General features: G+C 30.8%; 6 protein-coding genes and 2 non-coding genes across 14 annotated transcripts in view; 3 read left to right on the top strand and 5 right to left on the bottom strand.

The window, feature by feature from the left end:
• The window catches only part of LOC101494728 (uncharacterized), a 7,079-nt gene extending 4,182 nt beyond the window's left edge, over window positions 1–2,897 (bottom strand). Inside the window, 2 exon segments of the mRNA XM_027336500.2 lie at window positions 1–1,616; window positions 2,315–2,897. The exon segment at window positions 1–1,616 is cut by the window's left edge and continues 6 nt beyond it. Of these exon segments, the coding sequence (XP_027192301.2) occupies window positions 1–1,616; window positions 2,315–2,694 (1,996 nt within the window). The 5' untranslated portion in view covers window positions 2,695–2,897.
• A 14,574-nt stretch (window positions 2,898–17,471) lies between these two features.
• TRNAE-UUC (transfer RNA glutamic acid (anticodon UUC)) lies at window positions 17,472–17,543 on the top strand. Its single transcript has one exon. It is a non-coding gene; the product is annotated as a tRNA-Glu (tRNA).
• A 2,488-nt stretch (window positions 17,544–20,031) lies between these two features.
• TRNAE-UUC (transfer RNA glutamic acid (anticodon UUC)) lies at window positions 20,032–20,103 on the top strand. The gene has a single exon. It is a non-coding gene; the product is annotated as a tRNA-Glu (tRNA).
• An 823-nt stretch (window positions 20,104–20,926) lies between these two features.
• LOC101494411 (soluble inorganic pyrophosphatase 1-like) lies at window positions 20,927–32,370 on the bottom strand. 2 transcript variants are annotated; one of them, XM_004509224.4, is made up of 9 exons: window positions 32,229–32,370; window positions 31,948–32,130; window positions 31,712–31,740; window positions 23,044–23,109; window positions 22,362–22,469; window positions 22,194–22,259; window positions 21,624–21,744; window positions 21,348–21,429; window positions 20,927–21,229 (listed from the first exon to the last, which is right to left on the bottom strand). In XM_004509224.4, the coding sequence occupies exons 2-9, from the start codon at window positions 32,093–32,095 to the stop codon at window positions 21,187–21,189; spliced, it is 663 nt and encodes a 220-aa protein (XP_004509281.1). In that variant the 5' UTR covers window positions 32,096–32,130; window positions 32,229–32,370; the 3' UTR covers window positions 20,927–21,186. The 2 variants fall into 2 exon arrangements, with proteins under 2 accessions (XP_004509281.1, XP_012573711.1); XM_012718257.3 differs by having other exon boundaries at window positions 31,948–32,126; window positions 32,229–32,363.
• A 431-nt stretch (window positions 32,371–32,801) lies between these two features.
• Window positions 32,802–36,810, bottom strand: LOC101494107 (uncharacterized). The gene is made up of 7 exons (XM_004509223.4): window positions 36,595–36,810; window positions 36,396–36,506; window positions 36,041–36,185; window positions 35,049–35,219; window positions 34,677–34,917; window positions 34,259–34,350; window positions 32,802–33,344 (listed from the first exon to the last, which is right to left on the bottom strand). Exons 1-7 carry the CDS (start codon window positions 36,689–36,691, stop codon window positions 33,071–33,073), a joined length of 1,131 nt encoding a protein of 376 aa, XP_004509280.1. The 5' UTR covers window positions 36,692–36,810; the 3' UTR covers window positions 32,802–33,070.
• Window positions 36,811–43,501: 6,691 nt separating this feature from the next.
• Window positions 43,502–46,420, top strand: LOC101493576 (tubby-like F-box protein 5-like). 2 transcript variants are annotated; one of them, XM_012718239.3, is made up of 5 exons: window positions 43,502–43,786; window positions 44,310–44,693; window positions 44,789–44,876; window positions 45,263–45,392; window positions 45,489–46,420. In XM_012718239.3, exons 2-5 carry the CDS (start codon window positions 44,346–44,348, stop codon window positions 46,156–46,158), a joined length of 1,236 nt encoding a protein of 411 aa, XP_012573693.1. In that variant the 5' UTR covers window positions 43,502–43,786; window positions 44,310–44,345; the 3' UTR covers window positions 46,159–46,420. The 2 variants fall into 2 exon arrangements, with proteins under 2 accessions (XP_012573693.1, NP_001265963.1); NM_001279034.1 differs by having other exon boundaries at window positions 43,646–43,786; window positions 44,272–44,693.
• A 1,768-nt stretch (window positions 46,421–48,188) lies between these two features.
• LOC101492807 (anaphase-promoting complex subunit 10) lies at window positions 48,189–51,765 on the bottom strand. 4 transcript variants are annotated; one of them, XM_027337206.2, is made up of 7 exons: window positions 51,461–51,765; window positions 49,927–50,255; window positions 49,787–49,847; window positions 49,593–49,694; window positions 49,388–49,458; window positions 48,701–48,805; window positions 48,189–48,619 (listed from the first exon to the last, which is right to left on the bottom strand). In XM_027337206.2, exons 2-7 carry the CDS (start codon window positions 50,115–50,117, stop codon window positions 48,550–48,552), a joined length of 600 nt encoding a protein of 199 aa, XP_027193007.1. In that variant the 5' UTR covers window positions 50,118–50,255; window positions 51,461–51,765; the 3' UTR covers window positions 48,189–48,549. The 4 variants fall into 4 exon arrangements, with proteins under 4 accessions (XP_027193007.1, XP_027193008.1, XP_027193009.1 ...); XM_027337207.2 differs by having other exon boundaries at window positions 49,927–50,248; XM_027337208.2 differs by having other exon boundaries at window positions 49,927–50,229.
• A 904-nt stretch (window positions 51,766–52,669) lies between these two features.
• Window positions 52,670–55,463, bottom strand: part of LOC101492473 (U-box domain-containing protein 5) — a 6,506-nt gene continuing 3,712 nt past the window's right edge. For both annotated transcript variants that reach the window (XM_004509217.4, XM_027336774.2), the window contains exons 5-6: window positions 54,148–55,322; window positions 52,670–53,715 (exon numbers count right to left, since the gene is read on the bottom strand). In XM_004509217.4, the coding sequence (XP_004509274.1) occupies window positions 52,962–53,715; window positions 54,148–55,322 (1,929 nt within the window). In that variant the 3' untranslated portion in view covers window positions 52,670–52,961. The remainder of the gene's footprint in view (window positions 53,716–54,147; window positions 55,323–55,463) is intronic.

Here is a 55,463-nt window from a genome sequence, read left to right as displayed (position 1 = left end):
TTTCCTCTCCCTCTGTTGCTTCAGGAGCAAAAGCTTCTTTTTGAGTTTTTTCATTTTCTTTCATTATTTGAGATTGCTCATGCTTTTTTACACTCAGATGGTGCTCTTCATCCTGTTTTAGTTTCTTCTCATTTTCTTTGAGCTTCAAGCTACACTGAACATCTCTTGGTTCTTGTCCATCAACCTCTTTTGATATCTCACTTCCCATGCAATTGGCTTTACTTACTTTCTTTTCAGTTTTTCCATGTTGATGGGCCATTCTTATCTTTTTCTCACTCTTTTCAAGCCCTAAAGGTTCAGTAATTTCGTCATTCCTGACAGGCTCTCTCTGCCTGCATTCCACATTAGATGATTTAGATCTCCTAATGTTTTTGCCCTGTTCATAAGCCCCTCTTGCTGCTTTAGGTTTCTTCTTGTATTCATCAGGCTGATAACTTTCTAGGATTGCTTTTACCTTTCTGTATTCTTCTTCGACATTAGATGCTTCTGCTTCTTTCCTCACATGCTCAAATGTTCTGGCATCTTCCACCAAACTCTTGGAAGGATTTATAGGATGAATTACCTTTCGAGATTCTTCTGTTCCAACCAATTCAAAAAATTCAGTTGCTTCTTTCCATATCCCAACTCCAATACTTTGATCTGATTCTTGAGATGACCTGGATTCCTTCATGTGCTTTTCTTCATTCATGTTTAAAAGTCTCTCTCCTTCTAATGATTCTGGAGTTACTGGAGCAGCCATCCTAGCTTTCAGCCTTTCATCTGGGGCAGAAATTTTCACTTTGGCAGATCTCCGATCACAAGTTGCCAGCACTCTCTCATCATTCAAACTATTAAATCCAGTTATGTTCTCACACATATTTGCTTCATTAGTCTTTACATCATAACTTGATTTTATGCTGCTTTCAGAACCCTGCTTCTTTCTCCCCTTCAAATCTTTTGCACTCCTAACTTTTGCTTCTGGTCTGTCTGTGGCTTGTTTCACAACAGAAGCAGATGAATTAATATCAACCTCCACGTCAAAGAAAGGTGGTGAACCATCATCTAATGTATCTTCAGAATCAATCTGCTCATTGTTTGAATGAAATTCACTAGTGTATCCCTTGCTTGCATCTAATACAGGTGGTGGCCGACAAGGGGGTGGCAATTGAGACGGTATAGTTCTGAGGCTGATGTCAGACACAGATATGAACATCTCACTGGAATGAGAATCATTCCTATTGCATCCATCATGCAGATCAAGATCACAACCGAGAATCTGTTCACCAGAAGTAACATTACATGGTTGCGGCATCATTTTCTTATGACGATTTCTCTTTTCCTTGCCTGCATTAAATTCCATATCAAGATCAATATCATCCACAACCTGCAAGGATGGTTCAGTCCTAGGAAAGAATGTGGTTTCATCAACTACACGAGTGACACCTGGAACAGCATGCAGCTGAGTTGTGTGAGTTTTCCTCTTTGACACATCTTCATTGCTTGTACCATTGACCTTATGGTACGAAATGTTGAACTCCATATTTCCATCAACAGACTGGAAGAGAGCTCCACTTGATACACCTTGATTTCCAAAATGGTCCAAGTCTCCAGAGAATGAATCAGCTTTTACTGGAGTCCTACCAATGATGGAAGAACATGATTATATTATTGCAATGCACAACATCACTTTCCAATTCCAGTAAATTAAAACAAATTTTGGAGAAAAAAAAATATTGAAGATAGCAATAGTCTACTTAAGTCTTAACGCTTCAAAGATAAACTAAAACGAAAGCCAAAAAAACAATGCAACAAATAACTCTTACTCATATTATAGAAGTATTATAAGAAGAAAAAACACATTTGCCACATACCATGAGTTCATATAGACTGTGTAAGTCAAAATCCAATGAGCTCACTAGTTATTAAAAAGTATCACTAATTCCCTTATCTTTTCTCGGGGATCTAAAAGATATGTGGCGTCTTCCACTTTTTAGATATTGTAAAGAACAGCAAATTTTCTCATGGAAATAAGCCATTGAATTGAACCTAAACCGAGCCATTAACCACACATCACCTTCCACAATATTTTACTTCTCATGAACGCTTTGATTGGTCACCGTTAACACAAACACCTCAACCTCAACTACGAAACTAAAATCACAGACTATAGTTATCTACCACTAGAGACAAATCAACACTTGAGTTAAGAGTTTCTACAAATTCAACTTCGCTTTAAACAAAACCAAATCCGTTATGCAAATGGATCATGCATTTCATCAAAAAAAAACTCAGAATCAAACGGTAACATTCAGACCTCGATTGTATTCATACATACCAGGCTTCTTCTTCTTTTTCTTCTTCAACAGAGTCACCGTCGCGAAACAAGTCCTCGTGTGAAGACAAAAAATCTAAGCCGCCGAAGTCTCCGAAGACCTCTCCATAGTCAAAAGCAGCTTTACGGAAGTCAAAGAAGACCTCGCCGGCGTCAACCGCCGGAAGATCCAAAACCGGAATGGAGGAGGAGCGCGCGGAGTGGAAGCTGGCGAAAATCTCACCGTAGTCTTCGAAACGCGGGGAGATGGAGGCGGTGAACTTGGGTGGACCACCGTAAACGTCGTCGTAAAGAGTTTTGGTAGATGAGAAATTACCGTTAGTGATTTTGTTGGGAAGCGTAACGGAGACTTTTGGTTGGCGAGAATGCGTGACGCTTTCCATGGAAAATGTTGATCTCTCTCTCTAGGGTTCGTGTTTCTGTTTCTCTCTCTTGTTTGTTATGACTCTTCTGTGTGAGTGCAGACACTGTGCAGCGTCAGAGGAGGAGAACGAAAGAACAAATTAGTGAAGAAATTGAAAATGGGAAAAAGGTGGTGATGAACTGATGACTGAGAAAATGACCAAAGAGGGCTTGTGTTTTTTTTTTTGTTCTTTCTCTAACGAATTTTATAGTGTATTAATTAATGGAATGGAATATTAATACATTAAAAATAAAAAATAAAGAAATGATGAAAGGCAAACCGGTGAATACGCGGGAAAGATGAAGAGTTGTTGAGGGCAGCGTCAACGAGACGGAGACATCCTTGCTACTACTTTTTTAAATTTTTATTAAATAATAATAACCCATAATAGTATACTACTAATAAATTAGCGCATAAAGTGCTTCCAATGTCCTAAACAAATTCACAAACATGTCTATATTCTTTTTTATGATAAAACATGTCTATGTCTTGAATGTGAATGAATTTGAATTATTTGAAAAGCAGTTTTTGAGAAAAAAACAATTAACAAAGAAAAACGAGAAAAAAATAGTGTTAAAAACAATAAAATTAATGGTTTATATATCTAATTTATACTCATAGTATACTACCATTACTCAAGAAAAAATAGTGCAGTTCTACTTTAAGTTTTCGTTTACCGTTTTATAAAAAGATTCTTCAAATTAATGCCTTCATAATTAAGATTGATATTAATTTTTTAAATAGAATTAAATTCTTTCAACAAAATATTACTATATGCATTTTAACTAAAATTAATTTATTCAAATCAATTTTTATCATAGTGAAATCAAATGTACACATCAATATATATCTTTTGATTAAAATAAAGAGATTTAATATAAATGTATGCATTTGATTTGACTATATATATATATATATAGCATGATGCTATTTGTGTGTAATTATTTTTAACATAATTACTGTATAAAATACATACAAAAAGTCAAAAACTAATGAAATATTAGTAATTAAAAAAAGTTCATCTATTTAGTTAAAATAAGTTTATAGGGTCACTATCGTATAATTAATAAAGTATCTTTTTTACAAATTAGTAGAGATTTTTACGATACATTAACAAATTGAATAGTTCTCATATAATTGTTTTTTTAACTAATAAATTAATGATGTTCTGTGAATCACAAACTATAAATATTTTTATACTTTAAAAAATATTATTTCGTAGAAAAAATAATATTTCACTAGTTATAAATATTATATTAATTTCTTAAAAGTATTCAACATTCATTATTGTTATTAGTAATAACAGATCCATAAATTTTTTAATTGTTATTTCATTAAAACTCTATAAGTAAATAGATAAATTGATCTATGAAATTGTAAGTGTCATTCGTATAAGTTTTTAAATTTTGTAAATTGACAAATAAATTTTTATAATTGTAGAATATTAATTAAAATAGTTCATATTTAAACATTTATCGTTAAAGACTATAATATAACATATTGATTGAATATATGACTATCTCGTTGATCTCATATTAATATTATCACAATATCAACTAATTTTTTTACGAAATTTTAATATTTTATATAATTAGTTAATGTATGATTACAATTACTCACAAATTTATTTTTAAAATAACAAAATTTAGTTGACAAATTTGTTTTCGAGAAATGACATTGATGTATCAACGTTGATAAGTCACATATTCAGTTACGGTGCCACATCAAAATGTTTAACAAAAAAATTTTACATAATGACTATTTTAATTGATATTTTACAATTTTAAATATGTATTTATTAATTTATAAAACTAAGAAATTAATTTAACTGGCGTTTATAATTTCAGAGATGAATTTGCATATTAATTCATGTAATTATTATAATTTTTTAAATTATATTAAATAGTTTTGTCAAATAATAATTTATTTAACTATAAAGTTAAAAATCAATTATATTGATACACGTTGGTTTTACACATGTACAGTAGAATTCCTCATTATTAAGTTGTTCTTTTTATAGAATTATTAAATTGTTCTTTAGAACACTAGCATACTTCCAACGGTTATTTTTTAACAAATAATTTATTGATAAAAAACTTTTAAAATGATAATGAAATTGAACTTTGATTTAAAAGTTAATCAAGTTGCTTTGTTTTGAAGCTATCCAACAGGATTTTAAAATGTTCACCAATCAATTGCAATTATCGTAAGAGGGTGTCCGTTCACTTTTGCTAAGAAAATTTCTTGGACAGCTGGATTTATTTATAAAAAAAATATTGAAGAATAATTTTCATGCTATAATTTTGAAAATTTTCAGATTTTTTTTTACCGAATATAATTTCCATATAATGACTTGTACGGCTAATGAAAATAGTTTTATATTAATAAATAATACAAATCATTCATTGAATTATCATTTTATAATAACAATTATAATTATTTAGTAGATGATATAATTAATTATTATTATTAATTGTCAAATATAAAATTAATTTACACTGAGACATATTTAAACTATTGAATAATGTTAAAATAGATATTTTCGTATTTTATGAATTCATCAAGAAGTTTTAAATTTCATAAACATTTTTCGTTTTTTTTAGTCCGTCACGTTTTCTTAATAAAAATATGAATATTAAAATAAAAAATGCAAACAAAAACCCTTATCTAATCAAATTTATTTTGTAATTATGAAATAAAAAATTTTAGAAGATTATAATCCGACCCAAATAAACACTTTATTTACCATTTACGTGATTGATGTGTTTAGAGTCCATAAAATCAAGCTAATTAAGATTTGAACTATGTTTTTGGTGATGGAAATCCAGGGGACCTAATGTCTGTGCTATGAAACAAAACTGAGTTCGTGCCATTTTTGTTTGATAGGACAAAGACAAAGGCGACACACAAAGTACAACGTAAGAGCGTGTTTTCCTTTTAAATTGAGTTAACTATATATGGAGTGCACCACAATTTTTCTTAATTAACACGACAGAAAATTTTCCAAAATCTTACCAGCACGGTGACGTAATGATTTAATTGAAATGTGTCGTTACAAAAATGTATAGATATTCAAATCCAAAAAGCAGTGTTTAGATCTGTTTTGGAAGTTTAAAGTTAGTAGACTTAATTGGCTAAAAACTTTTAACAATTATTTTCTTTCAATCAAATGATTATGTCAATGAAATAATTTTCTCTATCAGATTGGGGTTCGTTAATAATTCTTAATTGTGTGTTTGGTTTAATAGATGACTATAGAGGAAGTTTAATGGAAGAGAGATAATGAGAGAATGTCCGGTTCAAATGATATATTTTAATAAAATAAAAAAAACGAGGAGAGAGCAAACATAGACATGTTTATGTTTGGTTTAAAAAGAGTAGGAGGGAGATTTTTAAGGATGTGGATCATCTCCATTGAAAACTATATCCTCCTTTCCATCTCTCGTCAAATTTTCTTCAATTTTTTTCTTTCTCTTACTTTTTCTCTTTCTTCAATTTTTGTTGTCTCTATCTCACTCAACAATTTGGTAAAAAGGGTTCATTTTTTTATTTTTAATAATTTTATGTTTGATTAAATGAGAAGGGAGATATTTTAAATGAGTTTTAGTTATATTGTGTCTCTCTTCCAAAATAGAGGAAGAGTATCTGAGTATAAATCACTTTGTGAAGGATTTTGCTTTCACCCACTCACTTTTTAAAAAATGAACCAAACACATCCTCGAATCAAACAAACCCTAGAGAAATTTAAGTCAAGAAATGAGAATTGGTGAGAACAAATGGATAATTTACTTTGTGAAAATATTTATTGTTTAAATTTTTTAAATTTGTGTTCATTTTATCCGTTAGTAAAGAGATAAAAGATTTTTGAAATAAACAATTGTCTACATTTCTAAAAAAAATAAAAATAAAAAATAAAAATAAAAAATAAAAATCATTATTTTCGAAAATAGATATTCATTAGCTAGAATTACATCTTATTTTTATAACAATGATTTACTTTAAAAATCTCTTGTCAAGATAAAATGAACACACAATTTAAAAAATAAAAATATGAAATGTATTCACAAAGCAAACAACCTATAAATTTTTAAGGTCATCCACAATGGAGTTGAATCCCTTAATAAGCATTATGTCATATAAACATTGTCATTGTGGCATCATAAATTTGGATGCTTATAGAGATTTGTGTTTTTATAAGCACCATCTCTCTCTAGGGTGTGTTTGTAACTAATTATAGAGATTTGGATGCTTATAGAAATTTGATTTGTGTTTTCGAAGTAGTCCATGTTAGTAATTAGTTAATTTTGTTATAAGGAGAAGTTGAATTTATAGTCTTGTTGTCACTCCAACTCCTCCAAACCACCTTATGCCTCACACAAATATGGATATTTATTAACCACTATCATTAAAAAGAAAAATTATAAAATGAGTAATGTTTACACATCGAATCTACTTAAACACCCAAATAGGAGAGATCCATTGTGGATGCTCTAAGTATACATATAAGTAAAGATAAAGAGTATATAAAATGCAATTAAAAATAAGATTGCGATTGATTTATGTGTATTTACAATGGAAAATCAGAGTCTAACTTCAATTTGTTATGATTGTTGGCAGTTAACAATAATGTTCTAAATGATGTTACTCGGCTAAACTCGCATGGTCGTGTATGAGATGGTGGCGATTCCACATTTAGTGATCAGTTATGTATGGTCTCTCAAAGTACAACTTATACGTTGATTTCTATTAGTTTTAAATGATGATGTTGTAGATTTTATACTACATGTGTATAACAAATGCAGATAGATGATGAGGAGTTCTCACTATACCTTTTTATTTAGGTACTTAAATTTTGTTTTACATATGTGGGTCATATATTGGTCTTAAAAATTAGAGTAAATACTTACATGTAGACACATGTTATTTACAATTGTGGTTTGCTTTTTTGGGTATTTCGTTATGTTTGTAGCATAAGGTTTTACCTATAATGTTAGAAGTTAGTATAGAATTTTACATCAATTGTGGATTGCTTTTGGGATATAAGAAATCAACTCACCTTTTGGTTCAATCAATGTCAGCTTAATGTTTTATAATGCTGAAACATTGGTATCTTGATGGTAATTTGACACAATCATTATGGTCTTGTCAAGGCTTATTTGTACAACTCCCAATAAAGATCAATTTGTGCATTAAAGTATATGTTCTTGAAATTATAAATTAAAAGTTAAGTCGAAAAATCAAATAATAGTTTTCAATTAGTGATTCTCTTTTACTTCAAAAGATTATGTAAAGAAAAGACTTATGTTTTTTGTCTTAAAAAATATGATAAATATTATCGTAATTAATTCATATAATTGTGGATTTTCGATTTTGAATCTAGAACATGACGTTTAATCTAACAATATTAACATTTGTTAAATAGTATTAACTACGATTTGGATTTGTTGTTAACTACTAAACTAATGAAAATATAAAGTAGAAAGATAATCTTAAAAAATATGATAAGTATTATCGCAATTATCTCATACAATTGTGGATTTTCGATTTTGAATCCATAACATGACGTTTAATTTAACAATATTGACATTTATCAAATAGTGTTAACTACGATTTGGATTTGTTGTTAACTATTAAACTAATGAAAATATAAAGCAGAAAGATAGTGAGACATATTTTTTGAAAAAAAAATTATAAGTTTGATTGATTGTGTGTATGTAAAAAGAAGTATACAATCGATATTCATAAACAAAATCGATCCTACTGGACAAAAAATTGTGGCCTACAAAATATGACCACGAGTTGTCTTAATCGGCTAATCTCGCTTGTAATGAGTGTTTTTGCCCATTATTGGAGTGTATGTGGCGCTCTATGTTTGTCTCTTAATCTTCCTTTATTTTGTGGTGTGACAATTTCCCTCATCCATGCATGATGTTTTTCTACTCATATCGCAAAAATAACAATTTCACTTAGTTAGAAGTTAAAATATTGGAACACCGGTCGTATAACTGAATTATCAACTTCCACATCTTTTAATAACTTTTGACTATCATGTGACCCTCTTGGAACTTCTTAGACTTGAGAAAAATTCACTTTAATTTTATTCTTTTATTTTTAATCCGATTGACATTCATTCAACTACTTGAATATCGGTTAAACCTGATTTGACTGTTGCTCGTTTTCTACTAACAATATGTATTATTTTTTAGTACGAACTATGCATTTATTGCATTAATATATATTCAAATAATTGATTCAAAAATTGTATATTTTTTTTATTATTGTTGTTGTTATTATTAATAAGTTTATTTGATATTACATTGACTTTGATTAATTTTTTAATTAAAAAAATGACTGTATGACCTAACTACTACTATAATAAAGAATTGAACTACGATTATGGCAACTAAAAAAAAGTTTTTTTCTCAGTAGCACATGTTCTATTGATGAGTTTTTTTTTAATGTGTCTTTCTTTTCTTTTTATTATTACTTAGAAAAATGTTTTTTTTTTGGGTTCTATATCAAGAACAAGAATGTCTCATTATTTGATCATTCCCCGATTCTTATTTTCTTTCCTTCGTCTGGTTATCTCTCTTTTCTTTAATATGTAAGGCAGGTAGTTTGTAAATACATGGTGTGTAATTATATAAATATTATTCATTCAATATTATTAAAACTATTTTTTTATGAAACATCAGTAGACTTTTAGGTGAACAGAATATTTAAATTGATTTTTTTCTTCTTAGATTTTGATATTCATAAAGACAAATAAATGGGTAATGTAGACATGTGATGTAATATTGTTCACTAGAAAAATGTATGAGATAATAGACAAACAAAAAAATGTATAAGATACAATTTACCTTTGGACGATGATTTACGGTTAACAAAATGACCGATAGACTTAACCATTCCGTACATCCAAAGAGCTAATTATAAAAAGGAAAATAACATATCACATTTTTTAACATATTTCTTTTTATTAATTTAAATTTATGTGAAACTGACTAAATTTATAAAAAGGTCCACATAAATTTGGTAAATTTCAATTAGAAGAAAAAATGTGTTAGATAGTATATTATTAATACTTCTTCTTCAAAAATTATCAAATAAAAATATAAAATATTTATTTTTTAAAATAAAATTAAAAGACAACTTTTTATTGTGTTTTTTTGGATTCAGCAACAAAAATATAAAAACTAAAAAAATATGATAGTAATACTTTTTCTAATACACTTTTTTTTTTTATCAGTTAAAATTTATACGCCAAATCTACATAGATCTTCTAAATAAATTTTATAAATGTTATATGAATTTTAATCAATAAAAAAGTATGTGTTAAATAATATATTATTAATATTCCTCTTTCGAAACTAATGATATCAAATAAAAATAAAATATATTTATTTTAAAAATAATATAATTAAAGTTAATTCTTTTAATTGATATCGTACCAAAATATTGTTAAACCATTTTTAAAATTATTTGAACCAAACTAATCACCTATCTGATCCAGAAATTTTATAGTCTTGACATAATTACATTTTTTAGGAGTACTAACAACACATTTCTAACACAAATTTTACAAGGCTTCTTATTAATTGAAAGTCTACAGAATATTTTTATTTATAAAATACATAAAAATAAATAAATTAGTGGTTGAACAGACTAATAAATATACAATGGCATAAAGTATAATATTTTTAATTAATATTTGAATTTCTTCGAGTGAAATAACAAGGATAAAATTGAAAGAAAAATTAATATTTATTGAACTACAAGTTCAAACTTTAGTTGAAGTAGCATCTAAAAAAAATATTAAAGTTAATAAAAAAAATATTAAAGTTAATAAAAAAAATACAATAAACTAATACTAATACGAGGAGTTGAATTACCAAACAACTCAACTTTCCTCCAACAAACTTATTTGTTATGTGATAAATAAATATAATTATATACTTTTTAATTGCACATTTAATTCCTCTATTTTTACTTATTTTTGAGATTAATCATCATATTTTAAATTTTGATAATTTAGTTTTCCTTCAAATTATTTAATTAAAAAATAACGATTTAACATATTTTAAATAACGTAACATAAGATATTACAATGTAGAACTATATAGATATGTTAATTATTTATATGTTATTAATTAAATTATAAAACTGAATAATTTCATAAATTAAAATCGAAGTTTTTATACTATTTTAATATAATTTTATAGATATTAATCACTCAATATCATTACAGTATATTACATCACTATTTTTAATTAAAAATATAAATAAAAATAAAAATTATTATATTTTAAAATATACAAATCAATTGTATAAATTGATAAAAATAAAAGAATAAAACCTAATTATTTAACCTAATAAGGACCCAAATGATGTCCTTTGGTCAAAACTACGGAATGCATCTTGCAAAACAAAAACCATTTACTTTGAAAGATAATGTAATCAACAAAGCAACCCGAGTTTGGTACAAGCTATAAGGTATAGAGATACAAGATAAAAAATAAATAAATAAATAAATAAAAAGTAAAGAGATTTAATTCCTCGTTTATTTTAGGCGTGGATTGTAGATTTTATCTCCTCGCCTTTGTTATAGATTTGGATTACACAATTAAGAAATACTTCTTTTTGTCTCATGAGCGTTACATAAAATTTTATTCGCATATTAAAAATTATAATAATTAGAATAAAGAGATCATTCATTTTATCAAATTATATATGTTAATTATTGATAGGGGCAACACAAATATGGCATAGTATACTACACTGTTATAGTTTTTTTAAATGATTTTTATAGTAGTATTTTTTGTTTTAATTTTAAAAATTAAATTAAATAAAAAATTGGTTTAAATAGTTTATTATAGAAATATCATTTGAAGTGTTTAATCTACATATTACATTTTTTTTATATAATGAAATATCAAAAAATGACTAAAATGATAAGCTATTTTGAGAAACTCTTCATAAAAATCATTTTTTAGAGATACATTTTTTTTTAAATGTAATTTTTATCGTATTAAAATTTCTAATAATAAAAATTAATATCCTGTTATGGGTGGTTTTAGGTTTTATGCTGAGAAATTTTTAAAACCTAAATCAGTTTCAAATTCTAAATTTCAATTCATAGTAAAATTTCAGTTTTTATTTTATTTTAATTGGATCATCCTATTTATCTTGTCTCATTATGAGTTCACCAAATATAAAACAATATTGACACACAAAATAATTAAAAATGAACAAATAAAAATAATATTAAATTTTTATTACTTTAAATAATTCAACTATTATGAAATTATAATATATTTAATTATAATAATATTAGTAACAGTAGTTGAAAGTGGTATGATTATCATAGTAGTGATTGGTCATCAAACATGACTTTGGCGGTTAAAAGAAACAATTGATAATTAGATGTGGTAGTCGGAACATGATCAACATTGACTGTAGTGATGAGCAGTGGTGGGATACGGTGGTTGGAGGTTGGTGGTAGATGAAGATTGTGGTGGTGATTATCAAAGTTGGTGTGGTCAGTGGTGCCGACAATGGTAGGAGGTGGGTGGTAGTGATGGAGGTGGTCATAGATAGTGGTGACGGTTGTTACAGATGTTGGGAGTGGTTAGAGGTGCATGGTCGATGATGATTGAGGTGGTTGGTGGTGGTGAATATAGCTGAAGATAGTGACAGTGGTCGACGGTGGTCAAAGGTGAGTGGTTAGTAATAACGATGGTGGTCGAATGTGGTGACCGATGGTTGTTAGAGTAATGTTTATGTTTATTAATAATGACATGTTAATTTTAAAACAAAAATAAGTAATATAAAACATAATTTTTTAGTTTTGAGTTTTAAAAAAAGAATTGTTTGTGGTTTTGAGTTTTAAATAAAAAACCAATTCAGCCCTATTTTACCGAAATAGATTTTACTTTTGAAATTAAAAAAAAAAATAAAGATAAAAAATAAATTTATAACCGTTATTTTTTTTATTAATTTATTTTATAATTTAATAATAATAAATTTATAACCATTGTTTTTTTTACCGTTAATTTGTATATGGAATACATTTTCTTATTAATTATAAATTTTTATTTTTCTTACTCTTACTTTTTCTTTCACAATTTTTGTTAATAAATTTTTTTACTTATTTTTTTATCTTATTGTTTCAAACAAAAATTGTTTGTGGCAAACTGATTCAATATAATTCTTAAAAGTTAAACTGTAAAAATAATTAATTGCTTTAAGATAATGTGACACATCCCTTTTGAGTTAACTGTTAAACTAAAAAATAAATCGGCTGTTTCAAGATAATGTAAAAGAGTAGACTAAATTTGATATATTCATATTAATTTACGGTTGGAGATGGTTTTATACACTCAAAATGAATATCATTATTTTCCTGAATCCTTTCTTTTGTTATGTTTATATGCTTTGAATTTTTTTTCAACTAAAGCATATTATTATTTTTGCAATTTGCCGACAAATATTTTTTCTATAAAAAAAATTGATTGAATGTTTTTCTCTGCTCCCTTTATTCTTATTTATTTCAGCAGCACTTTAATTTAAAATATTTATGATAAATAAATAATCTCAAATCAAGATTAAAAGGGGTAATTTTGTCTATTTTAAAATATCTGATAATTCTCTCTTCTCTCTTTTTTTTTTCACACTAAATAATATTTTAAAACTACTACATTTCTCACATGTTTATTTCTTCTTATACTTTTTTTTTTGCTTATTTTATCTCTTCTCAATTTATTATCTCAACCAAATTTATAAATCTCCCATAAACATTAACATGCACAACGTCGTCACTCGTCACCAATACGATTTCCAGAAATAGTGAAGTAAAGCCCGCATTGTCTTTAAGGCAGCGCCTTGCCGGAAAGAACCACACATGGCCCCATTTCTTAAGTTATTGTTGTCTAACCTTGTGACTAAGAAAATAGTACTATATTTGCCGCATGAATATTCAAACTATAAATTCGACCAACCCGAACAAATCCTAAATTATTGAATATAAGGATTAATTTTTTTAATTAATAATAAATGAATTTAAAATAATTTTTATTATTTTTAAGTAAGTTTTCTTTAAAAATATTTTTAAAACTATAGAGTTAAAATTATTATTTTTTAAATGGAGACGGTAAAATACTTGATTTTATCATCAACGGAAATAATATTAGGGCGTTGAGAAGGAGTAGACTAATATTTTGAGTTAGATGAGATAAGACAAGGAACTTTAAATGTGATGACTATAGAAACGTAAAGGGTATTGTTGGCAATATCTAATAAGGCTAGTAGTTGGGCAATGGTATGATGAATACGATTGGAATGGAATTGGCATTTGCATTAATTAATGTTGGAGTATCACCTTGAGAAGAAGATTTTGATAGAGACACATGATTCCTTACACCATTATTAAACTCAAATAGATGTCATCATAAAGCTGAGTGGATGAGATTAGTGGGGTCCGCTAATTGGTGAAATGGTTGCTTTCGGCAATTGGCACAATGTTGACTTGAAGTTGAAAGAACATTACAATTCCAATGGACGACCAAATTACAAACACATGCATTTACAGTTGGTTATATGGATTAAGGTACGAGGATCGACCAGTTTAACATGCGACTCACATAAGTTATACACTATTTTTTTCTTGTGGCTGTTTAAAATTTGAACCAGGTGGGTTGCATTGTTTAGACCATGTGTTAAGCAATTTAATATTTCTATCTTATTGCTCTTAATGTTAGTTTAGCATATTTTTTAATTTCTTCACAAATACTCAATTTGAAAAGACACTAAAAAAAAATGCTACTTAGTCACGTTCTTAACCCGTGGTAAAATTGTCAATTGATCGTGACAAATAAAGTTAGTCACATTAACCATTCCAGCGTAGTTGGACGTCGCAATTTATTAGTCACGATTATAATTCTTATTAGTCACGTCAAAAAGAGTCGTGGTAACATATTTTTAGTCACAGTTATTTTACATTTAGCCACGACTAAACTCGTGTTAAATGATAAAATGAAAAAATATTTTGTTTTTGCATCGGCTAAGAGCCAACCATGGCTAATTTTTTATTTTTTTTTAATATCAACTGCAAGTCTGTTCCTGTTTTTCTCATACATTTCTAACAATAGTCAAACCAAACATTGTAATATCAGGAAGATATTCTTAACCAATATAGCAACAATAACTAATTAACATTTTAAAACCATCATTAATATAAAAGTATAAAATAGTTTATACCAACAACAAAACTTTGATCAAAGTAGTCAAATATTCTAAAATCTTATACATAAACTAATGAAACATACATAAATTGTTGATGGCATCAAAATAGTCTAGAGCAAAAGCAAAACAATCCACTAAACATCCATTCCTTCCATTTACAATTCAAATAGCAACATATTTCTTCCATTTGCTTGCATACAACAAAAAACACAATCCTTCCATTTATAGTCCAAAAATCAAGATGAATTTTACTCGTTAATTATGAGAATTAGAATCTGCCAAGTCAAAGCATAATGTAAACAAATGTTTACTAATTAACACTAATGAATGAGTATCATTTTAATAATATCAATCACTATGTCAAGAAATAGAACATGATATTTGCTAGTGACTTAAAGTATAAATCTAAATGCAAAAACTCTTATTAACTTCAATTTCTATATATTCTACGAAATTATATTACTAAAGTGGAGAGAAACCTTGGTTGAAAGTAGGTACCAACACATTCTTGATCTTGAGACAAGTTCTCTTATAATATTGGTGAGTTTAGTAAAGATAATGACTAAGAACTTATTGAAGATGATAAAGGAGACACATAAGATGTTGATAGAAGTTAAAGAACAATATTTTTTTGGTTGAGAGTAGATTATCAAGTGATGCAGAGAGGATCTAGATTCTTTACTCAGTGATGAATTGTGTTTGTCTTGATGTTAATTTGAATGATAAATGTGATGAATTATAGACATTAGTAGCAGTACTTTGGTGAATTATTTAGATGAAAAGATTCAAAATATTATGTATTCTTATATTCGTTTTGGATATAATAGTTTGATCAAGTGAATAATTGAAGTCTTATAGTATGAGGAACCTATATGATGCTGAATTTTGAAACATTTTTAATAGGAAATGAATGTTGTGAAAGATTGGTATACTATGGTATGAATAGAAACGAATAAAAAAAATCACTACAAACTCAACAATCCCCAACTCTAAAAACAAAAACACAAAATTCTCCAACTACCACAATAAAAAGACACAACCTAAAGAACATAATCACCAAATAAGTTTGTAAAAAATAGAACTTGAAGATAACAAAAACAAAACTGGAAGAAGGAGCTGAAAAGAACAAGTTCTTATGTGTCGGTATCAACTGCAAAAATTGAAACCTAAAAAGTTCAAAACTAAAATTAAACGTATCAGATGCAAAGAAGAAGCTCCAAGAAGGTCACACATTCACTTCCGGTTTGAAATTAGAAATCAAATTTTTAATTCAGCAGCAAAAGTATTTGGACCAATATTTCCAGAAGCCAACTGACAGATTTTAAAGATTGATTTTACTTACACTTCTGATCCTCTAAAAAGTGATGGAGGATTCATCGGAGCAGAAGAGAATGTTGAAGAAACTCGCGACTGGCTGAATCAGATAGGAGAGATTTGTCAATGTCGTTACGATGGCGTACGGTAACGTAAGTGTGAAAGGTAGGATCGAATGAGTCGAAACTGTGAGGTAAGAGTGAAACAGTGGTGTTACGACGTGAAATGGTACGGATGTGGAAATGATACGGTGTTGAAACGGTGGTGAAACAATGGTGAAGAGGATCTTTAGGGATTTTTGGGGGATTTAGATGAAACGGTGTTACAATTGAGTTCTAGGGAATGTGAAAAAAGAGAGAATATGAAAAAAGAGGAAAAATGAAAACTAGCGAAATTGGAAAATAGGGAAGCAACGCGCACTTATTATAATGTTAGCCACGTTCATAACCGTGACAAATTTTTTAAGTTACCTACGGTCATCGTGATTGTGGCTAATGAACCGTGGCCTAGTTTTCTTGTAGTGGGAATATATCACATGTCTCATTTTTCTCCATTATAAAAAGTGGTTTAAAATTATTTGTAATCCAAAATCATCATTTAAGTTATTTTCTTTTATTAGTTTATTTAAATAAATATTTTCACACTAATTTTGTTTTATCTTTTTATGTCGTCGTCTGAATGCGACGTTTTTGGATTTCTAGTCTTGTTGCAATATGAGTTGATTCAAATTAAAATAGTAATTTTGATCAATTACAAATTTCAATAAATAATTTTGACGTCCTTAATGTTGTCGATCTAGATATATAAACATTATAAACACAGTTGAATTTTGTTATATTTATACACATATTAATATATTGTGTTTTGTTGCCTATTTATAGTATTAAACCTGAATGTTGTAAGTTACTCAGCAAATTTATCCTCTTTATTTTAACAAATTTTAGTTTGTATTAAATTAATATATTTAATTCATTTGAATGAATATTATTTTTTTAATTATAAAAATAGCCGAGATACATTTTTAGGTAACATTTCAATGATAATGAAGAATCAAGGACTGAAACCTCTGTATTGACAATGATGGTCCGAGAGTGGGATACCACTTTCTGAGTCTTCCACACTCAACACAAAACGGTGAAAAACACAAGCCTAAACAATATAACATTCTATCATACATTATTATTATGTAGATTTAACATGAAATCCATTGTCGTCCAGCGGTTAGGATATCTGGCTTTCACCCAGGAGACCCGGGTTCGATTCCCGGCAATGGAATCTTTTTTTCGTTCCTAAGAGAGATTGATTTAGCCTAAAAATCTAGATATGATTATTATTGTTTAGTACTCGTCAATCCTGAAAAACAAAGATGAAACAATTATCGGGTAGGCAGTGTAGCTATCTTTAGTAACAACCCAGGTCTAAAACAAAATCCTTTATATAATTACAAGTACTTGTGTTAGTGTGTTACCTTATGCTAGAGGTGGTGTAATGGGTTGATGATTGTTTTCAAACATTCCATTAGTCATTTTATAGGCTCATTAGCTCCATGAAGAGATAATTACTTTAGGTTTATATTATTTAATTTACGTTGTTGTTCACAAAGAGTCCGAGATATTGGAAATGTGTGTTTTAACGAGATCTCAAAATTTTAAGAGTTCAATTTTTTATTATTATTATTTATATAAATATTTAACAAACTCATTTTTTAGTCTAAGATATTTTAAAAAAAATATTATATTGTCATATAAAAACAATAAAATTAAATATTTTATTATGTTATAGTATTATTTCATACTCCATCATAAATTAGATATTTTATCTTTTTTATCTACTATAAGATTTCAATCCAAATTTCAGACATCAACTCACCATACGTCAATAGACAAATTTGTTATTTACTTTTAATTAAAAATCCATCTAAATAGATACAATCACTCACATGATATATATAATTTATCACTCGCATATGACACTCAAAATCTCAAAGACGATTTTGATTATTGTAATGTTCCCTACATGAACTTCTTGATTCGTCTTCCTTCTACTTGCACCTTCCTCAATGTATTTGTGCCCTGCAAGTAGGATTTTTTAGTTGTGCAAAAGGGGAAAAAGATTCTTTCATGTTGAAAAAACAAGAGGGTTGTGTTTTAATCTTGGCTATTCATCTTATGTCTTAAAAAAAGAGAAAATAGATTTAAAAATAAAGATAGAGAAATGGATGATGTGTTTTTTTCAACATGAGAAGTCCATTCCTACATGAGAGTTTTTATTTTATATTTTTTTAATAATAAAATTATTACTACCTAAAAATAAATTAAACAGTTGTAATTGTAAGTTACAAATTGACAATGTAATGCAAAAAAAAAAAAATGCAAATACAACGATAGAATGAACAAGAATTAAACTTAGAAGCTACACAAGTTTGCAAGCATCTAAATGTCATTTTGATTGAACATTTATTAAATTCGAATCAAATTAATAAATAATGTGTTGATTTAGTTCAGTTCAATCTAAATAGGTTAATATTTTAAAAATTTGAGACGTTTATTTTTATAAAATTAATTTTTTTTTAAATGTTAAATTCTTTATACTATTAAAATAATAGATTTAATTCATATACATGATCAATAAAAAAAAGTTTTTACACTATATCAATCACGACTCTTAAATCATTAAAAGTGTTTGACTTTTATTATAATTATTTTTAAAATTATATTCATAAAAGATTGTGATGTGCTGATTCTAAAACAGTTGCATAAATTTTTTTATAATGAATACATAAATTACAATAAAAAAAAATATAAATAATTTAAAAAGATAACAATGATATAGTGTAAAATAACATATGATGATTTCGTCCATATACCGATCATTGATTTTATAAAATGGCGTGAAATCATATCTCAATCAATAGAGATTAGGTTTACTCAATTAAGTTTAATTTGGACTAAAACATTAAAAATATAAAATAATTTAATTGATTTGAATTATTTATTAAATTATTGGTTTGATTTTATATCTTAAATAAAATTCAATACACACAATTAAAATGTAAGTTAAAAAATGTAGTGTATTTTTTTATTAATTTTTTTTGAAAATTTTATTTATAAATTAAAAAAGTTGTTTGAACTTTAGAATTATCACGACCTATCTTAATTCCAACAAAACTCTCGTCACTATTTGTAGATAAACTCTTTTATGAAGATATTAAAGTTAACTTTGGGATTTATGATCTTTCTTTCTTGATTTTTCATATCAAATCCATGTTGAACTTTTTTCGTGCAAAAAAACAAAAAGTTGGTAGTATATTTCTTTATTGATTTCGTCGTGTACTATCCTATATATGGTAGTTAAAATTTTTTATTTTTTATTTTTATGATACAGTAGTTAAATTTTATTTGCCAAAATTTGATATTTGATGGAATCCAAAGTTAGATTTATTGATTCTAATAAAATGGCTCTAGTAGAGAAGCTAAAAGAAATCCAATGAGATTCAAAAGTAAATAAAAGATTTCTAAGAAAATATTCAATAGGTTTAAAAATATCGAAAAATATGATCTATCTTAAAACTTGATAAATATATTTTTCACTATGATTTCAAATTTTAAAATATGAATCAAGAAAAATCATTTAATTAATAATTGCGGAAGAGACATTTGTTTTGGTATAGAATATAAGTTGTGTAACTTGTGTTGTTTAAACTTCATAAGATAGAAAACATAACATTAATTATATAGATCATTATGCCAAAATCTAACATCAATCCATTGTCGTCCAGCGGTTAGGATATCTGGCTTTCACCCAGGAGACCCGGGTTCGATTCCCGGCAATGGAAATTTTTTGTTTCGTCGTCCCTCTGAATATTTTTTCAAGATTTTACTATATTGTTTTTTCTTTTTAGGGTAAGATTTCACGCCATTTTATAAATTCTATAGGGACGGAATCATTATATCAGTTCCATTAACTAATAGAGATTAGGTTAATTCTTTTAATATTAGACCACCTATTCTAATAATTTTTTAATGTTTCGGTTTATTAATTTTGTGGGTACTAATAAGGAGGCTTATCGACTAAATATTTTATTATTTTATATTTTTTTCATGAAAATATTTTGAATTTTTTTAAAAAAATATTAAAATAATTTCTAAAAAATCAAAAAACTTTTTTAAATCATTTGTTTCTCAAAATAATTTGTGAAAAAAGAAGAAAAATGTTTTTAAAAATATTTTCAAAATTGATTTTTTTAATAAAAATATTTAGAGTAAAAAATAAAAAAAATAGTAAATCATTTTTTGTCGAAAAAAATCGAAACTTTTGTATTGAAAAATTTTAATGAGAAAATCTAAATTTATTTCTTGAAAAAAATTGCGTCGAAAAGTTTATTTGAAAATAAATCGAAAGATAAATTTGAAAAACTGGACTCATAGACCCACTTAACCCACTAAATTTTAGGGACTTTTTAGCTTTTAAGCCGGAGACCTCCCAAACATGTAGACTTGAATCAATAATTAGTGGACTTGTGAAATTGACATCTATAATCAAGTCCATGAACTCTATATGGTCTAGATTATGTTTTCTTCAAGACATAAATGAAAGAAAAGTAAATTACAATCAAATCCTACCTTGCAGAGGGGAACATTTTAAAGGGAAAATGTAGATTAGAGCAAAAGAAAGAAAGAAAGTGCTTACTATTTGAATGTACCATACACTACCATATATCTAAAGTAACTTGGAGGTGCAGCACAAGGACTGTTAATAGAAGAAACACAAATGAAAAGATTTAGGCATCAATCAGTTGACGCGAATCATTATGGCGCAGTAGCATGACATAACAAAATCCAAGTGATGATTTTCATGGACATTTACAAATATACTTGATGTTATTCCAATTTGCTAATCAGTTTCCAAAGAAGTCAAGTCACTTCCTTAAGGTTCCGATTACATAAGCAGCATATAGGTCCCTGCCAAAAAAGGAAGAGAAAAGACCCATGTATGAAATCTAAATGAATCATTTGATCTCCAATGGAAAAAGTAAAAACAGTCGCATTTGATCTCAAATTGTAAAGGATAATAGCTTACATGGAGTGTTGGATAGCCATAACAGCAGCTTCAGCTGGTAGAAAGTCTTCAACATTCACTATTTTGTTCTCATTCTTCTTGTCTGGTGTGAAAAGTTAAGGATACACAATATATATGGGATGTTTCTTTTTAATAGCACTAACAGAAAAAAAGTTGCGAGATTTATATTTCAATGGTGTAAGCATTTAAAGGGTCAGGGTGAAACGAATCATCTGCGAACGTATCCTGGTTAATTAATTACTTATTCAACATATTAAAATGCAAATAACAGGATACAGTCCTCAAAGAATCTTCTAATTTCAGCAAGCCTATGTGGAGGAAGCTCCTTGATGTCCTTGTAATGGCGGAACTCGGGGTCATCAGCACAAACTGCTATGATCTTGTCATCCTTTTCTCCCTGTGCCAGAATTCAAAGGGAGGAAAAATTAAGGCATATCGTTGTATTCACTTATCTCTATAGCACATTGTTAGAGTATAAAAAATAAGTCATTCATTTATTTTCATCTAACAGCATAGTAAGCTTCTAGAATATCTGGTTTATATGATATTATATTAGAGTCTCTATGACTAAGTGGACTAAAGTTTAATCCTTGCTGGTTGCGTCATTCTAACAAAAAGACCACTTAGAGTTGCGTCATTCTAACAAAAAGACCACTTAGAGTTGATGTTTAATTCAATACCAAAACATGTAACCAATCAAAATAATCCACGAGCAAATAAAAATGGTTTACTAGCAATTAAAATTTCATTTTTAAAAGGAACTCCTCGAGATATCTTTTTCTTTCTCCCAAACTGAACCATACATATATGTGGGCGCGAGCGTGCGCAGCAGGAAACAACTATTACCTGGTCAATCATGGGCATCAATCCAATAGCACGGGCACGAAGGAAACAACCAGGTATCACAGGCTCCTATTCAAAATACAAGTTTCAATTTAACACGGTTGTAAACTTCACAGTAAACAGCCAGTTCTGGAAAATACCATGAATAAGTTGTTTAAGCATTGTTCTTACCTGCATCAGAACTAGGACATCCAAGGGATCTTCATCTTCACAAATGGTTCTTGGGATAAAACCATAGTTATGCGGGTAGACAACTGATGAGTAAAGAATGCGATCAACCTAAGTTATTCCGACCATTTGTTAGTTATGCTTCAGAACAAACAAACAAACAAGTTTTACAGCCAGAAACCAAACCATTATCAACATGAAGCAGGACAGACAATTACATTGATACATCCTATAGCTCAATAATACAGATAATCCGAAACCACAGTACTTCAAAGTATTTGAATTACATTTTTCAACCTAAACATTAAAAATTAACAATCTTACTCCTAAAAAATTAGACATCTAAGAAACGGTGCTTGCACAGGCAAATGAGTCCTCACAAATTTGGGATAATTTATTTAGAATTTGATAGAGTTTGAAGCAATGAACCACTGACACAGTCACATACAATAAACACAACACTAACATTGATACATCAACACTAATAATAATTTGAGAAAATACAAGTAATTGAATGCGTCGATGTCGAACACCGAACAACCTTGTCATGGTGCTACATAGGTTTGAAAATACTTAAACCTAAACGATGACGATAACCTCGTGACGGATTGGAATCAAGCATATTGTTAAAAGCAGATGAATTTAAGCAATGAAAAGTTATAAGAGGGAAGAATTGGAATGACACCTTTATAAGTCCACTTTTCTTGTCCAATTCATACTTAACCTTACTGCCTTTGCCAATTTCAACCACCTACAATAATAGAAATCCTTTTAAAAAACATCAATGGAACATAAAAGTTAAAGAATGCTAATGATATCGCCACATTTATCACTCTGCAACTCAATCCATTAATTGATTTTTCTATTAGCAATAGCATGATGTCCTTGTTAAGGCTTCTTTTAGTTGCATTCATTACAAGTAAAACATTCTATGCTTGATGGGTGGCCAATATTATTAATAGAATACTCTGAAAACTCAGATAAAAGTATTAATTGACACTACATGTCGGACAACAGACACACGACTTGAATCGAACGTGTCAGTGCTACGTAATTACTGGGACTTGGATAACCATTCTTAATAATCGAAAGGTTTAATTTTCTTCCCTAAGCTACATCATTAAGCATGAATACAACATTGGTAATTAATGGCACTAAGACATTTGTTCTGGGTTGCTCTCTCTAAGGCCTCTCAGGCCCATCTTCAGTCCAAGCCTGTGTTGAGAAACTGACTGAGCTGGCATGTTTTCAGTTGAAGCTCAAAACTGTTTCTCGAGCTGATAATTAGAGTTAGTTACCTCTTTTGGAAGCTATATATAAGTTAGTTTCTCATTGTAATAAGACATTCATTCATTCTTGAGAGCAAAAACACAAGTGAAGAAGAAAACTAAGCTTGACCAGTTTCACGATCAAGTTTCAGTGACCAAAAGTATACACCTTGTTATTTTTTAAGATCATAGTGAAAACTTCATAAGTTGGACCCTGTCCCCCAGATGAAGGAGAAATCCGACCTGGATTACCAAGCTTGTGTGTGTTGATTTATTTCTTGCTTTACTTTCAGTTTTGATAAGTCTTAAAATCAGTTTCTGTTTTGAAGTATTAATCTTGGCAACAATTTCTTGAATGTAATTTCAATTGATTCAATAATTGGAGGATCAAATCCTAACAAGTGGTATCAAGAGCTCGGTTTTGAACAAGGGAATCATGTCTGTTGAAAATATATTTATATTTATTACATATCATGTAAATAGGGATAATATCTCCCATATTTATCTTTGGCTTTTTCGTTCATTTTTTCTCCACTGTTCACTGTTCATCGCGCGGTACTGTTCATCGGAAAAAAAAAAAAAAAATAATATTCCGCCACTGTTTCGCTGCTGGTTTTTAGGTAACTACTTATTGATTATGGCTACTTATAAAGATTTTCTTCGGTGGAGAGAGTATTGTCAGAACTCGAGTTCCGCTGTTTCCGCCGCACAAAGTGGTAATTCACCTGTTTGCATCTCACCTTCTCTTATTGATTATGGCTACTTATGAAGATTTTCTTTGGTGGTTAGAGTATTGTCAAAACTCGAGTTCCGTTGTTTCAACTGCACAAAGTGGTAAGTCACTTGTTTGCATCTCACTTTCTCATAGCCCATGGATTCTCGATTCTGGTGCATCTGATCACATTACTGGTAATAAGACTCTTTTCTCCCCTCTCAACATCTGGTTATTTACCTAGGATAGTCTCAGCCAATGGTTCCCAAACACAGTCTCAAGGGATTGGCACTGTCCAAATCCTCCCTACTCTGTTAGTTAAATCTGTCCTTTATGTGCCTGGATGCCCATTTAATTTAATTTCTATCAGTCGATTGACTCGTTCTCATGACTGTGTTGTCACATTTACTAATTGCAATGTTACTTTGCAAGACCGAATATCAGGACGACAAATTGGTGTCGGATGTGAGTCTAATGGTCTTTATTATCTCTCAAACCCATCAACAGCGTGCCCTACCACATATTCTCCTCTTACTATACATGCTCAGTTAGGTCATCCGAGTCTTCCCAAACTTCAACAATTAGTACCTAATCTAACCAAAATATCTAGCTTAAATTGTGAGTCGTGTCAATTAGGGAAACACACTCGTAGTCATTTCACTGATCGAGCTAATAAACGAGCTTCCTCCCCATTTGCTTTAGTTCACTCAGATGTTTGGGGTCCCTCTCGTACTATTTCCACACTTGAGTCTAGATATTTTGTTACCTTTATCGATGATTTTTCCCGTTGTACGTGGTTATTTTTAATGAAAAATAGGTCTGAATTATTTTCTATTTTTGAACAATTTTATAAGGAAATTAAAACTCAATTTGGTGTATCCATTCGCACTTTGCGCAGTGATAATGCCCGTGAATATTTGTCCCATCAATTTCAAAATTTTATGACCTCTAACGGCATTCTTCATCAAACATCTTGTGCTCATACACCTCAACAAAATGGGGTAGCCGAACGCAAAAATCGGCACCTTATTGAAACCACTCGTACTCTCCTTCTTCATGGTAATGTACCATCTCGCTTTTGGGGCGATGCTGTTCTAACGGCGTGCTATCTTATAAATCGCATGCCTTCGTCTGCTCTTGATAACAAAGTCCCTCACTCGATCCTCTTTCCTGGTACCCCTCTTCACTCACTTCCTCCTCGGGTCTTCGGATCTACATGTTTTGTCCACAATCTCACTCCTGGTCTTGACAAACTTTCAGCTCGATCATTAAAATGTGTCTTTCTGGGTTATCATCGGTCCCAAAAAGGTTATCGTTGTTATTCTCCTACTCTTCGACGATATCTCATATCGGTTGATGTCACATTTTTTGAGTCTGTTACATACTATGAGTCGCTTCCTGATCCTTTGTCTGCAACTATTCCTCTGGACCTACCAAAGTCTATTTCACCTTCTCTTTTACCATTAGAGCCTATTACGTATGCCCCACCTGAGACACCTCCTGTGGCCCCTCCCACTGTCCCACTTGAGACTCCTCTTGTTGATCCTCCAACTGTACAACCTCTTCAGACATATCGTCGTCGTCAACCACCATCGGTTGTACATGTCCCTACACCTGTTCTTGATACCGAGGTCACTCCAGACGCTCCTTCACCGCCACCTCCTTCTTTATCGGATCCGACCCTTGATATTCCTATTGCTATTCGTAAAGGTATACGTCCTACTCGTAACCCATCCCCTCATTACATTGGCTTGAGTTACCATCGTCTTTCTCCTTTGCATTATACTTGTTTGTCTTCCCTGTCTTCTGTTTCTATTCCTAAATCTCCAGGTGAAGCTTTATCTCACCCAGAGTGGAGACAAGCAATGATTGACGAGATGTGTGCACTTCAGAGTAGTGGTACATGGGAATTGGTTCCTTTACCGTCGGGAAAGTCTTTAGTAGGATGTCGTTGGCTTTATACGGTGAAAGTTGGTCCTGATGGTAAGATTGATCGTTTTAAAGCTCGTTTGGTAGCAAAAGGGTACACTCAAGTTTTTGGCCTCGATTACAGTGATACTTTCTCCCCTGTGGCTAAGATGGCCTCTGTTAGACTACTCCTCTCTATTGCAGCCATCAGACATTGGTCTCTACATCAACTTGACATTAAAAATGCTTTTTTGCATGGTGACCTTGAAGAAGAAGTGTATATGGAGCAACCACCTGGGTTTGTTGCTCAGGGGGAGTCCTCTACCATGGTTTGTCGACTTCAGAGGTCTCTCTATGGTCTTAAACAGTCTCCTCGAGCTTGGTTTGGTAGATTTAGCACAGTAGTGCAACAATTTGGCATGATTCGAAGTGAAGCTGATCATTCTCTTTTTTATCGTCACTCAACCCAAGGGTGCATTTACTTGATTGTCTATGTAGATGATATTGTCATAACTGGTAGTGATCAACAGGGCATACTCCAATTGAAACAACATTTATCTCATCAGTTTCAAACTAAAGATCTTGGCAAGCTCCGCTACTTCTTGGGTATTGAGGTAGCCCAATCTAAGGACGGCTTAGTAATTTCACAAAGAAAATATGCTATGGATATTCTTGAAGAGACAGGTTTGTTGAATGCCAAACCGGTTGACACTCCTATGGATCCAAACGTCAAACTTCTACCTAATCATGGGGAGCCATTTTTAGATTCAGGGAGATACAGAAGATTGGTTGGTAAATTAAACTACCTCACAGTCACCCGTCCAGACATTTCTTTTGCAGTCAGTGTGGTAAGTCAATTCTTAAATTCTCCTTGTCAAGAACACTGGGATGCTGTGATACGAATCTTGAAATACATTAAAGGTGCTCCAGGAAAGGGTCTAATTTATGAAAACAGAGGACATACTCAGATAGTTGGTTATTCAGATGCCGATTGGGCAGGCTCACCCATTGATAGGCGATCCACTTCTGGGTATTGTGTACTTGTTGGAGGAAACTTAATATCTTGGAAGAGTAAGAAACAAAGTGTAGTTGCAAGATCTAGCGCTGAAGCTGAATACAGGGCTATGGCATTAGTGACTTGTGAGCTCATTTGGTTGAAACAGTTACTCAAAGAGCTTCAATTTGAAGAGGCAACACAAATGACATTAATATGTGATAATCAAGCAGCATTGCACATTGCCTCTAATCCAGTTTTTCATGAGAGGACCAAGCATATTGAGATAGATTGTCACTTTGTAAGGGAGAAGATCGAATCAGGCGACATCACCACTAGTTTTGTTAATTCCAATGATCAATTGGCAGATGTATTCACTAAGTCTCTGAGAGGTCCTCGAATCAATTATATATGTAACAAGCTTGGTGCATATGATTTATATGCTCCAGCTTGAGGGGGAGTGTTGAAAATATATTTATATTTATTACATATCATGTAAATAGGGATAATATCTCCCATATTTATTTTTGTATTTATTGCCTTGAGCCTATATAAAACATCTCCGTTGTGTAGTTCAGACACACGGTTTCACCATATGTCTCTCTCATTTTCTCTTATTCAACAATGTCCTACAACAAAATTCGATATAGAGAAGCTCAATGGCAAGAACGACTTCAGCATTTGGGACTCAAAATGAAAGCTCTACTGGTTCATCAAGGTTTAGCTGAAGCTTTAACTGGGGTACCACCACGGTGACAAAAGAAAAGAAGAAGGAAATCATGGAAAAAAACTCATAGTGCACTGATTTCGAGTTTGGGAGACAAGCCATTGAGGGAAGTTGCAAAAGAGAAGACAGCTGCAGCAATTTGGAAAATTTGAACATGACTAAATCTCTTGCTAATAAACTCTACTTGAAGCAGAGACTCTACACATTCAAGATGCAAACAAGGAAATCTTTGAAGAGCACATGGATGAATTCAACAAGATCATTATTGATCTTGAAAACATTGATGTGAATATTAAAGATGAAGACCAAGCTTTACTTCTGATAAGTTCTTTGCCAAATTCATATGAACACTTAAGTGATACGCTGATCTATGGCAAAGATTCCTTGTCTTTTGAAGAGGTTCAATCAACACTTATTTCAAAGGAGCTGAAAAGAAAATCAGAAGGAAAGGATGAAGGGAACAATGAAGGTTTGCTTGTAAAAACCAATTACAAGAAGAAAGGATCCAAACAGAAATTTAAAATTGAAAAGGACACTGATAAAGCAAACTAGAGATGTTTTCAATGTAACAAACAGGGACATTATAAGAAAGATTGTCCTGAGAGGAAATTCAAGAAAAAGAATGATGGTGAAAGTAACAGGTATTTCATTACTTTTCTTGATGATAGCAGTAGAAAAGTTTGGATTTACTTTCTTAAAAGTAAGAATGAAGCCTTTAAGACCTTCAAGGAGTGGAAGAATTTGATAGAAACTAAAATTGAAAGGAAGATTAAAACCCTTAGAACAGATAATGGCTTACAGTTTTGTAGTGAAGAGTTTACAAGTTTTTGTAAGCAGCAAGGTATAACTAGACACAAAACTGTTAGACATAGTCCTCAACAAAATGAATTGGCTGAAAGAATGAATAAAATCACCCTAGAAAGAATGAGGTGTATGTTGTCGAACTCAAGTATGCCTATTAAATTTTGGGCTGAAGCTGCTCACACAGCCTGCTATCTCATCAATATGAGCCCATCAACAGTCATAAATCTGAAAACTCCTCAAGAAGCTTGGACTAGTAAAGTTCCAAACTACAGTCACCCTAAACTTTTTTGGGTGTACTGCATATTATCATGTAAATGATGGAATACTGGAACCTAGAGCAAAAAAATGATATTTTGTTGGTGATTTTGACGGAGTGAATGGGTACAAAATCTGGTGCATTGAAAATAAAAGATGCGTTATAAGTAGAGATGTCAAATTTCATGAAGAAGAACTCTACAAGTCACTAAATACCAGTGAGGACCAGATTGGGTTTCAAAATGAATTAGATAGTTTTGAGCTTGAGGTGTAGTCTGGAGGTGGAAATGAGCCAAGGTCTGATCTAAACCAAACCCCTGGGCAAGATCAACTTACAAACCTTGTAGCAGTTGATTTAGATGATGGTAATCATGATAATACAAATGAGCATTTGCTAGCAAGGGATAGAAACAGAAGACAGATAAATCCACCTCAAAGGTATGGGTTCTCAGCAGTTATGATCAGGTATGCATTTCATACTACTGAAGAACTTAGTGAAGATCCAAATAGTGTTACTGAAACCATTAAATGCAAGGATAGTCAAAAATAGATGCTAACCATGACTGAAGAGTTAAACTCACTTGAAAAGAATAATACCTAGAATCTGGTCTTTATGCCAAAAGGTCCCAAGATAATTGGGAGTAAGTGGATTTTCAAGTTGAAAGATGGAATTCCAGGAGTTGAACCTTCCAAATACAAGGCAAGGCTTTTAGCAAAGGGGTTCACTCAAAGAGAGGGTATAGACTATGATGAAATATTCTCTCATGTGGTCAACCATTCATCAATCACAATTTTGTTATCTATAGTTGCTCACTTTAACATGGAATTGGAGCAAATGGATGTCAAAACAACTTTCCTTCATGGTGATTTGAAGGAGACTATTCTTATGAAACAACCTAGTGCTTTTAAAGTTAAAGGAAAAGAAGATTGGGTGTGTCATCTTAAAAAGCCACTCTATGTACTCAAGCAATCACCTTGACAGGTACTTGAGGTTTGATTCCTTCACGTTGAAACAAAAATTCATTAGAAGCAATTATGATTGTTGTGTTTACGTTAAAAAATTTGCATGCAATACCTTCATCTATTTGTTGCTTTATGTTGATGATATGCTATTGGCTTGTAAAGATATGGATAAGATTGATCTTTTAAAGGATGAAGTTAAACAAGAATTTGAGATGAAGGATCTTGGCGCAGCCAAGAGTATTTCGGGAATGGATATCATTCGAATGAGAGACAAATGCAAACTAATTGTCTCACAGGAAAACTACCTAAGTAAGGTGATCAGCATGTTCAATATGGAAACAGCCAAACCTACAACAGTTCCTTTGGCAGCACATTTTAGACTGTCCTCCAGCATGTCTCCTTCAACAGTAGGAGAAAAGAAAAGTATGAAGAAAATCCCATATGCTAGTGTCATTGGAAGTATTCTGTATGCCATGGTATATTCAAGACCTGACATTTCACATGCAGTGAGTTCACAAGCAGATTTATGGGTAATCCTGGGCACACACATTGGCAAGCAATCAAATGGATACTCAGGTATCTAAAGGGAACTATAGACACAGGACTGGTGTATAGCAGGAAGACTGACGACTCCTCACCTATTCAAGGATTTAAGGACTCATATTTCGCAGGAGACCTAGACAAAAGAAGATCTCTAACTGGATATGTTTTCACATTGTTCGGAAATCCTATAAGCTGAAAAACTTCATTGCAACATATACTAGCACTCTCAACATTAGAAGCAGAGTATGTTGCATTGGTTGATGCAGTTAAGGAAGCAATATGGGAGCAAGGGTTGGTCTCAGAACTGGGAATTCATCAAGAGTCTGTCTGCATTCACTGTGATAGCCAAAGTGCAATACATTTAAGCAATAACCAAATGTATCATGAGAGGACTAAACACATTGATATAAAGCTGCATTACATTAGGGATGCCATAGAAAGAGGTGAAGTTCAAGTGATGAAGATTCACACAAGTGAAAATCCTGCTGATATGTTAACAAAAGTTGGACTTGCTCAACATTGGTGTTAACCATTAATTCTTGGACTCAAAGGGATTTGTGCTTATGAAGTTGTTTATTGCTTGACCAATGCTTAGTACCAAGGTGGAGATTTGTTGATTAATGGCACTAAGACATTTGTTCTGGGCTGCTCTCTCTAAGGCCTCTCAGGCCATCTTCAGTCCAAGCTTGTGTTGAGAAACTGACTGAGCTTGCATGTTTTCAGTTGAAGCTCATAACTGATTATGGAGCTGATAGTTAGAGTTAGTTACCTCTTTTAGAAGCTATACTTAAGTTTGTTTCTCATTGTAATAAGGCATTCATTCATTCATTCTTGAGAGCAAAAGCACAAGTGAGGAAGAAAACCAAACTTGACCGGTTTAACAATCAAGTTTCAGTGAACAAATGTATACACTCTGTAATTGTTTAAGATCACAGTGAAAACTTCATAAGTCGAATCCTGTCCCCCAGAAGTAGGAGAAATCCTAAGTGGGTTACCAAGCTAGTGTGTGTTGATTTATTTCTTTCTTGCTTTACTTTCAGTTTAGATAAGTCTTAAAATTAGTTTATGTTTTGAAGTCTTAATCTTGGCAGCAAATTCTGCAATGTAATTTCAATTCATTCAACAATTGAAGGATCAAATCCTAACAAACATAATAATAAAAAAATAAAAGAAACTTACACAATTGAAAACCGATGGAGCTCCGGGCCCTGCATTATGAAAATAAAAACCATTGAGTGACTCCAACGGTGCTAAATACAGAGGTGATTAAAAAGAGATATATTATTATTATTATTAAAAATAAACAGAGGCAGAAACAAGAATGAGAAAAAATGTATTAAATGAAGAAAGAAATAATAAAATTATAGTTAATAATAAGAGTAGAGAAGATTGTGTTGGAGTTGTAGGAATGAAACCGATTTCTAAGTCGTGCCAGGGATGAGCAGCATCATTCTTATGAGCCATAGAAGAAAGTATTCTTTCATTCAGAGTAACAACACGAGGCAACTCAGGATTCGTTAATTTGGATTCTTCATTGCTATTGTTATTGCTATTGGTAGCCATATTCACTTGATTTTTTCTCAGCAAACAATACCTAGCTACAACCATAAATAAATATTAACAAAATCGTTGTTAATTAATTAGAATGATGAATTAGTTAATATTTTTTAAAATCAAAGAAGTAGAAAGAACTTACGGTTTTTGATTTGAGGTAGCAGAGAATAGAGGTTTTGTGTGTGACTGAGAGTTACGTTAGTGAAATGGAATGGTAGGAGGAGGAGTGTGAGTGTAAGTGGGACCCCTTTGCTTTTCTTTCTTTTTCATTATTGTTATGCTCTTTGTTTTCCGATATTTGCTTGTTAAGTCTATCTCGATCGTTAAAGATTTCAATCAGACGGTTAAGAAGAGAGATTCTATGTTCCAAGGGAACCTTCGAATTTCAGTGGAGCTAGTGTTCTCGTTCACATGATTTGGGTGGGTAAGATCAGATCAGATCAGGTTGAGTGAATGATTGTGTGGAAGTCTTCATCTTATGTGGTCCACCTTCACCCCACCCCACCCCACTACTTTTGTACTTGATGCATTTTTTTACTCTTCCTTATATTGCCAACTAGCAAGTCAATTAATATTCGTCACGCAAAACTATATTAACTGCTCCTTTAACTTCATTTAATGTTTTAAACATACATTTTATTTTCTATTCTTGTAAGATTAATCCTTTATCATTAAAAATGTTTCAACTGCTAGAACAAGCTTTCATTTGCTAATGTTTGAAGGGAAAAACTCAAATATACAACTTCATTAATGAAAGATAAAGTTCTATGTAATGTAAGAAATGAATGCATACATGGTCTTCAAAAAGTGCAGGCATGCAGAAACAAGACCATAGTCTATGCTCGTCGTCATTTTCAACTATATCCTGATTATTTTTAACCATCTTTCCTATACATTGTATACGGTAATGACTTTAACCAACGGCATGAATCTCAAAACTTAATCATTAATATGTTTTGATTGGCTATACAAGATTATACATGTTCAAGCTGTTTGTAGAGACGCTTGAGGAGTAAGGGTGGCGAGCCAATTCAATAAAGCCTCGTTCACAAGCTCCGGTGTCTCGTCGTGTGGGCAATGCCCGGCTTGCAAGTTAACAAGAGTTGTTTTTGGATAAAACTCTTTGATTCTGTTAGCTTTGGCTGGACCAACCCATGGATCAAGGTCACCCCATAGCAGAAGTAAAGGGCAAGAGAGTTCACTTAACACAGAATCTAGAGTGTACTTGCTTTGATTCATCATGAACCGTGTCATTAACCTGCAGAAAATAATAAGTGAAGTAGTAGTTAAAATCAAAGGATGAGTAGGAAAACAAGAGAAATGATATTTTTACTCCTAAATTGAAATAAAAAATCGATAAAAAATAGTTGTTTGATGGAGTTCAAATAGGTGGTTAATGATGCTCAATGGATGGTTAATTGATATATATATTTTAATTGATATATATATTTTATATATAACAGGTGTCGAAACTAATTAACCATCAACTGAATGTGATTAACCACAATTTCTAGGTGCTTAAATCTACATCTAATTGAACACTAGGAAATTGTGGTTATTTACGTTCAAATTTCTAATAATTACATTAAGCGAATGGTTAATCATATTTAAATTTGTGGTTAATCACAATCAGTTGATAGTTAATGAGTTTCGTTGCCTGTTTTATTCAACATTCCACAAAACGTAATTAACTACATATTTAAACTACGTTAACCAACAATTTTGTTGTCGAATTTTGTTTAATAATAATTAATAAAACAACTCATAAAATAATTAGGACAAGAAACTGATAATCAAAACTCCCAACGACAGAATAAAGGTTGATTCATTTGTTTAGAGCATAAGCATTCCCTCAGCTTATCTACATTGATTAAGCCTAAGAAAGCATGTTCGTTTCCAATATATACCCAAAAGAAAGGCAAAAACAGAAAATTTCATAACACACCAAGATTAGTACTATTGGCAGTGAGCCAAAAACCCGCCATATAAAGCGGCCTAGTTATAGATTTATTTCCAATGGAGACTTATATTCATATAATAGGCGTTGTGGCCTATGATGGATATAATAGACGTAGTAGCCTATGACAGCAGGCACTAAATCCGTCGTGCCGCACTATGGAGGCAATCTGACGACACAGACTAAGACTGACTAGGATGGACATGTTAATGCACCTGTAATAAACTTCTCCGGCATTAGGGTCTTGAGCTGGCCTTGTTATAGATTCCACAAGATAGTCGTCAACATTGGAAGAGTTTATATATACCTGTATTGATAAGATATGCACTCAAACATATATATACAGTGCCATTTAATTAAATTGAATAGTGTTTAATTAGAAATATAATATCAAATATGATATTATAAACTAATCCTAGAAGATAAACTAAGATGCTCAAATATAATATTAAATACTATATTATAAGATATTTTCTCATATTCAAACAATTATGCTATGATGGGCCTATCTAGTGAAAGTTTATTCATTGACGTATTATGGAACACTGGTTCAAATATATACTTGTCATAGTTTGAACTTCATACCTATTAAGCTTTTAAAGAAAATCAAGTTGAAGATAGAATGTAACCTACACTTTTTAAGACTGACTCGATCCTAGCGGGTTGCTTCGATTGCCAGAATAAAAATCCAAGAACAACACGCTGGAAAACTTCCTTCAAAGGTTTTAGAAAAAACTTTTGTAGAGGCGTTTCCTCGGAAGTTATACGTTCCTTATTTCCATCGCCAAATTGTCCTGCAGAATTCAGTAGAGCAACCCCGGTGACAAACTCGGGCAACCCAGTTGCTGCAATCAAAGCAGTAAATCCTCCAAGGCTGAAAAGTCGTCATCATGATTGAGATAAACATCATATTTAAAACTTGTGGAAATGTTAGGAATAAAGAAGAATATGTTATTCAGCCTAATACTCCGATGTAAATCCAGGTACTATAATCGTTATTATTACCTATTTCCAACCAAAACTGCTGGTTCTTTTACAATTTCCTTCAAGAAGTCCACCACTTGATCTCTCCACACCATTGCATCATAGTCGACGAGTGCTTTGTCACTCCACCCGAATCCAAGCAAGTCTAAGGCATAAACCTTGTGTTTCTTAGCCAATTCTGGTATATTGTATCTGGAGATATGTAAATAAAGAGATATGTGACTATCTAACATAACAAAGTAAGTAACATTTTGGACTGACAATTGAAGTCACTGTAATGTAACAAAACATTGAATATTAATGAAACCTGCATACACTGCAAAGACAGAAGATTAAAACTTATTGTCTTAAAAGTACTTGAATGTTAAACAACTAGTAGCAGTACTAGTATAGCAGTTCATTTTCTATATGGTTTTAATGAGGTACTTGAATGTTGTTATTTGGTAATTGAAATGACTGGCTGATATGTTATATTTCATGCCTGCAGGCATAACATGTAATTAACAAAGTGGATGTCACCCACTTTTTTAGTACAGACATCAGAATGTTGGATATACTTTGATGTGCATATCTATGAACATTAAGTTGTTATGCCTGCACAGATTGATTGCGGTTCAAGGTTTACTCTTTCTATGCTATAAAAAGTTAAGTTTCACTTTTGCAATTAAAATACACATGTTTACTGTATTACAAAATGCATGAAATATCCAAAGACAGAAAAGAATTATTAAAGAAGGAAATTTAATTACTTAATCCAAAGAAGGAACTTTGCAAATGAATGGAACAGAACTGAATCAATTGAATTTCTTTTAAATTCTCAAATACATTATCCAAACACATGCTAATGTAATTTGCACAACATTGGAGATTAGACTAAGCACATCACATATAAAGGGCACACTCAAACTCAAATCATTTTGCTGCTTCTCTCTTGAAGCGTTTTCTTTTTTACTTTCCTTTCGACTTGAGCATAATTTAAGCAATAAAACTAAAAAAGGAGAGAGGTGACAAACCTCCAGTGGAATGCAGATGCACCAAAACCATGAATGAGAACAAGAGGAGGGCCTTCTCCTTGCACAACATAGTGAATTTTATGATCCCTCCACTTCCAATAATTGTACCCTTCCGATTTGTATGGTAATCTTTCAAGTTCCTTCTCTTAAAAAGGAAGGCCATACAAGTAAGCATATAAAATAACATAGGTTTCTCTATGACTGCAACATGATTGCAACAATTTATTTCCGCATTTGACTGAAATTATTCACAATATCAAGGATGGCAACGCAACCACAGTTTAAATCTTGAAAGTATAACAATTAACATAAATAATAGGAATGAATGTGAAGCAGCTAGGTAGCATTGACTAACCTTGAGAAGGTTGAGCTTGTGAAGTAAGAGTTGAAGAAGCCATAACTGAAACTCCAGTTGCTACAATTCCTTTAAATGCAAAACTCCTTCTGTTCATTTCACATTTACTTCCTTCAAACAAACAAAAAAATCAGCAACTACAAAATAAAAAAATAAAAGCATTAGTAAGAGTGTGTGAGAATTGAGAAGAGTGACTAACGGTGATAGTGGAGAGGGAGTGAAGCAGCAAGAAGGGTTGTTTTAGTGAGTTGTAATCGGAGAGAAGAAGGGGAGGAAGCAGATATACAAAAAGCCATAGTGAGCTTTGAAGATGTTGGTATGTTCAGACGGAACCAAAGTCGTTTATGGTTTAAGGTTGTTTGTTGTTAAGGGGGTTTTGTGCGGTATGGGATGATTTCATGTTGTGGCATACTCCAGGCCATTGACTCCCATCGACACAGATCAGATTTTTAACACATTAAAAGAAAGAAAGAAAAAAAAAAAAACAGATTAATTGGTTGCACTTTTCTTTAGTTACATCAAATAAGTTAGTAAACTAAATTCGGAATTTTTTTTTAAATAATTCTTTTATGAAATTTTTTTAATCAAATTACTCTCTCTTAAAAATTAAATACTAATTTTTTTATTTTTATTTTTTTTTATAGTTATAAGACGCCATTTAGAACGAAGACTTCTTTAAAGAAGCCAAGTTCTAAATGACAATTTCTCAAATGATTTTTTAAAATAAAAAAAATTAATTTTTTTTCAATTTTTATTAAAATAACAAAAATAATATATATATATATATATATAATTAATATAATTCATAAAAATACACAAATAGAAACTTTAAATTACGATAAAATTTTAGGAAGCTCAAGTTACAAATGGGAATTTCCCAAATGTTTTTTTTTTTATAAAAAAAAAATTTATTTCAATTTATTTCAATTTTTATTGAAATAACAAAAATAATATATATAATTAATATAATTCATAAAAATACATAAATAGAAATTTTAAATTACGATAATTGGCTAGAGCTAACTGTAACATTGAGAATGTTTTCGACTATGATTAGTTAACTGGCATAGTCCATATTTTCTTGGTAATTGTTCTTTAACGTCCATTTCAGTTCTAATACGGGTACTATTTGGACGACCTTTTTTAATTCTCCGCATTTGAGGATTGTGATACAATGTTTCACCTTCATATGTGGGCCAATATCCTTCGTTAGGTACATGTGAAAACTCTTTTTTGTAGATGTTAAATATATCAACAACCTTGTACACGTCAGGTAGAAGCACTAAATAGTTTTGACGAGCGTAAGAACATGCAGCTATGACATGTGAACAAGGAACATGTATAGCCTGAAATTTTCCACAATCACACCATTTTCTTTGAAAGTTGATTTCAAAATGACCAATTATGAAAGAATAATGATTTCGGTCGAATTGCATGACTTGGTGAATTCTTTGCTTATTACAGAATTTATCTCAAAATTTAAGATCACTTAGCCATAAACACATTGCACCAAATTCTTTAATAATTCAATTGTTGAATCAAGTCGGCACGTATCACAAATAGAAAGTTATAAAATAGACAATTCACTTATTACTGCTTTAGTTGAAAGATGGAGACTTGAAACCCACATGTTTCATCTTCTAACGGGTGAATGTACCATAACATTAGAAGATTTTGAGCTACTTCTTGGCTTACGTGCTGGGGGTTAGATCAACTATGGTATCATGGATAGATGATTTTTTAGATTTGTTAGGAGTCATGCCAGCTGAATCTCAAAGAAAATGAATTTTATAAAAATTAAATGGCTAAGAGAAACATTTTCAATGTTAACTCTAAAATCATCTAATTAAGAAATAATTATACATTCTAGAGCATACATTTTAGAATTGATTGGCGGCATATTAATGTCTGACAAATGCCACAGCAGAGTACATATTACGTTGTTGCACTTGTTGAGAGATTTGCGAGAGACGGGAGATTACAATTGAGATTCAGCGTGCTTGGCAATATTTTATAGAGAATTGTGTCGTGCATCTGAACCCGGTGTTATGTCGATCAGTGGATGTTCACATCTACTTCAAACGTGAGCATGGTACCATATGTCATTTCTTGCACCAATAGATAATCTTGAGCCTCATTTTCCATTCGCAAAAAGGTAAATATCAAAAAAGTTAAATATTATATTTATAAAACTATTAATTAATTCACTAACATTCAAATTTATTTTCGTAAATATAGTGGAAATGGTATAAAATCTGACGATACACCTCATTATCATACCGCTGGATCTCGATCAAAGATTGATCACATGACCGTTAACGATGTAATATATTAAAACATTACTTTATTTCTTATTATTTTATTTTTTTTATGCATATATTACTAACAAACTTGTTATATATCAGTTTCTCTGAAGGCTATATCTACGTCTAACATACGATCATCCAAACGACAATTGGTCATGGAATGCATCTACATATTTGATTTGTTTCTACATAATAGAAATGCATCAAACTAATATAGTGAAACTACAATTTGGACTACCTCAAGAAATTCCACATCCTCAGAGGAATATGAGAAAGTATCATAAGGTAGATTTGCATAAACAAATTGACTATAGTTGAACATTATTCTACGAAAATGAGAACAAAGAGTGGAATGAACGAAAGAGTCATATTTTTCATGGTCAACCTCTAAATGTTGAATTCAAACCAAGTTATGAATACATAATTTGGTTTTGCAAAAATTCTAAATGATTTATTTATGTAGAAAATCAATTGGTTGATCATCGTGTCAATCCACCTCAACCTCCACCACAATCTAGCCAACATTTTTTCCAAGAATCAATGTCCAACACAACACAACAAAATCAATATTATATACCAACACCTCCTGACACTCAACCGCCTCCTCATACTTGTACCCACACACCACATCATCATACTTTTACCCACACACCACATCAATCTTACGGGTTCACGCAAGACGAACAATTTAATTTTGACAGCCAACAACCACATCAAGAAGACATTCGTAGACTATCATTTGTATCAAGCGAAGAGGAATTGTTGTATAACACATTCAACACTCGTCATAATACACTTGAGTCCGCTACCCAGTTACTGAATAATGTGTCAACAAAACTTTCAAATTCCAAGCTTTGGGAATGCATATACTCCGTTGAATCAAATATTCAACTGGACTCAAGGTGAAAGTAGTTCTTCTGCAACACTTCCTCCTAGACATCCTCATCAGCAAGAAGACGAAGATGAAGAAGAATAACAACAACAAACTCGTGATGTACCAAGGCGTCGTCAAAATCTCGTACGTGTGAGAAAACTTCGGCAATGTGGTACTGGATGTCACATTCGACATTAATTATCGTAATTTTTGTAAAATTTGTGATGTTTTTATGAATAAATTATGTAATTTAAATTTTATCGTAATTTAAAATTTCTATTTATGTATTTTTATTAATTATATATATATATATATATTATTTTTGTTATTTCAATAAAAATTGAAATAAATGTTTTTTTTTTAAAAAAACATTTGAGAAATCGCCATTTGAAATTTGGGCTTCCTAAATTTTTTTCGTAATTTAAAATTTATATTTATGTATTTTTATGAATTATATTAATTATATATATATATATATATACTATTTTTGTTATTTTAATAAAAATTAAAAAATTGAAATAAATTCTTTTTTAAAAAAAAAAAAACCTTTGGAAAATCCCCAGTTGGAACTTGGGCTTCTTAAAATTTTATCGTAATTTAAAATTTCTATTTATGTATTTTTATGAATTATATATATATATATATTATTTTTGTTATTTCAATAAAAATTTTAAAAAAAATGAATTTTTATTTTTTAAAAAACCTTTAAAAAATTGCTATTTGGAACTTGAACTTTATTAAAGAAGTCGCTGTTTCAAATGACGACTTATAACTAAAAAGAAATAGAGTATTTTGGTATTTAATTTTTAAAAGGGAGTAATTTGGTAAAAAAAAATTTCAAGGTTATTTAAAAAACAATTCCCACTAAAATTCACCTGTTTTAACGACGTGAAACTTAATTTGCTTTATAAGAGAACTTAATTTACATAAATGGACGTAATTAATTTGGGTGTAATAGGATAAAACACGGGTGGTATGATTAACAAAAGTAGAAAAAAAATTGGTGGATGCCCAAACGTTCATTTGATATAAATATATTAAATATGTGATAGAAAGAAAGAAATAAAATTCTTAAATCCTAATATATTTAGTTGAACGTCTTGTTATTAAATTGATATATGAAAATTGTGAAAAATAATAAAAAAATACATATATAAAAATTATATAAATATATATATATATATATTAGTATATGTTAAGAGAGAAATAAAAAAAAAATTAAATAAATAAATAAAAATTGTAAATATACATATTTCATTGTTGTAAATGTTAAGAGAGAGGTAAAAAAAATTATTAGATAGATATATGAAAATTGTAAATGTATATATATTATTATTATATATGTTATTATTATTTTTTGGTAACGTAAAAATAGTGAATCAAAACAAAATATTAAACCAAATACTCTTAAAGAGAAGATTCTCAAACTATTTCATTTGTTAACATTATAGTAAGAAGATAAAATGCTAGAACATAAAATGTTATTATTTATTATTTTACAAATCAATATTTTCATTGCATATTAAATTTTAATATAAATTACTAATTTGATCTTTTAACTGTTATTTTTTTTCGATATATTACTGAAATTTATACTACTATATATTTTCAATTTTTTCATTGCATTTTAAATTTAAGTATAAATCATTAATTTGATCTTTTAATTGTTATTTTTTTTAATTTACATAGTGTGTGTCAGTTTCATTGTTAAATTTTTTAGAAATATTTATATAATATTATTTTACAAATTATTACATAATTAAATAACTTTTATTGTAATATTTTTTATTTATTTTAATATTATGGTTTTCAAAAGAACATATCTCTAGTAATACACAATATAATCAAGAGATACATAAAATTTAACAAAAAAATATTACAATTAAAAATTGAATTAACTCTAACAATTCGTCTTTAATTAAAATTTAGTAACTAATTAAATTCAATTATTACGTTAGAATCTAATATGGTTATATATCTTGCTTAAAATAAAATGATTATATATATCCATAATTTTTTTTATACTTCATGGATAGTCCTTTTTTCTTTACAAAATTCAATAGACAAAAATAAGTAAGATTTTTTTTTGTGTGTGTTTGATTTCACACTGTAACTTGTAAACAATGAAAAATGATTTTATCTATGTCAGAGTGATTTTAGTAGGGAGAATTGAGCCTTCAAATCCCAATCAGATTTAAAATGATGAAAGGTATTTTTTTGCATTAGTTGAAAAATCTACATTAACTTTATTTGAGCATCCAAACATAAAATATATCATTTCAAATTTAATTTCAACCAAAAAATTTAAATCACTCAAATACACAAATGGAAGTAAAACTGAGAAAATAAAACAAAAAATTATGTACATAAATTTAGCTATTAGTTTAAGATTAGACATTTTATACATCTTTAGCATAATTTAATAAGTATTTAGTTCTATGGATATGTTTGTTTAAAATTTTAAAAAACTAATTTTTATTTTATATTTTGAAAAATGATTTTTATAAAAATTTACTTAAAAATAATAGAAGTTTTCAGATTAATGTGTTATCAATTATAAAAAGTAATTTTAACATTCAATAACTTAGATATTTATTATTAAAGATTTTAATATGATAAAAATTACATTTTTTTTAAAGTTATATTTCAAAAATAATTTTTATGAAGAGTTTATTAAAAATAACTTTTTATTTTAATATTTTTTAAATTTCACCATCCTAAAAAAGTTGTAGAATATAGATTAAATACTTTAAATTATATTTTAAGATAAATTATTTAAATCAAATATTCATTTAAAGATTTTTTTAAAAATTTTTTCTTTAAAATGTTAACACAAAAAGATAAAATACTATAAAAAGTTTTAGAAAAAAATTAAACAAAAAGACCATGATGTTGCCTATTTTCACCCTGGGTCGAGAACGTAATTTCAAATTTACCATGTGTTTAATCTATTGCAATTTCAAATGTCATTAATAAATTTAAAATATGAACACATAATATTTATCTTACGAATGGGACGTAGTATTGATCATAAAAAAATTTAAATCCACAAAATATGAAATAATTTTACAACAAAGATTCCTTAACTTTTGAACCACCTTCACTTAAAAACTTTTGTTCAAAACATGTTTAGATCTTAATGATAAAATTGATAAAATTAAAAATAAAAGTTCTAACAGAGTTTATGATCCATGTCGTTATCAACTATTATGTATCCTTAAATATAATTCCAAATCAAAATTTAAATGTCATAAAAAGCAAACTCCAAAATTTAAATTGTGAATAAAAATTTTGGAATCTACAAAAATAGAGACTAAAATTTTAAATTTAAAAATTAAAGAATTAAAATTCGATTTGAATTGAAATAGAGAAATGAAAGTAAATTTAAATCTATTTTTTAAACTCAATGAGACATTCTAAATTCTATGGTGTATATAAGTGGAATAAGTTTTACATGTTGTACAATCTTATTTTACTTTTAGATTAATAAATCACACTATTAAATCATAAGTGAAACTTATTGATTCATGTGCCACTATTAGGGCCTAAGTTTTGTAGAGAAACCTACAGAATCTCATCATTTGTTGAATCTATTAAAATGTGATCATAATTTCAAATCTCTAATATAATAATTTGAACTCATTTAATTCTCTTTTACAACATATTAAATTTTGAGATGTTTAGTTTTTCTTTTATAATTTACAAATAGATGTTATTATTTTAATATAATATAATTGTTACCACAAATATTTTAAATTTAACAAAATAAAAAATATTGAATCATGTTTAATATTAAGTTACTTTTAACGGTAGAATTTGAGGTCGAAGATTAAGGAAAGAAGGATTAAAGAGAATAGTAATAAATTATTAACGGTTAAAATAAAAATAAAAATAAAAATAAAAAACACTGACACGACAGCCACGTCTATCAAGCTTTGAGTTCAAGAGCAGCAGAAGATTACATTTCACTTTCATCATTCAGCAACATCTATTTATTATTATTATTATAATAATTAAAATAAATGCGCCATGAATTATGATATTAAAAAGCTGGATCCGATTCAACAAACGCGATTCTGTATAATCGCGGTGGCGGTGAAGTAACCGATGGCTACAAACTCAAATAACACTGTCTCAGCTTCTACTTCTTTTTCTTGGTTTTTCAGATCCGTTTGCTATTGATCTCTTCTTTCTTCTTCTTCATCTTCCAGGTTGGGCCCTACTATCCAATTTCATGCTTTATTTTTTATTTATGTGATAGCTTATTTTTAAGGTTGTGAAGTTAATCAGAACATGGAGAGTTTAATTTTGAAGTTTTGTTAGTGAGCATAGTAAACCTTGATTGATATGCTTGAGTATGACCACATGGTAATTAAATTTTCGGGGATTTAGCTTAAGTAAGAAAATTGATGGTTGAATTTCAATTCAACTATTCATGATTAATTATGAATAATTACTTACTTTACACTTTAAACTCTAAATTGAGTTGATCTTGATCATTCTTTAGAGGAGGAGTCAGATCCAATTTTGTGCTGGCTTGTTTCTAGTTGTTGACTTGATGCTAGATAATTTTTTGTTGGTGATGTTTTCGATGCATTCAGTCTAGAACAATGTCTACATGCAATGCATCTGTTATGAGGAAAAATGGGTTAATTTGTTTGGTTATGATGAGTCTTTGCCTTTGTGTTTATGTTAGTTTTGGAAATTTAGAAGCTTGCGTTTGGATTGGTGCAGTTTGAAGTTGCAGCGGAGTTTGTAAGGTGTGGAAACATGCCATTGAAAAACATAGTCCGTGAATTCAAGGGGATGAAAAATGGAATAGGTAGTAAATCGAAGCGGGGTGGTGACAGCAAGCATTGGCTTTGTCGGTCAAAGTCGCACGTTGCTCCGGATGTAACTCCATTTGAACCTATTCAACAGGGACAGTGGGCAAGTTTACCACCTGAATTGCTGTTGGACATAATCCGGAGGGTTGAAGAGAGTGAGACATCTTGGCCTGCGCGCGCTGTTGTTGTTTTTTGTGCTTCGGTATGTAAATCATGGAGGTCGGTCACAAAGGAGATAATCAAGACCCCTCAGCAATGTGGAAGGATCACATTTCCTATTTCATTGAAGCAGGTAATAAATTATTCACTTTATTTTTTGGTCGAATCCAAATTATTCTTAAACCTCGGGAGATTTATGTTTCTTATGTTCTCTTTCGTTATGAATAGCCCGGTCCCCGTGATTGTCCAATACAGTGCTTTATTAGGAGGAACAGGGAAAGTTCTACATTCTTGTTGTACTTAGGTTTGGTGCCATGTAAGTATTTCATTGCTGAAACATTCTATTTCTTGCATTCATGACTATGAGCGTTGAATTTTAAGTTACTTGCTCTAAATTTATGGGCTTTTTTCCGTTTATTGTCATTCAATTTCAGATAATGGGTCATTGCAGTGTTGTTAAATAGCGGCTACAACATAACGGAATTTGAACAAAACGCTATTGTTCCGCATTATGCTATTTAGTTCAAAATAGTGTCTAATGGCAGCTATAGCTGTGTTATAGCACTATTGCATAGAGGAATTTGAACAAACTGTTATTTTTCACGATCTGCGATTGACAAACATTGGTTCATTGTCATTTTTTTTGTATCTTGTGATCTACGTATTTAAGCAGTTTGTTTTGGTTTGGTCGCAATTGTATAGCGGAGCATGAGAGTAATAAGTTGTTATTAGTCGCCAGAAAGATAAGAAGGGCCACAGGCACCGAAATTGTCATATCTTTGGCTGCAGACGATTTTTCTCGAGCAAGCAACAATTATGTTGGTAAACTGAGGCAAGTTTTGGTCGATAGAAACATTGATTTCCCTTTTCTCGGATTTTCATCCTGCCCCTTATAATCTTTACGACTTGATTTTTTTACATTTTGCAGGTCTAACTTTTGGGGCACCAAGTTCACTATATACGATAGTCAACCTCCACATGATATTATAGTTCAACCAAATTGTCGAGGTGGGAAATTTAATTCTAAGCAGGTTTCACCAAGAGCTCCAGCATGTAGCTATCTTGTAAGCTCCATTTCCTATGAGCTGAATACTCTCTGGACTAGAGGACCAAGAAGAATGCACTGCGTCATGAACTCTATACCCGTCTCAGCTATTGAGGAAGGAGGAAATGCTCCAACTCCAACATTGTTACCTCAAATATTTGACGAACCTTTTTCTCCCTCACCGGCACTGAAAGGAAAAAGTCCAATGACAGATTCATACTCTGGCAACCTATCAGAGCTACCAGAACTAAGCCAAGGCTCGGTCGAGCCCTTGGTACTCAAAAACAAGGCTCCAAGATGGCATGAGCAGCTCCAGTGTTGGTGTCTAAACTTTGTCGGCCGTGTTACGGTGGCATCTGTAAAGAACTTTCAACTTGTAGCTGCTGTTGATCCGTCTCATAATGTTTCTTCTGAAGAGCAAGAAAGGGTAATCTTGCAGTTTGGAAAGATCGGAAAAGATATATTCACCATGGACTACTCTTATCCACTCTCTGCCTTCCAAGCCTTTGCCATCTGTTTGACAAGCTTTGATACTAAACCAGCCTGTGAATGAGAGCCGTGTTACTGCATTCGTGATCATCATCTGCTGATTTGTTGCATGTAAAAATGCTAGCGCAGCCGCACTGTTCATCAAGCACTGAGCACCGTGGCATGCATGTGAAAATCTCAGCTATGCAATCATTTGTATTCTCCCCCCTTGTATAAGTTGTATTGATTCTGGAATTTATTTTGTATGTTATTTCATAGTGTCCTCTGACTAAAATTAAATTAAACGATGTTTAATGAGTTTTATAATATATACATATTATTTGCTAGTGTTCCTCCTCACCGATGAGCTTAAATACTGATGTAATGATGTTCATTGCCAATTCTTTTAGAAAGAGCAAAATAGTTTCAATATTTCAATGCTCTCTGGGTGGGTGACTATGAATTGAATATCATCGGTTTGGTTGACATAAACTCTGAATGACTGAAACTTAACAATCTCATTTGGACTTATGGGTACCCACCACGTTAGGTTTGGGTCAATTTATGCCGTCTTATACCATACATCCAAATAAATATTATGAATAATTAGTGCAAGATGAGTAGGATGCAATTTTTAATAATTTTCATGACCACATATTTTTTTTTTATTTTTTTATTTTGGGGTGCGGATCCGGGTCAGGTTGAGAAAAAGTCATTACTACTTGTCTGATTGCCGAAGATCTAGTCAATGAAACAACAATGATATGCAGCGAGTATATGTTTGGAAAAAATTGAGAACCTGACTATGGCAAAACTCTTCCATTTATAGCTTTTAAAAATCAGTCATTTTCTTGTCAAAATGAAAAAACAGTCATTTTGGTCTTGAGAGCTGAGAAAGTGGATTGAAACTTAGTATTAATTGAGTATTTGATAAAATTAATAGTTCAGTTAGATTATATACAATAATATTTTTAAAATTAAAAATAATTTTTTATTATTTAATATTTAAAATATTTTAAAAGTAGTAATTTAAAACTTATCAATTTGATAGATTTTTATTTATTTATTTATCTATTTTACTTATTTTAAAGTAAATACTATTTTTAATTAAAAATAAATTTATTAATTAATATTTTAAATATTTTAAAAGTAGTAATTTAAAATTTATCAATCTAATATATTTTTTATTTATTTATCTATTTTATTTATTTTAAAATAAATAAATAAATTAGTTACTTTAAACCATTAACTATTTTAAATTTTAAATTATTTAAAATTATAATAAATAAATTACTTATAATCAGGTATATTTTTTATTTATTTAACTAATTTATTTATTTAAATTATAATAAATAAATTAAAAAAGTATGCAAGAATTTTAATTAAAATAATAAGATAAAATTAAAAAAAAAATGATAGATTATAAGTTTATAAACTACTTAAATTAGTTTATCACAAAACGCTATAAACTCACATCTGACTCGTGTTTAACTGTGCATCCACTTGCATTACCAATTTGTAACTGTGACTCTAGTATCTGAAAACTGTTAAGCATTCTTTTCTGAGTGATATCTTATAGCAATCATGAAGCCATGTACGGATTCATTAACTGATTAACTAATTCAGTTCATCTCTTAAACCAATAGTTTAAAGACTAATTAATTAAACAGTCAATCGACTCAACCTGTCAAATTATTCTGTACTTGCTAGTGATTGATTGCAACGAAAAACGACACAAATATTACTGTATAATGGTTAAAATTCTAGAATTTCCAATATAGGAAGATCTTACATGTGAAAAGCTAGCCAATGACAAAACTAGATGGCAGGACTCAAACAAAGGGCATACGGAAGATAGATTAGGGACTCTTGCAGGATCAGTGTTTATGGACATAGGTTAACTAATTAAAAACTCAAGATAATATTAAAATAACTTCTAAAAGCCTTTTGATGACTTATTATCATTTTAATATTTTAATAGCTCAGCCCCATCCATCGGCACTATTACTCGTGATCTTCTTGCTCCTCCCTTTTCCACCATTGAAAATTAACAAGACTTAGATTTTGATTGGTTGTGCTATAGACTGTGCTCAGGAAATAAATTGCGGCATGGGAGAAGGAAGAAAAATAGCGGGTTGAATATAACAGAAATTCCCATGATATCTACATATCATTTTGTTCAGAAATAATAAAAATAGGATGCCTCCGAAAATGCAGATCCCATATTTAATCCTATTATAAACCACTTGTAGATCTAAACAAATTATAAATACAAGCAAAAAAACAAAGGATACTGATAGCCACATTTCCTCATGGCATGTTTTTAAGAATATAAATATCAGTGAAATATATTTTTGCCACCTAAGTGGCTAGTGGTTTGGTTTCATCAGACCCTTCCCATGATATAATCAATCAGTGAGTAGCCTTCTTTGATTTAACACTAAGTTTTGGCTTGAATAATTTCTTACATAAAATCTCATCTTATAGTAGAGTAGGTGATGAACTCTTCTGAAGTAAATTGAAATGGCTGTTGTGGAATAGGGTTCCTGCAATAAGGTTTTACGTGAAAAAACTGATATAGTGTAACTGTTTCTAAGAAATTGATTAAAAAGTATAAGGAGACATACGGTCTAGGTCCATAAACTTTGATTTGCCGCACATGTGTGTCTCTTCCATTGAGATGGTTTGACAACACAGCAATTTGCAACATAAAGGTGTTGACAAAAGTGTCACTGCAATTGGTGATGAAAGGCAATAATAAGATGCTATCAAAAGTGAGAGAAATATTCTAGTTATATTACATGGTAATTTTGTTTCAGTTAGGCTTCATTAACATATTGAATTCCAGTAAAAGAATCAAGAGCATAGTCCATAAGTCTAATGAATGAAGAAAAAAACTGTTTATTTATTAAATTTGGCTGCTTTAAAGTGAGAAAATCAACTATTTATATTTAAAAACACAGATGATTTGTTGTGCATGTACATATAATATCAACTATTGATTTATTTACCAGCAATTGATATTACTCACTTTACAATTCTCACTTTAGAGAAGATCTTTACACACATTTCATGTATATCATTACCAATTACATCTCCAACTTAGTAAATTCAAGTACACAAAACAAGGAGTAAGAATTAAAAGAAAAAACTATCAAAATTTCTGCAGCAAAAAACAAATTCACTTAACGAGATTACATTGGTTTGATTCAGATAGCTATATCGAAATCACAGAATGACTTGCAGGTTAGTCTAAGATGACGACAAACATGTGAGATTGAATAGAAAACAAGACAGAAAAGAAAAACAGTTACCGAGGATCAATTCCAGACAATGAGAGATAAAGCCAACCAGTTGGTTTGACAAGTTCCACAGCTTTTATCTCCTAAGAAACAAAATTGCTCACAAATTCAGAATAGCCAAATTGATAACACTAGCACCAACAATTCAGATTGAAGGTGTGTCTGGTATCCCACACAATACCAATACAGAAGGAATTTGAAAGATTAAAAGAAAGACCTTGAGGTTGTGAAAGCCATCGCCGGCGCGGATCGAAATCTTGCTGGGAGTGTAACTCTCGTCAAGTTTGAAATCCACATAGAGCACAACTAACTGCAACAACTCAAAAACCAAATTCCCAAACAAACAAAACATTATTAGGATGTAAAAATTTGAAATTTGATATAACAATGATGAAATTGGTATATGCTTACTTGTAATCGAACTTTCTTTTGGAATTGAATGTTAACAAAATGAGGTTGGGCTCCATCAGATCTGAAAACAAACAAACTAACTAATGAATAAATGCATGCGCAGATGAGAGAGAGAGCGAGAGAGAGAGAGAGTAACTGACTGCCAATAGGTTTCGAGGTTGTCATCTCGAAGAGAAGAGACGCCATTGCCGGGTTTGCAGGAGCTAACACTCCAGGCGGCCTTCTTCCCTAATTCCCGGAGTTCGTCATCCACGATCAATACTTGGTTACCTCCGCTCAACTTTCCTTCTTCTTCACCCTCCGATGATTCCGCTGCCATTTCTAAACTCATTGATTCTACTGCTGTGTCCTTTTTGCAACTTTCTTCAGGTCAATTCGTTACCAATGCTGTTTATTTACTGATCAACATTCTCTATCTAATATCCAATAGCGGATCCAGAACCCTGGCCCAAGGGGTGGAAACTGGAAACTATTTAAGTGCAATTAATAATTATAGTTACATATATAAGTAAAACATAAATATTAAAATCATAAAATTTTAATCTATTGTACTCAAAGTTACATACAAATTCTATAATAATTGTCCTCTACACAATTTCATATTTTGAAATTGTTGAATAATCAACTTATTATTGACAACACACCGCTCTCAATATAAGACACCACAGAACAGTACAAACAGGAGTTAAACAACGTCCCAAAATAGTACAAGAAACAATTAGAAACAGTACAAGTAACAAAAGAAACACATAATCAATTGAGACACAACCGCAACAATTAAGCAAAGTTCCAAGCATTCGATGATATCTCTAGGTAAAGTGCCAGACATTGAAAACTTCAATTTTAATTCCTCATTGCAATTATGAAGAATGATTTAAGTAACCGTATATGCTTGTCTTTAAATAACTAAATATCCTAGTTCCTGATGGAATCAATCATATAAAAAACTAAATGATGTACAAAAACATAATCTTCAACCTATCTTTAGATCAACAAAAAGGGAAGATTCTTCAAGAAAAACAACTGCCTCAAAGCATTATCTTTATAAACACCCCCCCAAAAAAAAAGAAATGAATGTATTGTCTAAACTGCATAGGGTTCAATGGGAGAAGAATCTTCAAGAAAAACAGCAGCCTCAAAGCATTAATCAGTAACCAACACATACCACCACAACAACAACAAGAAACACAAGTTAACAATTTTTCTGAATTAATACCACTATGAAACACAAGAAACGTGAATTAATACCACTAGTCCATGGACAAGTAGTGCAAAGATTAGCCAACTACAACAAAGTTCTTACAACCAATTGTCTGTAATAACTCCAAGATACTAAACTGATTTTTTAAACACCCAAAACTAAATCAACAAGTTTGCATCCATTAAGTAAAACAACCAAATTTATAACATCAAAGACCTCACACGCTGTTGCTGAATTTGATAGCAAACTACTGATGACAGAAAAAAATGCAGGTTTCATGACAGTACAACAACAGTACAAAATCCTCAATTTCAAACAAATAAAAAACCCTGAAAATGATTTCACAACACATATATATTACTCATAGTCCTAATTTCATAATCAGTCAACCAATTTAATATAATTATAGTCATATACAAAATCCCAATTTAAAAAACCCTAAATTCACAAAACTCTAAATATGAGAAACATACCTTGTTGTGTCAATGATTTATCACGGTTGGAGGGCCGTGGAGGTCGAGCTCGACGGTGGCGTGGCCGGAGGAGGGCCTTCGTGGCTGAGTTTAACGGACAACAGGCGCGCGAGAGAGGAGAAGAGAAAAGAGGAGGGACAAAGGCAGCGCAACTGGGAGAGAGAAGAGGAGAGGACGGCGCGGTGGCCGGTGGTGGCGCTGGTAGGCTTCCGCCGTGGGGCAGGGAGTTAAGGGTAAGAGGTGAAGATGAGATTTTTTTTGACAAAGGGAAAAGATGATGAAAGATTGTTTTTTTAAATAAAAGAGTATTTAAATTTGAAAATGAGCTATTATTATTATTTTGGAGGGAATAGAAAATTAAAGTAGGAGGATTCTCTCTCCTCCACTCAAAATAAATTAATGTTTTAGAAAGTATACAGTAATAATTAAAATATATAATTTGAATAAAATAATTAAAATTATATTGAGAATAATATTTATTTTGAGATGATATTTTTTGTGAAAGTGACATTTATTAAAAGATGCATAGATAAAATTTAAAATGATTTATCTGTTCTCTATTCTCCTCCAACTAAAGACATTTGCACCAATTTTTTTAAAACAAAAAATCATTGAGCTTATTTGATATTTTTTTTAAACGGTTAATTAGTTTATATGTGTGATTAAAGAAATGTTAGACTTGTTATTTATCTCATAGCTTATTAATTATTTATCGAATTTTATTGACTACAAATTTAAATGCGATTAACTTTAATTTTAAAATTTTAAATCTATACATAATTAGATTATCTAAAATCGTGGTTGATAATGTTTAAATTCATATTAATAATTTATGCAATTTTGATATATTCATTAATCACACAATGAATTGTGTGAATTGCATTAACTATTTAAAAAATTATAATTGTGTCATAAATATAAATCTCTTTGTAAAAAGAGACTAAGATCTTTCCTACTTTATACTATAACACTATCTTTTCACTCTAAATTTTTTTATTAAAAAAAAAAAAATTGTCTACTTTTGTGATGCCAAATTGGTGTTTAAATAACATTAACTTCAAAATTGTGTTTAGAATTTTTATTGATCCCTATTTCGTGATCTAAATTAATTAATTTGAATGATCAAATTCTCTAATATTATATACATCATGGTTGCCATTTTAAGAGATATGAAAATCAATATTTATATATAAGTTTTGGAAAAGAGTATTAGACTATTCAATCAATATATAATTATATATACAATAACAATGAGAATAGCAATTCAGTGCCTAACCTAAGAGGCTATTTCTACAATTACAATCCATTATCACTCACCAAGTCAAAAAAAAGAACTTCCCAACTACCTCTTTACTTGCCATGTCAAAGAAACTATACATTATATAAAATTACAATCATATTACTTTAGTTACACATTGTGAAAGAATATTTAGATCCAATAATAAATGGTGAAAGATTAGACTAAAGAATAACTTGTCCATGTAATAAAGGGAACTGAGTTTCATCTCTTGTTTTTGGACGAAACAGAACTTGATTTTGAGAACCACGATAGCTTCTTCAAAATTGTGGACTTCTTGGACAATTTATTTTCTTCAAAGTGATCGTTAGAATCTTGTGAGTTGTTGAGATTCGGCTCAAAGCAACCTTCGCTGGCTACGTCCCTCAAAAGTCGAAGCAGTTCCAACGCATACGCCTTTGTGCTATCGTTTCCCATATTGGAGATATTGACAAGATATGGTATAATACCCTCGTCCATAACCATCTCACAGTATTCCAACCGTTGCGAACACAAAGATAGTACGATCGCCAGTGCTGGTTCCTTTTCTTCGTCACTGCCGGACCCAAGTATTTCAACAACACAAGACATGCATCCCTTTGTTTCAACAACACACATCCTACCGTCTTTAGTATCATAAAGGTTTTTCAATATCCTTATACAGTGTCTCCAAAGGAACTTGTCTTCGAAAAATGGTACTAATTTTGGGATGCACCCCAGAGACACCATGTAGGAACAAATTTCAGTATTGGATGAAAAATTGCACATTATTCTAATAGCTTTCTGTTGATACTCTTTGTTACCAGAATCAAGGATCTTTGAAACAGCTGTTAGTGCACTGGAAGCTGTGGCGTTAGCTTTATTAGACCAATTGTTCGACAATTCTTCCAGTATGGTAAGAGCTTCTCCAATCACTTCTGACTCAAGGAGACTTGCCAACAAACTGCATGTATCTTCGCTTAAGTTTGTCAGACCATTTCTGCATGAAAAAACACAAACAAGTCATTCCAATATCATCAATCAATGTTGTCAAATAGCGGCTATACTGGTATTATGGCGCTATAGCGTAACGTAATTCTAACAAACCGCTATTGTTCAGCAATATACGATTTAGTACAGTGATATCAAACAAATGCTATAGCCCTGTAGCATAGCCGAATTTGAGTAAATAACTATTTTCTGCGATCTGTGATTGAAAACACAACACTGGCAAAAATGAGGCATGGCATTGAACAAATGTTAAGCATAACAAGTTTTTCTTGTTATTCCAGACCAATGGAATATTGTTTTGAAAGGAAATTCTTTTATCTACTTCGTCACAACTTAATATAAATTAGATATATGTAAACCAAGCTAACTAACTAACCTAGAAATATACAAGTACCATGAGTGAAGGCAAAAGAAATTGTACCTACAGTACTTTGTAAATTCCAACAGTAACTTACATCCACCTCTCAGAGCTTTTGTGTCATGCTTATCATATGCAATGCTCAGAAATCTCACAAGTGGATCAATGAAATTCTCTAACGACACAGAGATAAAAACTTGGTCATTGCTTGTGAAATCTATTTTCATATCTTCAATGACTTGGCATTGCGAATCCCATTGATGCTCATGAAGTTTAGATAAGGACATCAAATATGTGTCATGAATCTGTGAATGAGATTGACGCCTGTGAGAACCGTCTCTAGTCTTGACCAACATCGAATTCAAGCCATGACCGGCCTTAACATGTGAGGAATCTGAATTATAACTTGTATCTATCGATCCAAGTGACATGTTACTAAAATCCATTGGCAGGTTCAGACCATTCATGGAACTTCCAAAACTCCTAATGGAAGTGATAGAAGCTTCCCATGAGTGAATGTCTTCGGCTTGTCTACTCGGGTCAGTAATGGAGACTCCATTATTTTTGCACCACTTTGAGATTAATTCCTTTAGAGCAATGTTAGGAGTCGACGCCATATGGGACAGTTTCTTTTTTGTTTTCGGGCATGTAACATTACCCTCGTTGAACCATTTCTGTATCCACATCCTTTCATATGTTTCTCCCGAAGCAATGACGACAGGATCATACATCAACCTTAAAGATATCGGGCATGTATATTCCTCAGGTGGTGCAACTCTACCTAACTCGCTGGCACGAGTTTCGTACTGATCGTGGTTCACGTATGTGTCTGACTTCACATGATGGATACATAAAGAATCATGACCAGAGTTCTCAGTTGCCACTGGTTCTTCACAATGAGTATAGACCTCCACCTGTTCTCCTATGATTGATTTTCCATACTTTACCAGAAGATACAACAGATTTTTCAAGATCACCTTTTTCGTTTCGTCTTTTGGTCCAACTTTTTGTAATAACTTCCTAATAGATCTTCTCTCTGCTATGATGGTTGTTGCGGATGTAATATGAAGTCTTGCCGCTGCAAACTGAAGAGATTTAATGTCTGAGCTTTCCTTTGAATCGTTATCTGAGGTTGAAGGACCTTGCTGGAGCAATTCTCTCATAACCTTCCCAGCCTCTTCTTCAGCAGAATCCAGGACAAAGGTCACACACCTAAGATCATCGATCATTCGAGAAATCTGCAGGAGACAATGCAATGCCAACTAAAGGGTTAAAATGAAGCTCCAAATGAATACATACATATATATATATATATATATATATATATATATATATATATATATATATATATATATATATATAGAAACAAATAAAACACA

Source organism: Cicer arietinum, chromosome 7 (assembly GCF_000331145.2).
Source record: "Cicer arietinum cultivar CDC Frontier isolate Library 1 chromosome 7, Cicar.CDCFrontier_v2.0, whole genome shotgun sequence".
Lineage (NCBI taxonomy): Eukaryota > Viridiplantae > Streptophyta > Magnoliopsida > Fabales > Fabaceae > Cicer > Cicer arietinum.
Note: the sequence above shows the minus strand (reverse complement) of the source record. Positions and strands in the feature narration are given on the sequence as shown.

What these genes read in the sequence shown, in the direction of transcription:
- LOC101494411 (XM_004509224.4), bottom strand. Translation starts at nt 32,095, where the DNA reads ATGGCTACCAATAGCAATAACAATAGCAATGAAGAATCCAAATTAACG. An exon ending in AGAAAAGTGGACTTATAAAG is followed by an intron (nt 22,470 to 23,043) that starts GTGTCATTCCAA and finishes GGAATAACTTAG; the next exon opens with GTTGATCGCATTCTTTACTC. An exon ending in TGATGCCCATGATTGACCAG is followed by an intron (nt 21,745 to 22,193) that starts GTAATAGTTGTT and finishes ATTCTGGCACAG; the next exon opens with GGAGAAAAGGATGACAAGAT.
- LOC101492807 (XM_027337206.2), bottom strand. Translation starts at nt 50,117, where the DNA reads ATGAGTTTAGAAATGGCAGCGGAATCATCGGAGGGTGAAGAAGAAGGA. An exon ending in AAAAGAAAGTTCGATTACAA is followed by an intron (nt 49,695 to 49,786) that starts GTAAGCATATAC and finishes TTGGTTTTTGAG; the next exon opens with TTGTTGCAGTTAGTTGTGCT. An exon ending in AAAGTTTATGGACCTAGACC is followed by an intron (nt 48,620 to 48,700) that starts GTATGTCTCCTT and finishes ACCTTATTGCAG; the next exon opens with GAACCCTATTCCACAACAGC.
- LOC101493576 (XM_012718239.3), top strand. Translation starts at nt 44,346, where the DNA reads ATGCCATTGAAAAACATAGTCCGTGAATTCAAGGGGATGAAAAATGGA. An exon ending in TTCCTATTTCATTGAAGCAG is followed by an intron (nt 44,694 to 44,788) that starts GTAATAAATTAT and finishes CGTTATGAATAG; the next exon opens with CCCGGTCCCCGTGATTGTCC. An exon ending in GTACTTAGGTTTGGTGCCAT is followed by an intron (nt 44,877 to 45,262) that starts GTAAGTATTTCA and finishes GCAATTGTATAG; the next exon opens with CGGAGCATGAGAGTAATAAG.
- LOC101494107 (XM_004509223.4), bottom strand. Translation starts at nt 36,691, where the DNA reads ATGGCTTTTTGTATATCTGCTTCCTCCCCTTCTTCTCTCCGATTACAA. An exon ending in ACTCCCTCTCCACTATCACC is followed by an intron (nt 36,507 to 36,594) that starts GTTAGTCACTCT and finishes GTTTGTTTGAAG; the next exon opens with GAAGTAAATGTGAAATGAAC. An exon ending in GCATCTGCATTCCACTGGAG is followed by an intron (nt 35,220 to 36,040) that starts GTTTGTCACCTC and finishes ACATATCTCCAG; the next exon opens with ATACAATATACCAGAATTGG.